This window comes from Gigantopelta aegis, chromosome 1 (genome assembly GCF_016097555.1).
Source record: "Gigantopelta aegis isolate Gae_Host chromosome 1, Gae_host_genome, whole genome shotgun sequence".
Classification (NCBI taxonomy): Eukaryota; Metazoa; Mollusca; class Gastropoda; order Neomphalida; family Peltospiridae; genus Gigantopelta; species Gigantopelta aegis.
The window spans coordinates 420,397-490,669 of NC_054699.1; the positions used below are offsets into that span (position 1 = coordinate 420,397).

Below are 70,273 nucleotides of genomic sequence, written 5' to 3' on the forward strand. Positions count from 1 at the left end.
CAGGGGGAGGTGTGGTAGTATTCATATTTACGGGTCATAGTTTGTTTCAAATATCGCATACAGTATTGTTAGCCACATACATTAATTAACATTGTCGTCTATGGGATTCTGTTTGGCATAGTCCAACCTACATCCACTTGAGATTTTGCCACAATATACTAGGCACACACCAGGGGTGGGGTGGGGGTGGAGGTAGACTCACTACGTTAATGGTTCCCCAGTCCCTGCCGTGTGTCTTTCACTTTTTCGACAGTTAATACAGGCACTCTTCTGGGAATTTTCGTTTTCAGTTATTACCAGAAACAAAAGAGTCATATTTTCCACAAATACAGGAAAAGACATCAATGGCCTTGAAAACCGTAAGGCGTGTTTTAAAGTCATGAACAGTTTTATCAATATCACTCAGTCCAATGGCACATTGTCACAACTTTCTTTACGGTTTTATACTTTAACCGAACGGACAAGAGACTCCCATAACAGGATCGACATGAGTCACTATGAATTAATAATACGCCAGTGTCGCGATTTGAAGATCTTTCGCGGTCGATGATGATTCTTTATGTGGCCGCAGAACAAACCAATTCGTGATTGTTTATTAAACCATCAAACTAGGGAAAACAAATTCACCGAAGCATAACACGATGGGCCATTGACTAAAGCTGTTTCTTTAAGTGTCTCCTGACATGTGTCTTTTGTAAATAAAGTGCTCGGGAGAACTAAACGAGTTAAGAGATTGATATTCGCGCTCAGGCTGGGTCAGTAAACAAGGTGTTTCACGGAGATGGGTCAGACGCCCTATTTGAGTCCTGGGCCTGGCCGTGGGCAGACGTCATCGAACTTTCAGTGGGTATAGGCACGTGCAAACTGTTTGGAATTTGGCATTTCGAAATGTTGGGGTACGGCAAGTGCTTCCTTAGGTTTATTAACAAATACTAGGGCACCAAAGCAAGTTTGACGGGCATCAAAACAAAAATGGTTGCTAGCTTGAATGGTTTCTAAAAAAACATACAACAAAAACAAACAAAAACATTCGCAAATTGTTTCTCCAGATATTTAATTTTTTCGCATAAATATTTTTCTCAATTTAGGACACATATACAATATGTGATGGGCACGGCGACCAACCAGGTAAGCTACTATGGTATTTCCCTTGCCGTTGATAACGTCCGATTTTCTGGGAACAACAGCAAGTAAGGATATCCTATAGGTCCCATAGTAAAATTCGACATCTTTTCCATTCGGTTTGGGATCGATCCCCGTCGGTGGGTCCATTGGGCTATTCTCGTTCCAGCCAGTGGACCATGATTGGTATATCAAAGGCCGTGGTATATGCTATCCTATCTGTTGGATGGTGTATATAAAAAATCATTTACTATTAATGGAACAATGTAGCGGGTTTCCGCTCTAAGAGTATTAGTCAGAATTACAAAATGTTTGACATCCAATAGCCGATGATTATTAAATTAATATACTCTAGTACTCTAGTGGTGTCGTTAAACAAAACAAACGTTTTGGAAACACTCGGTTACCTGGATGTTCTGTTAGGGCAAGGGCTGATGATCAGTTAGGAAATTTCAAAACATTGCAGTTATTACATTTCTACTGTATGTGGGAACGTGCATATAAAAGATCCCTTGCTGCTACGAATCAGAATTACCAAATATTTGACATCCGATAGCCGATGATCAATTAATCAATGTGCTCTAGTGGTGTTGTTAAACAAAAATTTCCTTTCACAAAAATTACATTTCTGACATGTTTTCAATATCTACAAACTATGTGCTTTAGCAAAATGTGGGGAGAATACTCTAGAGGTCGATATGCATTAATCGTAGTTAGATTCGCATATAACTGTCGTCATCTACCTACAGGTTTTATACCATTAACTTACATAAGTCGTAGTTAGATTCGCATATAACTGTCGTCAGTCGTCATCTACCTACAGGTTTTATACCATTAACTTACATAAATCGTAGTTAGATTCGCATATAACTGTCGTCAGTCGTAATCTACCTACAGGTTTTATACCATTAACTTACATAAGTCGTAGTTAGATTCGCATATAACTGTCGTCATCTACCTACAGGTTTTATACCATTAACTTACATAAGTCGTAGTTAGATTCGCATATAACAGTCGTCATCTACCTACAGGTTTTATACCATTAACGTACATAAATCGTAGTTAGATTCGCATATAACTGTCGTCATCTACCTACAGGTTTTATACCATTAACGTACATAAATCGTAGTTAGATTCGCATATAACTGTCGTCAGTCGTCATCTACCTACATGTTTTATACCATTAACTTACATAAGTCTTAGTTAGATTCGCATATAACTGTCGTCATCTACCTACAGGTTTTATACCATTAACTTACATAAGTCGTAGTTAGATTCGCATATAACAGTCGTCATCTACCTACAGGTTTTATACCATTAACGTACATAAATCGTAGTTAGATTCGCATATAACTGTCGTCATCTACCTACAGGTTTTATACCATTAACGTACATAAATCGTAGTTAGATTCGCATATAACTGTCGTCAGTCGTCATCTACCTACATGTTTTATACCATTAACTTACATAAGTCTTAGTTAGATTCGCATATAACTGTCGTCATCTACCTACAGGTTTTATACGATTAACTTACATAAATCATAGTTAGATTCGCATATAACTGTCGTCATCTACCTACAGGTTTTATACGATTAACTTACATAAATCGTAGTTAGTTTCGCATATAACTGTCGTCATCTACCTACATATTTTATACGATTACTTACATAAATCGTAGTTAGATTCGCATAAAACAGTCGTCATCTACCTACTACAGGTTTTATACCATTAATTTACATAAATCGTAGTTAGATTCGCATATAACAGTCGTCATCTACCTACTACAGGTTTTATACCATTAATTTACATAAATCGTAGTTAGATTCGCTTATAACTGTCGTCATCTACCTACAGGTTTTATACGATTAACTTACATAAGTCTTAGTTAGATTCGCATATAACTGTCGTCATCTACCTACAGATTGTATACCATTAACTTACATAAATCGTAGTTAGATTCGCATATAACTGTCGTCATCTACCTATAGATTTTATACCATTAACTTTCATTAATCGTAGTTAGATTCGCATATAACTGTCGTCATCTGCCATGCCGAGTTAAGACCACCATACCGAGATAAGCCGAGTTAAGACCACCATGCCGAGTTAAGACCGCCATGCGGAGATAAGACCACCATGCTGAGATAAGACCACCATACCGAGTTAAGACCGCCATACCAAGTTAAGACCGCAATGCCTAGTTAAGACCGCCATGCCGAGTTAAGACCACCATACCGAGTTTAGACCGCCATGCCGAGTTAAGACCACCATACCGAGTTAAGACCGCCATGCCGAGTTAAGACCGCCTTGCCTAGTTAAGACCGCCATGCCGAGTTAAGACCACCATATCGAGTTTAGACCGCCATGCCGAGTTAAGACCACCATAACGATTTCTTTGTAACTAACCAATATTCAGTTATTATCCTGTGACCTGTATTAGATATATAGTGAACAACAAACAACACGCCAATTTTACCTGACTTTTCGTCAATTCATTTAAAACTATTCACGTTGATTTCCAGTAGTGTGTATGTCTATTAAAATTATCAATGTCTTGCGGACATCTCAGGCCCATTTGACCTATTTACACAATTAATCTTATTTTGAAATATATATATTATAGTTCATTTTTATATTTGTATCTATTAATAATCTCTCATAGTTCCTGTAACAAATGGCTTATGTACTTGTCTGCTTATACACCGAACAATAAAATATGCGTGAATATCCTAATATATATATATATATATATATATATATATATATATATATATATATATATATATATATATCTGTGTGGTCCTTTATCATATGTCTGACGCCATATAACCGTAAATAAAATGTGTTGAGTGTGTTGTTAAATAAAACATTTCCTTCCCTCCTTCCATATTTCGTAAACCAGAGATTTTAGAATTTTTATAAAATCCACTAACAATGGGATCAGTGATTTTAAAAATGTACTAGCCACCATTATAAATTCACAAGCCCTACTTTACTAGCCACCATTATAAATTCACAAGCCCTACTTTACTAGCCACCATTATAAATTCACAAGCCCTACTTTACTAGCCACCATTATTAATTCACAAGCCCTACTTTACTAGCCACCATTATAAATTCACAAGCCCTACTTTACTAGCCACCATTATAAATTCACAAGCCCTACTTTACTTTTAGTTAAACAAATTTTAGTAAATAATAGTAATAATCAGATGTCACCTAAACACGGAAATTGAGCTTAAAAACACTAACATTGGGGGGGGGGGGGGGGGGGGGGGGGGTTGGGATGGGGAAAAGATATTCATATTTACAAAATAGACTTAACTGCAACATTTGACAAAGAAATTCACTAGTCATCGGACATGGCAATAGTACTTATTTATTAGCCCAACACTGAATATCACTAGCCATGGGAGTGGGGCTACCATAACCTAGAAGCCCTGTAAACTGTTGAAGATAATTTGAAACTGTGGCTTAGCTGATGCTGAGTTAACTATTTTACTTACGTAAGTAGTATCAGGGCCTGTTGAGAGTCATGACCTACTTTCCGTGACCTTGACCTTGATGACGTCACGGCCTTGTGCCGTGACCTCGTCCTACTGACCCTGACCTACTTAGACTGACCTTGACCTTGATGACGTCACAGACTACTGTACCGTGTGCAACGTCCTACTGACCGGCCCTGACCTACTTAGACCGGCCCCTGACCTACTTAGACCGGCCCCTGACCTACTTAGACTGGCACGAAAGAGTATAAAAAGGCTAGATACGGTTTCATTGTCATTCGCTCGCCGAAAACGATCAGATCTACGTTCAATCCAGAGATGGCCTGTTCCACAAGTGATGAAGCGAGATGTCGTCTAGAACTTGGAACTAACGTCTTCGTGGTGGCCAAGTTATGGAAAGGGGACACTGCTATTCACATAAGGAAATTTGACAGTGACAAGGGGAAAACTTTCCCCACCAAGCGAGGTATTGTCCTTAGTCTTAAACAGTGGATCGAACTGTGTGGATGTAAAAGCCAAATTGACGAAACAATTTCAGCATTAAACCAGGGGAAAGACGAAAAATTGTTCAGACACCTTGGTGCCAACGTCCAAGTCAGCGTCGACAAGAACTTTGCTGGGGTGGACCTGCGTCAGTGGTGGTGGTGTGATGAAACTAAATCCGTGAAACCTTCGAAGAAGGGAATATTCCTTTCTCTACAACAATGGGAGAAACTGAAAGGCTGTTTCACAGTCATGTGTGACTTTGTACCAGAGCTGAACTCGATTGTGCCCTGCGCCATGCAAGACGACCATCAAAACCAGATGGGATTTCTTCAGTGTAACTTCTGCAACCCTAACGAGTGTCACCAGTGGTGAACGAGTTTTGTTTTGGATGAACTCGAAGGTATAAAAGAATGGATTTATGGTTTACACTTCATTTGCTTTGTGACTGTGCTAGAGAACAGACGTGTTTTATGATTCTGACATTCTTGTGTCTTGTTGCACTCTATCTGGAACGAAGAAGATGGCATCGGGATATTCGAGCAGTGTTAGTAGCAGCAGCAGTAGCGACGAGGACGACATCTTGGTCTGCAAATGTTCAGAAAGACATACGATCAAAAGAGTGGCTACCAAACCAGAAGAAGAACATTTCATGGATCAAACGGATGCTGCCTGTGACAATATGGATGAAAATGGTGAAATCAAAGAAGCCGTGGATCAAACAGATGCCGCTCGAGAATATAAAACAGACACTGCCTGGGATGAAGAAGAAGACTGCTGTTCGAGACGTTACCTGTTCTGCCATCGTCCCGAAATGCGCCACGTCTACACACGGATGCAGACATTTGGGTGGTGGCCCATACAGTTATGCCAGAAACCGAGGGAGCTCGCCAAGGCCGGTTTCTTCTACACAGGAGATCACGATGCCGTCGTTTGTTACTATTGTGGACTACGCGCCTACCGATGGCAGAGAATGGACGACCCAGTGATGGAACATTACAGACTGTCCCCGAGATGTCCCTATGTGAATAACGTGTTCAGACATTAACAGTTTCAAACACGCGTGAGACACTTGAATGTTTTTGACATAACTGTATGTTTTGTCATATATTTTATGTACTACATGTTTGTTGTTTAGTAATAAAATTTTGCGTTGTATCCTTCCGTTTTTTTATAAATAGCATGACTTTGTGACCTATAGGCCAGTTGAGAACCATGTCTCGGTGGGAAAGGTACCTAGAGTCTATTTACTACGATGTAAAACATCCTGGGAGTTATGCAGGTCCTAGTAAACTGTATCAAGCTGTTAAAGCAGAGGGTAAATTTAAAATTCCTCTGACACGTATTAAATCATGGTTGAAAGGTCAAGAGACCTATACCATGACACATCAAGTCAGGCGAAAGTTTCCACGTAATACCTATGTTGTGGAAGGGTTAGACAGTCACTGGCAATCCGATCTAATGGATATGGTCAGTTTGGCTAAATACAATGACGGGGTGAGATACCTCATAGTGATCATTGACCTGTTCTCCAGGTACTTGTGGGTGCTACCACTCAAGTCGAAAACGGGGAACGACGTGGTAGAGACTTTGACAGAATTCTGGAAATTAGAGTCCAGAAAACCCAAACTGTTTCAGTCCGATTCAGGGTCAGAATACAAGAACCATAAGGTCAAAGCATTGTTGAAGTCGCATGGCATAACACAGCTGTTTGCTCTAAATGAAACCAAAGCAAGTTATGCCGAACGGGTCATTAAAACCATCAAAATGCGTCTCTATCGCTACATGTTAAAAAACTTTACTTACAAGTACATGGATGTTCTAGAGAAAGTCGTCTATAGCTATAACCACACCAAGCATCGAATGTTAGGTCAAACACCAGCCAGTGTCAACCAAACGAACGAAGGAGAGGCCCGTCTGTCTCAGTACCTGATCAAACCTAAAAAGGCAATCCACAAAAAGAAGTTTACATTTAACATAGGTGATAAAGTACGAGTCAGTCATCTTCGGGGCACCTTTGATCGGGAATACCAAGAGAAATGGTCTGGCGAAATATTTACCATTGAGAAAAGGTACTGGTCTCAAGGTAAAGACTTGTACAAATTAAAGGACTGGGGTGGTGATGCCATCGAAGGGACATTCTATGCAGCTGAACTTCAAAAGGTGACTGAGAATCCTGATCAACTGTACCGTATCCAAGACATTGTGAAAAGGAGAACTCGTAACAAACAGAAAGAAGTGTTGGTCAAATGGCTTCACTGGCCTAAGAAGTACAATTCGTGGATTCAAGAAGCAGACGTTGTTCGATATCAGACAGTATAAAAGACCTCAGCACATGTTTGACTTTTCATTATCATGGAAGAAATTGTAGAGACACAACCTCTGTCAAGAAGTCATTCGGGTGATACCTGGACATTTTTTGGTAAACGTGTGGCCAAATCGGAAACGGTATTTTTCTCTCAAATCATCATCATATACGTGGTGGTGATTACGTGTATCATCAACTTATCTCTTCATCGAGGTAATTCTAACTTGTGGACAGCACTACTCAGCAGTAGCTTGGGTTATTTGCTGCCAAATCCCAAGATCAAAACCAATAAGCACCATGGATAAGTACTTTACCATTCGAAGTACAGACAGCACGTCGTACTTTCAATCTATATGACAGACTACATCTCGGAAAAAAGTGGGTGGTAGCAGCCACCGAATCACCATTCAGAACTGGGAAGTTTCGAGAAAATCAGACAGCCATGACATTTACGTGTGTTCCAACATCTGCTACAGCTCACACGTTGGAGAAAGAAAGGAGCCCTTGCTGAGACGCATCTGTTTGATGGGGAATAAAAAGGAAAGATCTTTTGTGTTTCCAAACTATCATTACGTACCCCTGAGATTGGAAGATGTGCAGATCGTGGACATCTATATACAGGACGCAGATGGCAATCCAGCCTCATTTATCACGGGACCAGTGACGGTGACACTGCACGTAAAGCCGCAGCCTTTTTGGTTTTGAAACATGGCTGAATACGTTCTAAAACATTACAATTATTTAAAACTGATGACGAATATTCACGATTACCATATGACTCTGGGATTACTGAATGATATGAATGAAGAACAAATGTTGGCCTTGGTGGAGATCGTTCAATGGTTGCTGGACGGACGTATTCACGTCGGAGCAGGACAAAAACGTCGATTTTTACAGTCTAACAATGAATATCTGAACATGATGAAAATGCTCGTATCACCTGCCATGATGAACAGAACTAGAAAACGTATATTGAAACAAAACACCCCTTTGTTAGCCTTCATTTTGGACGACAGTCACCTGGATCAGATGAAAGCAAAAACCGTATGGTCAGTGGTCACGGATAGCTGGAGATATGCAGGATCTCTATAAATAGGATGTCTGTCAAAAACCATCATCATTTGAGATAGAACCTTCAGAGGAGCAACATGTCAGACCAGTACAAGCTGTACGTTCCCGACGTAGACAAATGGACCCGTTTCTACAAACTGCAGGCACACGGCAAACTTCAACCTCACTTCGAAATTCAACGTGGTGGGCAAAGTCAGATCATGTACAGTGTGGATCGATGTCTAGAACTCTACGACCCCACATGGAAAAAAGAAAAAGAAGAACAGAACAAACCCCCGGCACCCAATGTTGTCATGGTCTCCCCAACGCAGCAAGTAGTGGAACAAGCCAAGGCCGATCTGAAACGGAAACGAGAACAGAGTGGCGTGGAACAGAAACGACAAGAGCAGACTGGGCAAAAACGGCACAAGCATTTCTGAGAAGGCTATAAAAGGGGACATGGCAGTTTCAGCATCGCCAGTTCACGTCGAACACTTCAACAGTCAACAACATGAATCAGTGTCACATTTGCGAAAAAAAATATGTTTGGACCCACAACCTAACTCGGCACGTACGAAATAAACATGGACTCTTGGAATCTGACAATAAGCCTTCCCAGCAGCAGCAGCAGCAGCAGCAGCAGCAGCAGCAGCAGCAGCAGCAGCAGCAGCAGCAGCAGCAGCACCACCACCACCACCACAGCAGCAGCAGCAACAGCAGCAGCAGCAGCAGCCCCTAAGATTGTTACATCCGTTCACTATGATCGTGTCGGGACCCACGTCGTGTGGAAAGACATTTTTGTTGTACAAACTGCTAAGGGATGGTAAAATCCACCCGCCTCCTCAACGCATCATTTGGCTCTACAAACGATGGCAACCCCTCTATGATATGATCAAAATGGTTGCTCGAGTGAAATTTGTTCAAGGTATACCCGAGAATTTAGAAAAGGATCGTTATTTGGATTCGAGAGTCAGAAATCTCATCGTGTTGGACGACCTGATGTCTACAGCTGGAAAAGACCCTCGCATCACCGACCTGTTCACGGAAGGAAGTCACCACAGAAACCTCTCTGTGATTGCCATCAACCAGAACTTGTATCACAGCAAGGACCCGACACAGAGAAGAAACTGTCATTACCTGGCACTGTTTAACAACCCCATCGACAAGCAGCAAGTCCTAACCTTGGCACAGCAGATGTATCCTGGAAATACTCGTCATTTCATGCAGCGGTTTGAGGAAGCTACCCACAGGCCCTATGGATATCTCTTGGTGGACTTGAAACCGACCACGCCCGAACATTGGCGTCTTCGGCTTAATGGTTTACAGACGGGGCCGTCCGAATGGTATAAAAGCAGGAACGTAACGGCGAATGTCTCAGAAGAGTTGCAGCCACCGACGAAGAAAGAGCTCTACATGCAAATCATGCAAAGAAACGCATTCAAAAGAAAACGACCAGGCATACCCGCCTACGAAAGTGACGACGAAGAAGAAGATGAGGTGGAACCCTATCTGAAAAAAGTCAAGAGAATGCAGTCTTGCGATACGTGTGGTCTGGTCTTTAAAGACGGAAGCGACTTGCAGCGACACGTGAAAACGTGCGAAGAGGGAAATGAAAAAGAAGAAGAGCCGTCGCCCGACCTGGAAAACGAAGGCATTCGTCTCATGGTGGAAGGTGAATTCGACATCAATCATGACTATATCGAAAGCAAGAGGAAACGCTACGAAGAAAAAAACATGTCCCAAGATGCCATTGAAAGAAACATGAAGACATTGCAATGGAAGTTATTTAAAGACACGTACTCTCGCTTTCTGACCTATATGCATTACTTTGACAAAGGTCCCAACACCAGAAAATTTTTACAGTTTGTGAATCCAGACAAAGATGTGAGACCACAGATTCGTTCTAAATTAAATCAGTATCGTTCATGGATCGGCGAATATTTGAATGAACAAGACGACGACGATACCGACGATGAGGAGGACGACGATGATGAAGAGAAATGAACACTCATATTATTCACATGTCGCCCTTAAGGCCTCTCGATGTAACCCAGTGTGTGTCCATTTTATATATGTGTCAGTGATTTGTAATTTAGAAATAAATGAAAAACCAAAACATTGCGTTTGTTTTTTGTGTTTTTTACTCTATGACTAGATTTGTGATTGGATATTTCTACCGCTACTTTATAGTAGCCAGAGCTGTGTGTACAAGACAGAACATACCACGATCTTTGATATACCAGACATAATACACTAGTTGGCTATAGCTTAATGGGCCACCGACGGGGATCGATCCTAGATCGACCACTGTATTTACCCATTTGGTAATTAAAAAGCCTGTAAAAAGGCTTGTACTCTAGGGAAATACTTGTGCTTAAAATACAGCTAAAAGATCATAGTTTAGGTCGGAGCGTTCAGTTGCAGTCACGCGTTCTTTCTTCAAAGCAATGGGCTGGGGATCTTTCACACACACACACACACACACACACACACACACACACACACACACACACACACATTCCTTTCTTCTCCTTAACAAATATTCCTTTCTTCTTAACAAACATTCCTTTCTTCAAGACAAATATGTCTTTCTTTCTCTATGGCTAAAACAAAACACAAAAAATAAATATTTGTATTCAATTAATCTTTATTTTACAAGGAAGAAAATGTTTTATTTACTCAACATATTTTATTTATGGTTATACGGACATGGTTAAGGACCACACAGATATTGATTGAGGAAACCCGCTGTCGCCACTTCATTGGCTACTCTTCCGATTAGCAGCAAGGGATCTTACACCATCCCACAGACAGGATAGTACATACCACGGCCGTTGTCCAGTTGTGGAGCATTGGCTGGATATATCCCAGACCGACCCACATCAAGGGAACACTGAGCTACGTCCCGTCCCCACATGGTTATTAGAGGCTGCTTGAAAAAATTAGTAACATAATAAATAAATAAACAAATAAATAAATAAGTAAATAAGTAAAATAAAAACAAACTATAAATTATTATTTTGTTTTAAAAATAATAGAAAAAATATAATTTCCCCACATGAGATACGAACGACGTACCCTCAGCGATGGACGCGAAGTCGTTCGCAGCTGACTACTTCAAGCACGTTAATATAACCTGTCATTTAAACCATTATATGTGCGAGCGGCGAAGCGCGGAATGACGTGACGAAATAGGTCAGTTAATAATAATCTTGTGAATGCGCTATCAGATAGCGTAGAACGAAAATTCTGTTTTACACCTATTTAAATCATTTCTTATTTCACGTCTTTAAGAATCTAACTTCTAGTTCCAAAGAGTATTGTCATCGACAATAAAATAGAATACCACCGCTTCCCGGATGTAAACAGTGATAACCATTCATCATTCAGCGCGCTAAAAATAAATACACTACCTCGCGTCGGGCAGAGTCCTTAGAAGTGATTTTGTTTAACGACACCATTAGAGCACCTCGATTTATTAATCATTGGCTATTGGATGTGAAACATACTTCTGACAGTTTTAGAGAGGAAATCCCCCCTGCACTTTCCCATTAGTAGCAAGGGATCCTACACTTCCCACAGACAGGATAGCACAGGCATTGCTAAGTACGACGGATCGGGGCCGGGCTAAATAGGTCAGGACTAGACTAAGTAGGTTGGGGCCGGTCTAAGTAGGTCAGGGGCCGGTCTAAGTAGGTCAGGGCCAGTAGGACGAGGTCACGGCACAAGGCCGTGACGTCATCAAGGTCAAGGTCACGGAAAGTAGGTCATGACTCTCAACAGGCCCTGATACTACTTACGTAGTCAGTCAAAAACATTTCACTCGCATTTGGCGAGCGGGCGAGTACTTTCTGCACTCCTGATTATATATATATATATATACACACACACACGCACGCACGCACACACGCACACAAAACACATAAAACATACATATATACATAAGTTTCAAACTGTTACCATTAAATTTGTATTATAAATAATATTAATAAATTACAAACAAAAATAAATAAAGGACGCATAACCACATGTAAGTTAAGAATATAAAAGTGTTCGGCCACGTCTTAACAGTAAAAATAGCGTTTTGGCAGTATTAAAAATAGCGTTTTGGCAGTATTAAAAATAGCGTTTTGGCAGTATTAAAAATAGCGTTTTGGCAGTATTAAAAATTAGGTTCTAACTAGACATTAAAAAACAAAGGTTTGACCATTATTTAAAACCTCATATTCTCTGTTTAAAAAACCTCTGCTAAACATGTTAAATTAAAACGTAAGTCAGTGTACATTGGACACTCGGTTGAAACACGGACGTCATCTTCAACACATTTATTATAGCACATAGCGCAACCCAGCATTTAAATTTGGCAAAAGCACTCCTGTAGTTATTTGCATGTTTACATTAACATGATGTTCTGTGCCATAAACATGGTAATTTTCCAACTATATTAGCAATGCTATTATTAGTTGAAGAAACACTCAGTTGAATAGCATGAAATGTATTAGATTATAAATTCCGGATTAAAAGTACTATTTCAAAGTTGAAAATTTGCCGTTTCCCTCCAAATTAATTTAGTCACTTTTTCTTGAAAAGATAAACTTTATGCCATCAATTATATGCACATAAAGAAGTACAACTTTTATTTACTAGAATAAATTGTTTTATATCGGATAATCTTTAGAGGAGGGCGAAACAAAGTGGGTACGAATCGTCTAGGGTATAAAAACAGTGGTGTGCACGAATCGTCCAGGTACGAAACCAAATGGATATGAATCGTCTAGGGTAAAAAAAAAAAGAAGGTAGTTTGTACGAATCGTCTAGGGACGAAACCAAATGGGTATGAATCGTCTAGGGTATAAAACGGTAGTGTGTATATGAATCGTCCAGGGACGAAACCAAATGGGTATGAATCGTCTAGGGTATAAAACGGTAGTGTGTGTACGAATCGTCCAGGGACGAAACCAAATGGGTACGAATCGTATAAAACGGTAGTGTGTTCGAATCGTCCAGGAATGAAACCAAATGGGTACGAATCGTCCCGTAACCATATTAAAGGGTATCTCCTGAGTGTGTTGCCATTATTACGAACTACCCGACTAACAGACGCTTTAATCACTCAAATTACTTAGTAAGTACATTTGTTTTCAACATAAACTATCCGCGGCTGTATATTAAACGAGTTTCTGATCGTCCTGCTGACTGCTATATCATTCTTCATTTCATTTCCTCATATATATTTTAAGTACGTACGAAATTATTGTGAGACCAAATCCAGTCTTGGTAACTTACAAACAGTAGGGTGACCCGAAACACATTGAATATATTATATTACAGACACCGATATTGTGAACAAGAATCTGTATAGAGTTTGTAACTTCAATCCTTAAAATATGTTATTAGTCGAAAACGTCTTACAATGATAGTAAACTCGGGAATGTATCTTTAATATTAATTTAGAAAAGAAAGTTCAACAAACTCACCCATTAGTGTTGGTTCTTCGTCTCCTTGTGGAATTTTGTTAAAAATCATTTCAACTTTTATATATAGTTCCTCCGTTCGACCGGCAGGCAGGTGAACAAATAGCTTAAATCTTAATTTCTGGCGCGCCGCACTCAAACTTCTTTCCCACTGACGTCATGCGTCAGAGAGCGCAGAGTTATCGATCTTGGTCGACCTCTTCTGACAAAGAAATCAATGTCGTGATAAACACTCTTCCGGTTTTAAAACGCGAATTGTCTTGAGCGTGCATCTTTGATCGTGGATCGCGCAGTTAAGTGCCGGGGCCACTAAATCCCAAACAGCTGGACTAGCTAGCGCAATGTTCGAGATCGCCGTGTTAGCATAACTAGCAGCTTTAATTGTAAGGCGATACTTCGATGAGATACTGAAGTACAAAAGTCTGGAAATAATGAAAACAAGAACAGTGCACGATTGGAATGCATTAGAAGGAAAGATGATTTTGAAAGTGTCTAAAAAGATTGAAAACTCAAAATGAAAATCAATTTTATATTCGTCTTTAATTTCTAGTGCACGAGACATCCTGGGTGCTCTGTCGAGATTCACACATGAGTGTCCGCTTGATAACATATATATATTGGTGCGATTTTCGCTTGATACCATATATATTGGTGCGATTTTCGCTTGATACCATATATATTGGTGCGATTTTCGTTCGATAGATATATTTCGAAACAAAGATATATCGCTGTGAGTAGTGTTCATTTCAGTGGACGGTGTGGATTTGACGTCTAGGTCATTACCACTCAACAAAGTTTCCTTCTTATTTACGATACACCGAGGGTTTTTATTTTTTAATAAATATTCTAAAAATTGTATATGTACATAAATATAACTAGTGGCATTGCTTGCATCTTTAGGAATAAATATAGTTGTGGCCACTTCTTTGTTTTGTTGTTGTTGTTTAAGTGGTATATCAAAGGCCGTGATATGTGCTGTTATGTCTTGAAAAAGTGCATATAAAAGATCCCTTGATGCTAATGTAAATGCAGCAGGTTTCTTTAAAAACTATATGTCAAAATGCACCAACTGTTTGACATCCAATTGCCGAAAACATTTTGATTTCTATACAAAGTTTTAAGTATTTAGTACACTTATCGAAAACATTTTGATTTCTATACAAAGTTTTAAGTATTTAGTATACTTATCGAAAACATTTTGATTTCTATACAAAGTTTTAAGTATTTAGTACACTTATCGAAAACATTTTGATTTCTATACAAAGTTTTAAGTATTTAGTACACTTATCTTCACTTTATACTGCAACCCTAACCCTGTATTTAGTATACTTATCTTCACTTTTATACTGTAACCCTAACCCTGTATTTAGTATACTTATCTTCACTTTTATACTGTAACCCTAACCCTGTATTTCGTATACTTATCTTCACTTTTATATTGTATTTCTTCCACAGATCTTTACACTGTTTCTTGTGTTGCTTTTTATGTAGATGAGCATATTCATGTTGTTACCTTTGTCTGACGCCCGATAGCCGATTATATTTTCTGTGCTGGGGTGTCGTCAAACATGCATTCATTCTGTCATTCCAATAGCCGATTATATTTTCGGTGCTGGGGTGTCGTCAAACATGCATTCATTCTGTCATTCTGTCATTCCAATAGCCGATTATATTTTCTGTGCTGGGGTGTCGTCAAACATGCATTCATTCTGTCATTCTGTGATTCCAATAGCCGATTATATTTTCTGTGCTGGGGTGTCGTCAAACATGCATTCATTCTGTCATTCCAATAGCCGATTATATTTCTGTGCTGGGGTGTCGTCAAACATGCATTCATTCTGTCATTCTGTCATTCCAATAGCCGATTATATTTTCTGTGCTGGGGTGTCGTCAAACATGCATTCATTCTGTCATTCTGTGTTTCCAATAGCCGATTATATTTTCTGTGCTGGGGTGTCGTCAAACATGCATTCATTCTGTCACTCTGTCATTCCAATAGCCGATTATATTTTCTGTGCTGGGGTGTCGTCAAACATGCATTCATTCTGTGATTCTGTCATTCCAATAGCCGATTATATTTTCTGTGCTGGGGTGTCGTCAAACATGCATTCATTCTGTCATTCCAATAGCCGATTATATTTTCTGTGCTGGGGTGTCTTCAAACATGCATTCATTCTGTCATTCCAATAGCCGATTATATTTTCTGTGCTGGGGTGTCGTCAAACATGTTTTCATCTGTCATTCTGTCATTCCAATAGCCGATTATATTTTCTGTGCTGGGGTGTCGTCAAACATGTTTTCATTCTGTCATTCTGTCATTCCAATAGCCGATTATATTTTCTGTGCTGGGGTGTCGTCAAACATGCATTCATTCTGTGATTCTGTCATTCCAATAGCCGATTATACTTTCTGTGCTGGGGTGTCGTAAAACATGCATTCATTCTGTCATTCTGTCATTCCAATAGCCGATTATATTTTCTGTGCTGGGGTGTCTTCAAACATGCATTCATTCTGTGATTCTGTCATTCCAATAGCCGATTATATTTTCTGTGCTGGGGTGTCGTCAAACATGCATTCATTCTGTCATTCTGTCATTCCAATAGCCGATTATATTTTCTGTGCTGGGGTGTCTTCAAACATGCATTCATTCTGTGAATCTGTCATTCTGTGCTTAGAGTATGTCAAGATACAGGGAGAATAAATAGTCATGGCACACAGCTTCTAAACCTGTGTAAAACACATAACCTATACATAGCTAATGGTAGAATAGGTAATGATAAATATATTGGAAAACTAACATGCAAAGACAGTAGTGTCGTTGATTATGTTATTGGTAGCCACCAGATTTTTAACATAATAAATAATTTTCAGGTCTGTAATTTTGACCCACTTTTCTCAGATGCACACTGCGCTTTGACCTTCAATATTAATTCATATCACTATCAAGCTCTCACATTAACAGAAGAAATTAATAAAAACAGACATAACACTGTAGATTCAACAAACATAAAAATCCGTAAATGGATACCTGACAAAAGACAGCAATTTGTCAATAAGTTTGACCAAAAGTCACTTGATACTATCTCCAGCATTTTGTGTAACGACACGAACGATGCACACACACGTGTCAACAAAGCGATTGAGGTTATGAAAAATCTATTTATAGACACTGCAGTTTCAACATTCGGTCGTGTGCCAAACGGTGCTCGTGCACGGACTAAATTTAAAACCAAGCGACCTCTATATGGCACGTGTCTTGTCTCTAGAAAAAAATACCACGCGGCAAAGAAAACATATTCAGTATATAAAAGTGCAGAAAACAAACAGAGATTAATTAACGCAAGCAGATCACATAAGAAGTGTTTATTTAAAGAAAATGCAGCTCATAAATACAAAGCAGAAAAACAAATGCGCGATCTGAAATTAAATGACCCAAAATCTTTTTATAAATTATTAAAACCAATAACTGTGAATAATAATTTCCCATCACTAAACGAACTTAGCAACTTTTTTGAAAAAACAAATGAAGGAGATCCTATGGATAATGATATAAATCAATATACAGATTTTGAAACTGTCGAATTAGATAATGACGCTTTAAATAAACCGATTGAAGAAAGAGAAGTTACAAATGCAATAAAACCACTTAAAAATGGAAAAGCTTCCGGAATTGATAATATTACAAATGAGTACATTAAATCTACTGCGGACAAAATGTTGCCAATATACACAAAACTATTCAATGTTATGCTAGATAACAGGATTTTCCCAAATGAATGGCTGATAGGAATGATTAAGCCAATCTTTAAAAATAAAGGAAGCCGTTCTATGCCAGAACATTATAGACCAATAACCTTATTATGCTGTAGCTCAAAACTATTTACAACGATCCTAAATAAACGACTTAATGACTACCTTGAAGAAAATAATATCTTAACTGAAGCCCAGACTGCCTTTCGAAAAGGCTACTCCACAACCGACCATCTGTTTAATATATATTCTCTAATCGAAATTTTAAAAAGAAGAAAAAAGAAATTATTCTGTGCGTTTATTGATTTCCAAAAGGCATTTGATACGATATCAAGAAGCTTCCTTTGGCAAAAATTATTAAACTATAACATAAATGGCAAATTCCTTAGAATTATCCAAAAAATGTATCAAGGTATAAAATCCTGTATCAGTTTAAATAACGAATGCTCAAAATTATTTTCTTGCAATACCAGAGTCCGCCAAGGTGAAAATTTGTCACCTGTCCTATTTTCACTTTATTTAAATGACTTAGAAAACCACCTACTAAATTCTAACTGCTCGGGGGTAGCCACCGCTATAGATGACCACGATTGCTTTCTAGACATCGGTATCCACTTACTTTGTCTCCGATATGCCGACGATACTGCACTACTAGCAACCAATGCTCACGATTTGCAAAAAAATCTAAATGTCTTTTTGGAATACTGCAAAAAATGGAAACTTAAAGTAAACAGTGAAAAAACAAAAATAATAATATTTAATGGAAATGCAAATGACTATAAGAAAAAGTTTACTCTCGGAGATAAGTCTCTTCAAAATGTTAAAGAATACAAATATTTAGGTTTAACGTTCACTAAACAAAACAAATTTAAAATAACAAAACAATGTTTAATTCAGCGTGCAACTAAAGCAATATATTTTGTTTTATCTAAAGCCAAGGATAATAATTTGCCAATTGATTGCAAGCTTAAATTATTTGATTCAATGGTCCTCCCAATACTTTTGTATGGCTGTGAAATCTGGGGATACGAAAATGTGGACATAATAGAAAATATTCATATAAATTTTCTCAGACGGTTATTGCTAGTAAAAAAGGGTACGTCTATTTGTATGTTATATGGGGAACTTGGTAGAACGCCACTAAAACTAGTTATAGATCAAAGAATTATAGGATTCTGGGCACGTATAGTTAAAGGTAAATCTACAAAAATCACTAATTTAATTCTTAATTATATGATAAAAGAATCTGTTGCAAACGGGCACAGCTATAACTGGCTAGAAAATTTAATACGCCTGTTAAATAACCTAGGCATGACCGATATTTATATGTCGAAAAATTTCCCATCCGTAAAAATACTAACTGAGCATGTTAAACGAAGGCAACTAGACCAGTACCTACAAACATGGCATAACAACATCGAGTCTACATCCAAAGGCAAAACATATTCTATTTTTAAACAAACTTTAAATTTGGAAAAATACTTTATTAAATTACCCGAAAAATTGTGGACCAACCTTCTGAAATTCAGAACATGTAATCATTATTTACCCATAGAAATAGGACGCTGGAATAGCATCCCAGTCGAAAATAGATTATGTACATTGTGCGAAGAAAATGATATTGGAGATGAATATCACTACTTATTTAAATGTGATTATTTTACGAATACACGCAAAAGGTTTATAAAGCCATATTATTATAAAAAACCTAGCACTTTTAAATTCAAAGAACTGTTTAATTGTAATAAAATAAGCACTCTCCGTAAATTGTCAAAACTAATCTCTGAAATTACAAGTAAATTTAGTAAACCATAGATAAACATCTCCGATATCATTTTATACTTTTAAAAGTACTGACGTATAAACATTTATCTGCTTTATTTAAATGTTCTGTCACCACGTGTCTTCTTTTTAAAATGTGTATATAGCTATTTTGAATTATGTCTGTATAATATATGAAGAATTCCTGTTGTCATCTTGTCACTGTAAATAACTATTGTAAAATATGTCCTCATATGCTGTCGTTTGACGGCCCGAGTGAATCGAAATAAAGTTTGAAGTAATTCCAGTAGCCGATTATATTTTCTGTGCTGGGGTGTCGTCAAACATGCATTCATTCTGTCATTCTGTCACTCCAATAGCCGATTATATTATCTGTGCTGGGGTATCTTCAAACATGCATTCATTCTGTCATTCTGTCATTTCAATAGCCGATTATATTTTCTGTGCTGGGGTGTCGTCAAACATGCATTCATTCTGTGATTCTGTCATTCCAATAGCCGATTATATTTTCTGTGCTGGGGTGTCGTCAAACATGCATTCATTCTGTCATTCCAATAGCCGATTATATTTTCTGTGCTGGGGTATCTTCAAACATGCATTCATTCTGTCATTCTGTCATTTCAATAGCCGATTATATTTTCTGTGCTGGGGTGTCGTCAAACATGCATTCATTCTGTGATTCTGTGATTCCAATAGCCGATTATATTTTCTGTGCTGGGGTGTCGTCAAACATGCATTCATTCTGTCACTCTGTGATTCCAATAGCCGATTATATTTTCTGTGCTGGGGTATCTTCAAACATGCATTCATTCTGTCATTCTGTCATTTCAATAGCCGATAATATTTTCTGTGCTGGGGTGTCGTCAAACATGCATTCATTCTGTGATTCTGTCATTCCAATAGCCGATTATATTTTCTGTGCTGGGGTGTCGTCAAACATGCATTCATTCTGTCACTCTGTGATTCCAATAGCCGATTATATTTTCTGTGCTGGGGTATCTTCAAACATGCATTCATTCTGTCATTCTGTCATTTCAATAGCCGATTATATTTTCTGTGCTGGGGTGTCGTCAAACATGCATTCATTCTGTCATTCTGTCATTCCAACAGTCGATTATATTTTCTGTGCTGGGGTGTCGTCAAACATGCATTCATTCTTTCATTCTGTCATTCCAATAGCCGATTATATTTTCTGTGCTGGGGTGTCGTCAAACATGCATTCATTCTGTCATTCTGTCACTCCAATAGCCGATTATATTTTCTGTGCTGGGGTGTCGTCAAACATGCATTCATTCTGTCATTCCAATAGCCGATTATATTTCCTGTGCTGGGGTGTCCTCAAACATGCATTCATTCTGTCATTCTGTCATTCCAATAGCCGATTATATTTTCTGTGCTGGGGTGTCGTCAAACATGCATTCATTCTGTCATTCCAATAGCCGATTATATTTCCTGTGCTGGGGTGTCCTCAAACATGCATTCATTCTGTCATTCTGTCATTCCAATAGCCGATTATATTTTCTGTGCTGGGGTGTCGTCAAACATGCATTCATTCTGTCATTCCAATAGCCGATGATTAATAAATCAATGTGCTCTAGTGGTGTCGTGTTCAAATGAGTCATTTACAGCATTCTGGGCACAAATACAGATACTGGTGGGGTGGGAGCCTGACCCTGCCCTCGCCCCACCGTGCCACGACCCCGCTGCCCTTGTTTGACGGCCCCTGAGTATTCACATCTTTAGTCATCAGATTTTACTAAAACCAATGAAATCTTTAAAAACAATGACATAAAGAAAGAAAATCGATTCTCAAATTTCAAATTAATTACAGAGTTATCAAGAAACTAATACGTTATCGGAAGTTGGGTTACTGATAAGACTTTGAGTGTGTCACCTGTGACAGGTGTTTTCTTTTAATCTGTCTTTAGTTGGAGATAATCTTATCGAGAGTCGACCGTCAGTCGGGAGAAATGTCAAAAAATAGACGGCCATCGATAACGCGACATGTCGCGAGACACAGTGGGGATTTCTATAATGTTACGCTGAAATTGACTGATTCTGAGGTTCATATTGGCTTGTGTCTATCAGTGTCATTAACAATTTATTTGTTAATTCGTTTTTTCGTTCAGCTAGACGGACATTTGTACGGTTATGGTCGCTGTCTCAGTCAGAGATCGCTGTATAGCTAGCCCAAGTACTCTGTCGTTTGAGAGCTAGACGGACATCTGGACGGTTATGGTCGTTCTCTCAGTCAGAGATCGCTGATGGCGAAAATATGGAATTGCTGCTTACCAGCGGGTGGGCAACGTTTCCCGCTTTAATACAACAATACCACTATGTTTGATTAAGAAATCAATGTGCTCTAGTGGTGTCACTAAACAAAACAAACTGTTTGTTGGAAACTTCCCCCTCACCATCAAAATGAATGGTAGTCTATGTCTTGATTACAACAGTAGAATATAGCCGTGGGCAAATACTCATTACAGTTGCTCACTGGGCAAATACCCCAAGACTTGAAAACGGGAAAATGCTGTATAAAGGTATTTATTTGGTTCTCCTGTTTCAGTTGGTCACGACATGGTGTTACGTTTACTCACAATCGAATGCTGCTGTTCACTCAAGATTTATGTCTGCAAACACTTGGCACAGATTCCGAAGGTGTCTCGGGTGGATATTTTTGCCTCAAGGGGTAACACGATTTGTTGCACTTTATGACTTGGGACAAATTGCCACCAATGGTTAGGTTTCTCGCAGTGGTAAATGCGTTTACCTAACACAATTTAATTCCTAGGGTTACTTTTGCCCCACTCCTTGGGGGTAAAGTTACCTCAGGGGTGTAAATAGGGCTTTGAAGAGACTAGCCACTGTGTCGTCACACATTCGCAACCTACAATTTGATATCTATGTATCATCACTTTATTTTGAGGGTTCGGCAAAGGGAAACAACTGTGATTAAAGCTCGATATGCAGGCACACACTAGAGGTTGCAGAGAAGTAAATTGACCAATGAGCGCCGTGTTGCCCACGAAGATAGTGCTTTTAAAATACACCCCCTATTTGAATAAAATAATTTATGAGTTTGAAAATAGGTAAGAAATTGGATCTTTGACAGGAATTGCACCTACATTGAATACATGGTCGGGGTGGAGAGACTTCCTAGCAGCCGTGAAATGACAAAATGGGGGGTGCCTCCAAAAATAAGAGATTATTTCCAGATTTAGGTTGACATCACCCAGTTCAGACATACTTGCTGCACAAAACAAGGACTGGCCATCATCACTACATGTGTGATTCACCTGGGAAAATTATCTTTTTCTATTTTTTAAAATTTATGTTAATATAGTGGACAGTGTGTTATGATTTACTTCGCTGCTACCTAGACGACGACAAGGCGCTCAGTTCTAGCAGCAGGAAGCCGGTGTTGGTTTGTTTACATCATAATTATAGAGGCAGCGCTTTTAGTTCTCACTAATCACCTCAGGCCGAGGAACCGTGTGTCGAGTACAGAGCGGCACATAGCGTTAAATAGCGTTAATTAGCGTTAAATAGCGTTAAATAGTTAAATAGCGGGGATGTACTGGAAACAGACTAGGGCTATGGTTATACTGGCTTTTATCCGGGAAGAAAAAAAGAGGACATTTTTAGGTTTTTAGCCCACTGCCAAAACGCTCGGTCGGTCTATGGTCGATTCCCGTCGGCAAGCTCATTGGGCTATTTCTTGTTCCAGCCAGTGCACCACAACTGGTATATCAAAGACCGTGGTATGTGATGGTACACATAATAGATCCCTTGCTATTAATGTGGAAAAGTAGCGGGTTTCCTCTCTAAGATTATATGTCACAATTACTAAATGTTTTGATATCCAACAGCCGATGATTACTTTTCTTCTTTTTGTGTGGTGGTGGTGGGTTCGTTTGTTGTTTTTGTCTTTTTAAAAATAAATTTAAAAAAATATTTGGGTGGGGGAGTGTGATCTGTATGCAGCTCTGAGGACATTGTACATGACATAATCCAACAACAAATTGTTCCATATTGCTTTTAGAAGTCTTTATTTCACATATCTTATACGACAATAGTGTTATCGTCTTTGTGTGGGTTCCGTTTCGTGTATTGTTTGTTATCCATTGTTGTATTATGTTGTTGATCGTGCGCGGGGACGTGTTGGAACATGGCATTGTAGAAGAACATAAAGGTAAAATTAAGATGGGGGTTAGGGTAATGAAGCACGAAGGCTCCGAAATATGACCAACACCACCCACCCCCACCCAATAGGTCTTAACCTTCTGCTAGCAATATCAATAATTATTTAAATGCTTTCATTCCACCTACTCTGTTTGAAATATGTGAGCTTACATAGGCGTACGGGTTCCCATTCTTGTAGGCAGCAGATTGGTTTATGCTTCAATTAAACGAAAATCCCCGAATCTGGATAAGAACATTTATTCATATTAGCATTACTACCAAACAGCTAAATAGGGTTGCAAACGAATCTCTGCGCATTTTTACATGTATTACAACTAATTTATTTTTTAAATTATTATATACATTTGTTATATACAAATATACATATTTACAACGAGTGAGCATAACAATCAACCATACACAGTAGTTAAAAAAACAAAAAAAACAACACACACACAGAGAGAGAGAGAGAGAGAGAGAGAGAGAGAGAGAGAGAGAGAGAGAGAGAGAGAGAGAGACTGACATATTTGTCCAATTTACACTAAAACGTTGCCATTAAACAGTAAAACACTAAAATACATGTATATAGTTAAATACAAAATGTTGTGAAAAATTAATAGGGCCTATGTGCCAGTCAACAATAGACTAACAGTTATGGCGCATTGAGTTACAATGTCCGTTGAACTGTTGTTACGTAAGCCCAAGTCTTGAATTGTACCCTCTCCCCGTAAAACCAAAATCATTCCGTTTCAAAAATTAGTTAACTCTCGTTAACAACCTTCCCCATTTTTCTAACATTACTGGATTTTCCATGTTTATTTTTGCTTAATTTTACTTTGGCAATAAATACTAGACACGAAAGAACATAGTACAGGGAACATTTTGTTTAGTATCGCGTCACGATTCGCTGCACAAATTCTAGAGATTGCTACACAATTCTAAAAGGTTAAATAACAGTTGCTTCTCAATGTTCAACTGGTCACCAACTGTCGCTAATCAATGTTTTAAAACAAAATGTTCTATGCAGTAATGGAAATTAGTTTGTGAATGAAAAAGATATTGTTTTTAAAACATTACGTAACTCTCGACAAACACCGCCCCCCCCCCCCCCCCCCCCCCCTTGCCCATAACGTTTTAGGAAACCCCCATGACACCACACACACACACCTCTTCGCCTGGAGTTTATAGAGTTTTTAAAATCATTACGAAAGATAACTCTGTTCTGAATAATCTCCGCTTATTTTACGGAAATGTACGAAAAACATCAGTTACGGAACCGAATGTAGCATGAATGCTCCGAAGTACGTGTATCTGTGATCCATCTGGTAGTCTACATGCGGGCACTGTTCTGGCCGGCGGACGAAGATGCGGTCACGAGACTTTAAAGCGAAGATTCCCATGTGAGACGCAGTGTCGAGAGGGAAGTGACGCGTCCCGTCTCCTTCCTGTTGGTCGTGGCCTCTGAAAAATCATTTGTAATAATTGTTTCAAAAAAAATTGTGTTTAGTTTAACGACACCACTGGATCATACTGATTTATTAATCATCGGCTATTTTGGATGTCAAGCATTTGGTAATTTGGACATAGATAAGAAACCCGCTATATTTTTCCATTACTAGCAAGGGGTCTTTTGTATGCACCATCTCACAAACAGGATAACACATACCACAGCCTTTGATATACCAGTCGTGGTGCACTGGCTGGAACGAGAAATAGCCCAATGGGCCAACCAAAAGAAATCGATCCCAGACTGACCGCACATCAAGCTAGCGCTTTACCATTGGGCTACATCCTGTCATTTGTAATGATTGTTTTAAAAACATAGACGCTGGAACTAAGGGAGAGTACTGCCCCTCCCCCCACCCCTCTCCAACAATAAAAATTATGCATCCCCAGTAAACGTAATATATAAATGACCCCCACCCACCCAATTCCCGGTTAGTTTATGTGAAGTGATAACTAAAAAAAGACCACATACAAGTGGTACCATATGCATGGGTTCACATGAGTGGTTTCTCACCTTATTAATGTTTTTCGTATAAGAAGTTCACAAGGTATCTTTCGATACTGTTAGGCATGGATGTCTAGTTTTGAGGTATACATGGAAACTAGTTTAGTTTACCCACCCCGTCCCATCCTGGTCAGACTTAATTCATGGAAACTAGTTTAGTTTACCCACTCCGTCCCATCCCAATCAGACTTAATACATGGAAACTAGTTTAGTTTACCCACCCCGTCTCATCCCGGTAAACCTGTCCCATCCCGATCAGACTTAATACATGGAAACTAGTTTAGTTTACCCACCCCGTCCCATCCCGATCAGACTTAATACATGGAAACTAGTTTAGTTTACCCACCCCGTCCCATCCCGATCAGACTTAATACATGGAAACTAGTTTAGTTTACCCACCCCGTCCCATCCTGATCAGACTTAATACACGGAAACTAGTTTAGTTTACCGACCCCGTCCCATCCTGGTCAGACTTAGTACATGGAAACTAGTTTAGTTTACCCACCCCGTCCCATCCCGATCAGACTTAATACATGGAAACTAGTTTAGTTTACCGACCCCGTCCCATCCTGGTCAGACTTAGTACATGGAAACTAGTTTAGTTTACCCACCCAGTCCCATCCCGGTCAGACTTAGTACCTAGTTTAGGTTTACCCACCCCGTCCCATCCCGATCAGACTTAATACACGGAAACTAGTTTAGTTTACCCACCCCGTCCCATCCCGGTCAGACTTAGTACCTAGTTTAGGTTTACCCACCCCGTCCCATCCCGATCAGACTTAATACACGGAAACTAGATTAGTTTACCCACCCCGTCCCATCCCGATCAGACTTAATACATGGAAACTAGTTTAGTTTACCCACCCCGTCCCATCCCGGTCAGACTTAATTCATGGAAACTAGTTTAGTTTACCCACTCCGTCCCATCCCAATCAGACTTAATACATGGAAACTAGTTTAGTTTACCCACCCCGTCCCATCCCGGTCAGACTTAGTACCTAGTTTAGGTTTACCCACCCCGTCCCATCCCGATCAGACTTAATACACGGAAACTAGTTTAGTTTACCCACCCCGTCCCATCCCGGTAAACCTGTCCCATCCCGATCAGACTTAATACATGGAAACTAGTTTAGTTTACCCACCCCGTCCCATCCCGATCAGACTTAATACATGGAAACTAGTTTAGTTTACCCACCCCGTCCCATCCCGATCAGACTTAATACATGGAAACTAGTTTAGTTTACCCACCCCGTCCCATCCTGGTCAGACTTAGTACATGGAAACTAGTTTAGTTTACCCACCCCGTCCCATCCCGATCAGACTTAATACACGGAAACTAGTTTAGTTTACCCATCCCGGTCAGACTTAGTACATAGTTTAGGTTTACCCACCCCGTCCCATCCCGATCAGACTTAATACACGGAAACTAGTTTAGTTTACCCACCCCGTCCCATCCCGATCAGACTTAATACATGGAAACTAGTTTAGTTTACCCACCCCGTCCCATCCCGATCAGACTTAATACATGGAAACTAGTTTAGTTTACCCACCCCGTCCCATCCCGGTCAGACTTAATACATGGAAACTAGTTTAGTTTACCCACCCCGTCCCATCCCGATCAGACTTAATACATGGAAACTAGTTTAGTTTACCCACCCCGTCCCATCCCGGTCAGACTTAATACATGGAAACTAGTTTAGTTTACCCACCCCGTCCCATCCCGATCAGACTTAATACATGGAAACTAGTTTAGTTTACCCACCCCGTCCCAACTAGTTTAGTTTACCCACCCCGTCCCATCCCGATCAGACTTAATACATGGAAACTAGTTTAGTTTACCCACCCCGTCCCATCCCGATCAGACTTAATACATGGAAACTAGTTTAGTTTACCCACCCCGTCCCATCCCGGTAAACCTGTCCCATCCCGATCAGACTTAATACATGGAAACTAGTTTAGTTTACCCACCCCGTCCCATCCCGGTCAGACTTAATACATGGAAACTAGTTTAGTTTACCGACCCCGTCCCATCCTGGTCAGACTTATTACATGGAAACTAGTTTAGTTTACCCACCCCGTCCCATCCCGGTTAGACTTATAGGCGTGACTATAGCCAACAGAAAGCGATAGTCTGTAATAAAACGTGTCAAGCTTGGTATATCCAAGCCTTTTGTAAAACATCAAAAGCCGCAAAGTACATTTTGTGGTTTTCATTCACATTACTGATAGTTCGTGGGCCAACTACTTTAACACTTCAAGACGGGAAGTGTGAAATACCTAAACCCGTCATTAATTCATTGGATATTGTGGATGTCTATCCAACTGCAGACAACAAGCTCATGGAAAAACATGGTTTCCACTGCTACCACCATTTGGTACGAGTCGGTCAAAACCTGGTTTCCACTGCTACCACCATTCGGTACGAGTTGGTCAAAACCTGGTTTCCACTGCTACCACCATTTGGTATCAGTCGGTCAAAACCTGGTTTCCACTGCTACCACCATTTGGTACCAGTCGGTCAAAACCTGGTTTCCACTGCTACCACCATTTGGTACGAGTCGGTCAAAACCTGGTTTCCACTGCTATCACCATTTGGTATCAGTCGGTCAAAACCTGGTTTCCACTGCTACCACCATTTGGTACGAGTGTCAAAACCTGGTTTCCACTGCTACCACCATTTGGTATCAGTCGGTCAAAACCTGGTTTCCACTGCTACCACCATTTGGTACCAGTCGGTCAAAACCTGGTTTCCACTGCTACCACCATTTGGTACGAGTCGGTCAAAACCTGGTTTCCACTGCTATCACCATTTGGTATCAGTCGGTCAAAACCTGGTTTCCATTGCTACCACCATTTGGTACGAGTGTCAAAACCTGGTTTCCACTGCTACCACCATTTGGTACGAGTTGGTCAAAACCTGGTTTCCACTGCTACCACCATTTGGTATCAGTCGGTCAAAACCTGGTTTCCACTGCTACCACCATTTGGTACCAGTCGGTCAAAACCTGGTTTCCACTGCTACCACCATTTGGTACGAGTCGGTCAAAACCTGGTCCTGGTCAACAGACTATGACGTGTTTCCCATATTTCCATTTACAATTACTGAATGGGTGTTTGCCGTGATGTTAAGTTACTCACATCTATAATCGTAATAGTAATAGTTGTGATTGCTAGAAAGGTGGAAGAAATGTTTTTATTTATGACGCGGTCAATTGTGCTTGCTAATGCTAGGGTTAGACTACCAACTGTTACGACGGAGTTGGCCAACTCGCCGATCTTTTGACTGTGGGACTGTCCAGTTGCTAGTCTGAACAGTCTCACAACTCGAGTCTCACATACAACTCCTAGGACCGATCAGTTGTTAATCTGAGCGCACCAGTCGTAAGTTGGGAGTGTGTAGAGAGGGGGGGGGGGGGGGGGGGGCAGTATAACGCAACTGTCGAGTTGACAAACTCCGTCGTAACAGTTGATATTCTTAGCCTAGCATAATGCTAACAGGTATTAATTTAGTCATATTGGTGTTAATTGGTTTCTGGGGCCATTGCTATCAAAGGAAAATATGATTTGTTTAAGCCCAAGTTTCTGTTTGACACTAAAAGCACATCTCGTGTGGGTGTTACCTTTCTATGACTGACACTAAAAGTGCATCTCGTGTGGGTGTTATCTATGTCTGACACTAAAAGCACATCTTGTGTGGGCGTTACCTATCTGTCTGACACTAAAACACATCTTGTGTGGGTGTTACCTATGTCAGACACTAAAAGCACATCTTGTGTGGGCGTTACCTATCTATGTCTGACACTAAAAGCACATCTTGTGTGGGTGTTACCTATCTGTCTGACACTAAAAGCACATCTTGTGTGGGCGTTACCTATCTGACACTAAAAACATCTTGTGTGGGTGTTACCTATGTCAGACACTAAAAGCACATCTTGTGTGGGTGTTACCTATCTATGTCTGACACTAAAAGCACATCTTGTGTGGGTGTTACCTATCTATGTCTGACACTAAAAGCACATCTTGTGTGGGCGTTACCTATGTATGTCTGACACTAAAAGCACATCGTGTGTGGGCGTTACCTATCTGTCTGACACTAAAAACACATCTTGTGTGGGTGTTACCTATGTCAGACACTAAACGCACATCTTGTGTGGGTGTTACCTATCTATGTCAGGCACTAAAAGCACATCTTGTATGGGAGTTACCTATGTCTGACACTAAAAGCACATATTGTGTGGGTGTTACCTATGTCTGACACTAAAAGCACATCTTGTGTGGGTGTTACCTATCTGTCTGACACTAAAACACATATTATGTGGGTGTTACCTATGTCAGACACTAAAAGCACATCTTGTGTGGGCATTACCTATCTATGTCAGGCACTAAAAGCACATCTTGTGTGGGAGTTACCTATGTCTGCCACTAAAAGCACATATTGTGTGGGTGTTACCTATCTATGTCTGCCACTAAACGCACATCTTGTGTGGGTGTTGCCTATCTATGTCTGACACTAAAAGCACATCTTGTGTGGGTGTTACCTATCTGTCTGACACTAAAAACACATCTTGTGTGGGTGTTACCTATGTCAGGCACTAAAAGCACATCTTGTGTGGGTTTTACCTATCTATGTCAGGCACTAAAAGCACATCTTGTGTGGGTGTTACCTATGTCTGACACTAAAAGCACATATTGTGTGGGTGTTACCTATCTGTCTGGCACTAAAAGCACATCTTGTGTGGGTGTTACCTATCTATGTCTGACACTAAAAGCACATATTGTGTGGGCGTTACCTGTCTATGTCTGACACTAAAAGCACATCTTGTGTGGGTGTTACCTATCTATGTCTGACACTAAAAGCACATATTGTGTGGGCGTTACCTGTCTATGTCTGACACTAAAAGCACATCTTGTGTGGGTGTTACCTATCTGTCTGACACTAAAACACATCTTGTGTGGGTGTTACCTATGTCAGACACTAAAAGCACATCTTGTGTGGGTTTTACCTATCTATGTCAGGCACTAAAAGCACATCTTGTGTGGGAGTTACCTATGTCTGACACTAAAAGCACATATTGTGTGGGTGTTACCTATCTCTGTCTGACACTAAAAGCACATCTTGTGTGGGTGTTACCTATCTATGTCTGACACTAAAAGCACATATTGTGTGGGCGTTACCTGTCTATGTCTGACACTAAAAGCACATCTTGTGTGGGCATTACCTATCTATGTCTGACACTAAAAGCACATCTTGTGTGGGCGTTACCTATCTATGTCTGACACTTAAAGCACATCTTATGTGGGCGATACCTATCTATGTCTGACACTAAAAGCACATCTTGTGTGGGTGTTACCTATGTCTGACACTAAAAGCACATCTTGTGTGGGTGTTACCTATCTATGTCTGACACTAAAAGCACATCTTGTGTGGGCGTTACCTATCTATGTCTGACACTAAAAGCACATCTTGTGTGGGCGTTACCTGTCGTCCTGGGTTAGCAGACTCTTGAGAAGTATTTCAGATTGTTCCTCGCCGTTTCTAGATCTCACTCGCACCGTCTCGTGTGCGCAGTCCGTTTTGTGAATATTACTACAATAATAATAATAAACTGATGAAGACGATGATGATAATTATTATGATAATGATGATGACGACAGATAACACCACGTAATATAATTACAATAAATTATCATTATTATTATTATTATTATTATTATTATTATTATTATAAACAACAGCATCACAATACATACTATAATATAAATAACATCAATAATAATAATAATTTCATTATCACCGTCATCATAACATAGGCTGGGGGAAGCCATTCCAACGAAGCCCTTCTCTGAGGCTAAAACATTTGTACACTACAATATTAGGCTATTCATGAAGGCGTCTTGAACAAAAAAAAATAGACAAAAGGGTCCGTTAAGTTCATAACCGACAAAGCCCCCACCCCCTCCCCTGTTCAGACCAATGTACGCCCCTGACCGAGGTCGGTAAAGTTGAAGTGAACTAAGTTACACGTACGGTCGCCTGGTCCCGTGAACGGCCATCTGAGAGTAGATGACGTACACGCCGCTCTGGACAACCTCGATTCCGTACACCGAGTGGGCGCCCCTTGTGTCCAGGTACCGGAAACTGCTGTGGAATAGAAGATGAGGCCTCCGCCACGTAAAGTAGTTCCCTGAAAAAAACACACACAAGAAAGAGCCATATCAGGGCCGAATCTAGCGACGGTGTGGAGGAGGGGGTTCGAAAATGTGCCCTTTTAGGTTTAGAAAAAAGTTAAAGTTTTGGGGTGTTTTTAACGACACCACAAGAACAAGAACAAGTTTGTTCAATATTAAGGCCACAGGCTCAAAATACACCAAAAAACATCATATATATTTTTGTCGCATTGGAGTGGTTAACTTAAAAAACATCATCACTTAGCTTTCTTATTACAGGTATCTGATATAAAAACATTGACAAATTGTACAGCAATAGTTCATTTGTAGATGACATCAGCTTCACAAAAATAATCGAAGGTGGTACATGCGAATATTTATTGATACAACAAAAAAAGAAACTTTTTTCTTAAGTCCGTATACTTTTTATACTCGAGTAATACATGTAGTTGGTCTTCAATAAAAAAACCCACCTCATCATTATTTCTACAAAAAGGGCACCATCTTTGTTCATAGGTTATATTGTTAAATTTGCCAGTGTCTACAGCTAATCCAAAGTTCTGGCATCTAAACTTCGACACGGCCCTGGAGCACATTGATTAATGAATAATCGGCTATTGGGTGTCAAACATTTGGTGATTCTATTACCTTGTCTTCAGACAATATCTGCTACATTATTTCCATTAGGTCAGGTGATAGGTTTTAACGCGCACATTCAGAGCAAGTTGTAGCACACGTCTGTCAAGGGCGCAGGTGTCGACCTTCGCCGGCTCCTCCATACAGAACAGGAGTTTTCCACTGGCAGCAAGGGATCTTTTATATGTTTTTTCTCAGAGACAGGGCAAGGTCGAGTGCACCAGGGAAAGCACCGAATCAGATAATTGATATACCAAGGGGGTTCGATTATTCGCATCAAGCACCCTTTGCCCTTGATCTCCTCGCTAAAACAAATAATGGGTCCGCTCTTGCTTCTTACTACCCCAGGTTGTTGTTTTTGTAGGTCCAGTATGGTTCTGCTGCTTGTAATATACAGCTAACCCTGTGTTTGTAGGTCCAGTATGGCTCTGCTTGCTTGTAATATACAGCTAACCCTGTGTTTGTAGGTCCAGTATGGCTCTGCTTGCTTGTAATATACAGCTAACCCTGTTTTTGTAGGTCCAGTATGGCCCTGCTTGCTTGTAATATACAGCTAACCCTGTGTTTGTAGGTCCAGTATGGCTCTGCTTGCTTGTAATATACAGCTAACCCTGTTTTTGTAGGTCCAGTATGGCTCTGCTTGCTTGTAATATACAGCTAACCCTGTTTTTGTAGGTCCAGTATGGCTCTGCTTGCTTGTAATATACAGCTAACCCTGTGTTTGTAGGTCCAGTATGGCTCTGCTTGCTTGTAATATACAGCTAACCCTGTTTAACAGTGGGAACATACTATGAGCAGTGTATTACGTGTAGTGGAACAAAATGGTAGTGCAGTGGAACAAAGTGGTATTTACATACCGTGTAGTGGAACAAAGTGGTATTTACATACCGTGTAGTGGAACAAAGTGGTATTTACATACCGTGTAGTGGAACAAAGTGGTATTTACATACCGTGTAGTGGAACAAAATGGTATTTACATACCGTGTAGTGGAACAAAGTGTTATTTACATACCGTGTAGTGGAACAAAGTGTTATTTACATACCGTGTAGTGGAACAAAATGGTATTTACATACCGTGTAGTGGAACAAAGTGCTATTTACATACCGTGTAGTGGAACAAAATGGTATTTACATACCGTGTAGTGGAACAAAGTGCTATTTACATACCGTGTAGATCACAAAAAGATTACTGGAAAAATGATTACCATTTTTATTATAACCAAGTTACTGGACAAATCAGGCACGGCGGAAGCATGTAGACAAGACATGAGAGGGTGGGGGCTGACGAGATCGAGGGTGCAAAGCTTTCCCGTAAAATTTTAAAAACAAGATGTCCTGAAAAGCAATTTCCTGAATTCGACAAGTAAAATTCATCATGACAAATGCTTTAAATACAGCACTATTTAAGTGCATTTTTTACGAAGATTTACTACCAATATTATTTTTTATTCAGAATTATTGGTGGAGGGGCTAGAGAACCCCAGCACCCCCCCTCCCCCCCCTCCTCCTGCTCCGCCGTACCTGCAAACGTCTACATTGATTTACGTACCATGATATACTGTGTTGGTGACGTTGTTAAACTGGCCATTCAGGTGTGTGACGGGTTTTGGACGATCTGTAGGAAATTAAATATATAATTATGCAAATTTTAACCTCACGAATACAAAATAAGACAAAGCAAAGCAAACAAAAGAGGAAAGAAAAGATGTTTACACAAATAAATATTATATATGTGTGTGTGTGTGTGTGTGTGTGTGTGTGTGTGTGTGTGTGTGTGTGTACTGACCTCTTTATATCAAAATATGAAAAAACAGCTTAGGGAATGTGCTTATAAAAACAAATATATGAATGTGTATTAATGATAACCGATTAATGTATAATTAGGTATATATCCACATGCGTTATTATCCTCTCTAATATTTATAACAAAAACAAACCCCAAAAATACACAATTTAGCACTTAAAGAGATAAATTAATATTTAATTAATTAATGTTTAATGACACCCCCAATACGAAAATACATCGGCTATTGGTCGTCAAACTATAGTAAATGCAAACGTTGTTTAATTTCAAAGTCATCCTGGAACAAAATAGCATAATTTAGATTTTTATTTTAGCCATTCTTGCCAAAAAGGCGATAATTGTGCCATGTGTACATGTTCATTGATAAATGTACTTGCCATTAGTATGTCGTCGTGGGCGTTGGTTTTTACAACGTCTTCTGCGTTGTTTACGAGCTAAAGTAAAAGAAGAAGAAATAAAAAGCTGTTAGTATCTCTAGTAAATTGTATGATGTTCAGTCTCGTATTACACGGCGTGTTCTGTCGTACATTATAATTTATACTGCACTTTATTCCATATCTGAGGTTCATCTTCTACATTACTGTGTTGTGTTTAACTGTGTTGTACCGAATGTTCTACAGTATAATGCTGTGTTTTGTTCTACCTCATACTATACTGTACGTTATGCCCAGTACTGTATAACACAATAGTGTGGTTAGCTCATATCATACTTGTTTTTCCATATTTTTACTATTTTTTCTGTTTATTATAGTCATTTTTGTTTCCAGAATTAAACTGCATGTTCTGTCTAGTATTATCCTACATTTTATGTCCAATACTGTATTATATATGTTGTGATACGGAGTAGAATACTATATTATATATGTTGTGATACGGAGTGGAATACTATATTATATATGTTGTGATACGGAGTGGAATACTATATTATATATCTTGTGATACGGAGTGGAATACTATATTATATATGTTGTGATACGGAGTGGAATATTATATTATATATGTTGTGATACGGAGTGGAATACTGTATTATATATGTTGTGATACGGAGTGGAATACTTTATTATATATGTTGTGATACGGAGTGGAATACTGTATTATATATGTTGTGATACGGAGTGGAATACTGTATTATATATGTTGTGATACGGAGTGGAATACTGTATTATATATGTTGTGATACGGAGTGGAATACTATATTATATATGTTGTGATACGGAGTGGAATACTTTATTATATATGTTGTGATACGGAGTGGAATATTATATTATATATGTTGTGATACGGAGTGGAATACTAAATTATATATGTTGTGATACGGAGTGGAATACTTTATTATATATGTTTTGATACGGAGTGGAATACTTTATTATATATGTTGTGATACGGAGTGGAATACTTTATTATATATGTTGTGATACGGAGTGGAATATTATATTATATATGTTGTGATACGGAGTGGAATACTAAATTATATATGTTGTGATACGGAGTGGAATACTTTATTATATATGTTTTGATACGGAGTGGAATACTTTATTAAATATGTTGTGATACGGAGTGGAATATTATATTATATATGTTGTGATACGGAGTGGAATACTGTATTATATATGTTGTGATACTGAGTGGAATACTTTATTATATATGTTGTGATACGGAGTGAAATACTGTATTATATATGTTGTGATACGGAGTGGAATACTATATTATATATGTTATGATACGGAGTGGAATACTGTATTATATATGTTGTGATACGGAGTGGAATACTGTATTATATATGTTGTGATACGGAGTGGAATACTATGTTATATATGATGGGATACAAAGTGGAATACTATATTATATATGTTGTGATACGGAGAGGAATACTATATTATATATGTTGTGATACGGAGTGGAATACTATATTATATATGTTGTGATACGGAGTGGAATACTATATTATATATGTTGTGATACGGAGTGGAATACTTTATTATATATGTTGGGATATGGAGTGGAATACTATATTATATATGTTGGGATACGGAGTGGAATACTATATTATATATGTTGGGATACGGAGTGGAATACTATATTATATATGTTGGGATACAGAGTTGAATAATGTATTTGCCATATATAGTATCATACGGAATGGTTGCTATACAGAGTTGAATACTGTATTTGCCATATTTAGTATTATACGGAATGGTTGGGATACAGAGTTGAATACTGTATGTTGCCATATTTAGTATCATACTGAATGGTTGCGATACAAAGACATTCCTACTGCCACACTAGAGACCACATGTCATTCCTACAGCCACACTAGAGACCACATGTCATTCCTACTGCCACACTAAAGTCCATATGTCATTCCTACTGCCACACTAAAGTCCATATGTCATTCATACTGCCACACTAAAGTCCATATGTCATTCCTACAGTCACACTACAGTCCATATGTCATTCCTACTGCCAAACTAGAGTTCATATGTCATTCCTATTGCCACACTAAAGTCCATATGTCATTCCTACAACCTCACTACAGTCCATGTCATACCTACTGCCACACTAGAGTTCATATGTCATTCCTACTGCCACACTAAAATTCATATGTTATTCCTACAGCCACACTACAGTCCATATGTCATACCTACTGCCACACTAGAGTTCATATGTCATTCCTACAGCCACACAAGTCCATATGTCATTCCTACAGCCACACTACAGTGCACATGTCATTCCTACAGCCACACTACAGTGCACATGTCATTCCTACAGCCACACTACAGTGCACATGTCATTCCTACAGCCACACTACAGTGCACATGTCATTCCTACAGCCACACTACAGTGCACATGTCATTCCTACAGCCACACTACAGTGCACATGTCATTCCTACAGCCACACTACAGTCCATATATCATTCCTACAGTCACACTACAGTCCATATGTTATTCCTACTGCCACACTAGAGTTCATATGTCATTCCTATTGCCACACTAAAGTCCATATATCATTCCTACAGTCACACTACAGTCCATATGTCATTCCTACTGCCACACTAGAGTTCATATGTCATTCCTACAGCCACACAACAGTCCATATGTCATTCCTACAGCCACACAACAGTGCATATGTCATTCCTACAGCCACACTACAGTGCACATGTCATTCCTACAGCCACACTACAGTGCATATGTCATTCCTACAGCCACACTACAGTTCATATGTCATTCCTACAGTCACACTACAGTCCATATGTCATTCCTACAGCCACACAACAGTGCATATGTCATTCCTATTGCCACACTACAGTGCATATGTCATTCCTACAGCCACACTACAGTCCATATGTCATTCCTACTGCCACACTAGAGTTCATATGTCATTCCTACAGCCACACAACAGTCCATATGTCATTCCTACAGCCACACAACAGTGCATATGTCATTCCTACAGCCACACTACAGTGCATATGTCATTCCTACAGCCACACTACAGTGCATATGTCATTCCTACAGCCACACTACAGTCCATATATCATTCCTACAGTCACACTACAGTCCATATGTCATTCCTACTGCCACACTAGAGTCCATACTCTTATCCATGTCCATTCTGATTAAAATTAGCTCTACTGGTCTATCAGTAGATCAGCATTGCGTGGACTCCCGTGTCCAGGTGACATTTCATCTAAAAATAACAATTTAAATATCGACCAATTACATTTTGCCTTTTATAGCGTTATTCGGGAGCATACAAATTCTAAAAATATTGGGCGAGACTATTTATGCAATAGGCGAACTTGTTGGTCTATTTCAACTTTGAAACAACGGGGAAAAGTGAATTATAAACTCTGGATTGTATACTAGTATCAACATATTTTATAGCTATACCATCACGTGGGGGGGGGGGGGGGGGGTTCGTCTTGAAACGAATTTTATATAAACTTTTATATTGAAATTAGTTTCTGGCATACTTTCTTCTTTTTTTTTCTTCTTTTTTTTTAATTGTTTATTGCCCCAAAATAGATTGGTAGTGTTAGGATTGGGGTCTCCTAATTCACCACCTTACAAAATAAGTGATCAAAAGCTATATTTGTACATTTAACTAATAAAGACATGTTGGAAACAATATTTTGCACAACAATTTGAAAACAATAATTGTTAGTATAAAAACACACATTCATGTACAATTATGTCATTAAATGTCAAGCTTAACTTTTGTAAATATATTGTGAGATGTATATTGGGAGCAAGTAAAACTGTAAGATTTATAATATACCATTGGAATTCCAGAAAATAAAAACAAGAACAAAAAGAAGAAGAGTAGAAAAGACAAAATTATTTTCAACACAATAAATAAATAAATATAGGTCAAATAAAATAAATAGTATATAAATAGATACTTGCATAAGAATTAGACAAAAGGGGAGAGAGAGAGAGAGAGAGAGAGAGAGAGAGAGAGAGAGAGAGAGAGAGAGAGAGAGAGAGAGAGAGAGAGAGAGAGAGATTTGTAAATAATGAAAGCATTTCCTCTGTATTAATGCAAGTTGATTCTTGTTTGATATATTAAAAAATATGAACCCAGTCTCGTCTTTTTAACCCAAAGCACGAACTATTTAATGAAATGTTTGTAGATCGACCACTGTTGATCACATTTGGTCCAGTCACAATTGCGAAATGCAAGAAACTTTTCAGTATTGTAATTAAAAGTTATAATTTTTTTCAACGATTGTACATTTGGTACTACCCCAATATACTTCATCCTGTATATATACTGCTTTGCAAGTAATATAATTAAATTTAATATATCATCTGCCCTATGATTATCATGTAGTTTCTGGCATACTTAGTAATTCACCCGAATCATTTCGTATGCCCTCGGCATAATCCCGAATGTTTTCAAATTCTTTTCAAATCACTGGCATCATTTTGCAAGAAAAGTTTTGATTGGTCGAATGAAAGGTCAACTGGACATGAGCTCCAACGGGCTGCTGTTAGATCCACAGGTAATAGTGGAGCTAATTTTAATTAGATTCATCCATGTCATTCCTACTGCCACGCTAGAATCCATCCCATTCCTACTGCCACGCTAAAATCCATGTCATTCCTACTGCCACTCTAGAAACCATGCCATTCCTACTGCCAAGCTAGAATCCATGCCATTCCTACTTCCACGCTAGAAGCCATGTCATTCCTACTGCCACTCTAGAAACCATGTCATTCCTACTGCCACGCTAGAAGCCATGTCATTCCTACTGCCACGCTAGAGTACATGTCATTCCTACTGCCACGCTAGAGTCCATGTCATTCCTATTGCCACGCTAGAGTCCATGTCATTCCTACTGCCACGCTAGAAGCCATGCCATTCCTACTGCCACGCTAGAAGCCATGTCATTCCTACTGCCACGCTAGAAGCCATGTCATTCCTACTGCCACGCTAGAGTACATGTCATTCCTACTGCCACGCTAGAATCCATGTCATTCCTACTGCCACGCTAGAAGCCATGTTATTCCTACTGCCACGCTAGAGTACATGTCATTCCTACTGCCACGCTAGAGTACATGTCATTCCTACTGCCACGCTAGAATCCATGCCATTCCTACTTCCACGCTAGAAGCCATGTCATTCCTACTGCCACTCTAGAAACCATGTCATTCCTACTGCCACTCTAGAAGCCATGTCATTCTTACTGCCACGCTAGAAGCCATGTCATTCCTACGGCCACGCTAGAGTACATGTCATTCCTACTGCCACGCTAGAGTCCATGTCATTCCTATTGCCACGCTAGAGTCCATGTCATTCCTACTGCCACGCTAGAAGCCATGCCATTCCTACTGCCACGCTAGAAGCCATGTCATTCCTACTGCCACGCTAGAAGCCATGTCATTCCTACTGCCACGCTAGAGTACATGTCATTCCTACTGCCACGCTAGAAGCCATGTCATTCCTACTGCCACGCTAGAAGCCATGTCATTCCTACTGCCACGCTAGAAGCCATGTCATTCCTACTGCCACGCTAGAAGCCATGCCATTCCTACTGCCACGCTAGAGTACATGTCATTCCTACTGCCACGCTTGAATAAATGTCATTCCTACTGACACGCTAGAAGCCATGCCATTCCTACTGCCACGCTTGAATAAATGTCATTCCTACTGACACGCTAGAAGCCATGCCATTCCTACTGCCACGCTAGAAGCCATGTCATTCCTACTGCCACGCTAGAAGCCATGTCATTCCTACTGCCACGCTAGAGTACATGTCATTCCTACTGCCGCGATAGAATCCATGTCATTCCTACTGCCACGCTAGAAGCCATGTCATTCCTACTGCCACTCTAGAAACCATGTCATTCCTATTGCCACTCTAGAAGCCATGTCATTCCTACTGCCACGCTAGAAGCCATGTCATTCCTACTGCCACTCTAGAAGCCATGTCATTCCTACTGCCACGCTAGAAGCCATGTCATTCCTACTGCCACTCTAGAAACCATGTCATTCCTACTGCCACGCTAGAATCCATGTCATTCCTACTGCCACGCTAGAATCCATGTCATTCCTACTGCCACGCTAGAGTACATGTCATTCCTACTGCCACGCTAGAATCCCTGTCATTCCTACTGCCACGCTAGAATCCATGTCATTCCTATTGCCACGCTAGAAGCCATGTCATTCATACTGCCACGCTAGAAGCCATGCCATTCCTACTGCCACGCTAGAAGCCATGTCATTCCTACTGCCACGCTAGAGTACATGTCATTCCTACTGCCACGCTAGAATCCATGTCATTCCTACTGCCACGCTAGAAGCCATGTCATTCCTACTGCCACGCTAGAGTACATGTCATTCCTACTGCCACGCTAGAGTACATGTCATTCCTACTGCCACGCTAGAAGCCATGTCATTCCTACTGCCACGCTAGAAGCCGTGTCATTCCTACTGCCACGCTAGAATCCCTGTCATTCCTACTGCCACGCTAGAATCCCTGTCATTCCTACTGCCACGCTAGAAGCCGTGTCATTCCTACTGCCACGCTAGAAGCCGTGTCATTCCTACTGCCACGCTAGAAGCCGTGTCATTCCTACTGCCACGCTACAAGCCATGTCATTCCTACTGCCACGCTAGAGTACATGTCATTCCTACTGCCACGCTTGAATAAATGTCATTCCTACTGCCACGCTAGAGTCCATGTCATTCCTACTGCCACGCTAGAAGCCATGTCATTCCTACTGCCACGCTAGAAGCCATGTCATTCCTACTGCCATGCTAGAGTACATGTCATTCCTACTGCCACGCTAGAATCCATGTCATTCCTACTGCCACGCTAGAAGCCATGTCATTCCTACTGCCACGCTAGAAGCCATGTCATTCCTACTGCCACGCTAGAATCCCTGTCATTCCTACTGCCACGCTAGAATCCCTGTCATTCCTACTGCCACGCTAGAATCCCTGTCATTCCTACTGCCACGCTAGAATCCCTGTCATTCCTACTGCCACGCTAGAAGCCGTGTCATTCCTACTGCCACGCTACAAGCCATGTCATTCCTACTGCCACGCTAGAGTACATGTCATTCCTACTGCCACGCTTGAATAAATGTCACTCCTACTGCCACGCTAGAATCCATGTCATTCCTACTGCCACGCTAGAAGCCATGTCATTCCTACTGCCACGCTAGAGTACATGTCATTCCTACTGCCACGCTAGAGTACATGTCATTCCTACTGCCACGCTAGAGTACATGTCATTCCTACTGCCACGCTAGAAGCCATGTCATTCCTACTGCCACGCTAGAAGCCATGTCATTCCTACTGCCACGCTAGAATCCCTGTCATTCCTACTGCCACGCTAGAATCCCTGTCATTCCTACTGCCACGCTAGAATCCCTGTCATTCCTACTGCCACGCTAGAAGCCGTGTCATTCCTACTGCCACGCTAGAAGCCGTGTCATTCCTACTGCCACGCTACAAGCCATGTCATTCCTACTGCCACGCTAGAGTACATGTCATTCCTACTGCCACGCTTGAATAAATGTCATTCCTACTGCCACGCTAGAGTCCATGTCATTCCTACTGCCACGCTAGAAGCCATGTCATTCCTACTGCCACGCTAGAAGCCATGTCATTCCTACTGCCATGCTAGAGTACATGTCATTCCTACTGCCACGCTAGAATCCCTGTCATTCCTACTGCCACGCTAGAATCCCTATCATTCCTACTGCCATGCTAGAAGCCGTGTCATTCCTACTGCCACGCTAGAAGCCGTGTCATTCCTACTGCCACGCTAGAAGCCGTGTCATTCCTACTGCCACGCTAGAAGCCGTGTCATTCCTACTGCCACGCTACAAGCCATGTCATTCCTACTGCCACGCTAGAGTACATGTCATTCCTACTGCCACGCTTGAATAAATGTCATTCCTACTGCCACGCTAGAATCCATGTCATTCCTACTGCCACGCTAGAAGTCATGTCATTCCTACTGCCACGCTAGAAGCCATGTCATTCCTACTGCCATGCTAGAGTACATGTCATTCCTACTGCCACGCTAGAATCCCTGTCATTCCTACTGCCACGCTAGAAGCCATGTCATTCCTACTGCCACGCTAGAGTACATGTCATTCCTACTGCCACGCTTGAATAAATGTCATTCCTACTGCCACGCTAGAATCCATGTCATTCCTACTGCCACGCTAGAAGCCATGTCATTCCTACTGCCACGCTAGAAGCCGTGTCATTCCTACTGCCACGCTAGAAGCCGTGTCATTCCTACTGCCACGCTAGAAGCCATGTCATTCCTACTGCCACGCTAGAGTACATGTCATTCCTACTGCCACGCTTGAATAAATGTCATTCCTACTGCCACGCTAGAGTCCATGTCATTCCTACTGCCACGCTAGAAGCCATGTCATTCCTACTGCCACGCTAGAAGCCATGTCATTCCTACTGCCATGCTAGAGTACATGTCATTCCTACTGCCACGGTAGAACCCATGTCATTCCTACTGCCACGCTAGAAGCCATGTCATTCCTACTGCCACGCTAGAATCCCTGTCATTCCTACTGCCACGCTAGAATCCCTGTCATTCCTACTGCCACGCTAGAATCCCTGTCATTCCTACTGCCACGCTAGAAGCCGTGTCATTCCTACTGCCACGCTAGAAGCTGTGTCATTCCTACTGCCACGCTAGAAGCCGTGTCATTCCTACTGCCACGCTACAAGCCGTGTCATTCCTACTGCCACGCTAGAGTACATGTCATTCCTACTGCCACGCTTGAATAAATGTCATTCCTACTGCCACGCTAGAGTCCATGTCATTCCTACTGCCACGCTAGAAGCCATGTCATTCCTACTGCCACGCTAGAATCCCTGTCATTCCTACTGCCACGCTAGAATCCCTGTCATTCCTACTGCCACTCTAGAATCCATGTCATTCCTACTGCCACGCTTGAATAAATGTCATTCCTACTGCCACGCTAGAGTCCATGTCATTCCTACTGCCACGCTAGAAGCCATGTCATTCCTACTGCCACGCTAGAAGCCATGTCATTCCTACTGCCACTCTAGAAGCCATGTCATTCCTACTGCCACGCTAGAAGCCATGTCATTCCTACTGCCACGCTAGAGTACATGTCATTCCTACTGCCACGCTAGAATCCCTGTCATTCCTACTGCCACGCTAGAATCCAGGTCATTCCTACTGCCACGCCAGAATCCCTGTCATTCCTACTGCCACGCTAGAAGCCATGTCATTCCTACTGCCACGCTAGAATCCCTGTCATTCCTACTGCCACGCTAGAATCCCTGTCATTCCTACTGCCACGCTAGAAGCCATGTCATTCCTACTGCCACGCTAGAGTACATGTCATTCCTACTGCCACGCTTGAATAAATGTCATTCCTACTGCCACGCTAGAGTCCATGTCATTCCTACTGCCACGCTAGAGTCCATGTCATTCCTACTGCCACGCTAGAGTCCATGTCATTCCTACTGCCACGCTAGAAGCCATGTCATTCATACTGCCACGCTAGAAGCCATGTCATTCCTACTGCCACGCTAGAGTCCATGTCATTCCTACTGCCACGCTAGAAGCCATGTCATTCCTACTGCCACGCTTGAAGCCATGTCATTCCTACTGCCATGCTAGAAGCCGTGTCATTCCTACTGCCACGCTAGAATCGTTGTATGTTTGTATTATTTCACCTAGGGCTGCAACGATAAACCGGTATACCGCGCTAATTGATCAGCTCGATACGAACCGCGGTACAGTTTTGCGTATCGCGATTTTTACACGCTATTTTTTCCTTGTATCTTGACTTGAAATAGGCAAACAAACAAACAAACAAATAAAAACCCCATCAGTTTAGCAATTGGTGATGACAGGAAATGTAACAATCACGTCAAGCGTAGTCGGCTTACTTGTTGGCATACGAAGTGATAGGTCGGTTATACTTGGTTCTAACTTCTGAACAAAACGTGTTAAAAGTTCAATAAAAATAACCAGTTAACGATAATTACAAATAAATGCTTTGTTACTTACACATTATTATTCATTGTTCATTTACGTTGGAATACGGCTACGGCTATCATCTTCAAAGAAATAAACCAACAAGTGAGAATCGCACTTCGCTGTTTTTCCCTGAACTCGGAATACTTCGGCCGATTGTTCAAAACACGTCGGCCAATAACCTTTGCTTCGGTTGATCTGCCGAAACATTGCGACTCACATTCCCAGTCTGGAGGTCCACGCGGTAAGACGTGTTTGTTTCGCTTGTGCACACTGCACGTGCTTTCGTGTGCTCGACTTGGGGGTCCTTCATTTCGTTGTTTTTGTCATCGAAATGAAGTTTTCTACTGGGATGTATGCGGCCATTGGAACTGATTGAACGCTGGAACGCTTCTCGTTTCGACAGCCTGCACCACCAGGTTGGATTCTTTTTTAGCGAGATTCCTTGCCGCCACGTCATTTCTCCGTCTGACTGTCGACTTGTTTTTTTCGTGACTCGTATGACGGCCATTCTGCAGAACGCCACGGTTGTTCACGTTTAGTCTCTATATGTCCTAGCCTGTCCTAGCAGCACTGGAAGATTGACCGCCCCACTCTAAGAAGAAATATGAAGCGGGGTCGGCCCCTACTACTCTTTTTCTAGACTTTACCTTGCTTTATAGTGATACCATCTCGTATCCTCAGGAGTCGGGCCCGTCCGCACCACTATACCAACCCATGACGACTGGACTATACCCTAGTCTGATACTCTCAAGATCTGTATTTCAGCACAGCACTACACCTTCAACGTCTATCGACTGTCAATCTAGGGGTTTTCTTGACGGGATGCAACCCATCTCGTCCCTTTAAGCTGTGCACTCAAACGGCCTTAACGAGGCCACTCGCGTGGACATATCGATCGGACTTTAAATGTTTAGATCTGCGTTCAAAATTTTATGTCGAAATTACTTCTTTTTTTTTAAATATTATTAAATAGTCCGATCCTCTCTTCTTTCTCTTATTTAATTTTGGACTGTCCTTCTAAAATGCTCCAAATTATATAAATATTCGGCCGAGCAGTCAATTCTTTTTTATTTTTGGCTTGTAACCTTCTTTTTTTCTTTTTTTAAAATTTATTAACTTTTTTACTAATTGCTATTTTCAAAATTCTGCCCATTTTCACCCCCCCCCCCCCCCTCCCTCCATCCCGAGTCAGGCCACCGATCTTATCGGAGGTCGGACTCGGGATGGGGCGTGTTCGAAACCCTAGTGGTATATGGTCACGTTAAACTAGTTATCATCATCATCATCATCATCATCATTGCGACTCAATACGTACATTTCCCTGTCAAGCGAGCAGCAGCGGAAAAGCCTGATAGTAAGGATTTCCGAATGTGACAATTTATAAATAGTTTGACACCGTAACACCGGTGTTCTAGTAGACTAGTATTGTGTTAAAAAATAAAAATGACCAAGAAGAACATTATGCTACTAATAAATGTCGTGGTTTATATAATCATTTAGGTCTGACAAATATGGTCTAAAACATTTAGCCTGACAGCTGAAACTAATAATGATCATTAAAAGGTTTATGCCTTCTGCTTTCATTTTAAAAACAACCCATAAATATTAAATTTAAATAATACATATTGCAATACGGTTTCTTATATCGCAATATATCGCAATACGGTTTCTTATATCGCAATATATCGCAACACGGTTTTGACCGTATCGTTGCACCCCTAATTTCACCTGCAATACTTGACGCATCAAAACTCGTGTCTGTACAAGAATACGTCTAGGCTACAAACAACTTAGTAAAGCTGCACTACACTTTATTATTTATGTACTAATTTTAATTTTTTAGGGATCACTTTTTTAAAAACTGACTGGCATTCTTGATCGGAGCTACAATCTAAACCACGAAGTGACCACAACACTGTTACAGATCTCGGCTAATAGGGTTGAAACAAAAGCACCTGAATCGCGCAATTTGCTAGTGGAGTGAGATTTTCCCCATAAATAAAAAGAAAAGCACCAAACAAGGGGAAGGTATTGCGAAAGGTATAACGATTAATCTTTAACGAGTTGTTGCCCTTTAATATTTTGTTCTACTTTATTGGGAATAACAATCAAAAGGGTGGTCTGTTTCGCTAGTACTTCACATTTAACTGTTCATTCATCGAAAGGGTGGTCTGTTTCGCTAGTACTTCACATTTAACTGTTAATAACAATCAAAAGGGTGGTCTGTTTCGCTAGTACTTCATATTTAACTGTTCATTCATCGAAAGGGTGGTCTGTTTCGCTAGTACTTCACATTTAACTGTTCATTCATCAAAAGGGTGGTCTGTTTCGCTAGTACTTCACATTTAACTGTTCATTCATCGAAAGGGTGGTCAACACTTATTTATTCATGGAAATCTTGTCTACAGTGAATATGGATGGTCCCGTCTGACGTGGAATCCATTGCTTCCAGTGTCGTTGCTAGCCGTATTTCCCTTTCAGGGTCTGGAACGGAACGTAGCCCAGTAGTAAAGCGTTCGCTTGATGCGCGGTCGGTCAGGGATCGATCCCCGTCGGTGGGCCCATTGGGCTATTTCTTGCTCCAGCCAGTGTACCACGACTGGTATATCAAAGGCCGTGGTATGTCCTATCCTGTCTGTCGGATGGTGCATATAAAAGATCCCTTGCTGCTAAAGTAGCCCATGAAGTAGCGACAGCGGGTTTCCTCTCTCAATATCTGTGTGGTCCTTAACCATATGTCTGACGCCATATAACCGTAAATAAAATGTGTTGAGGGCGTCGTTAAATAAAACATTTCCGTTCAGGCTTCCGGTGTACGAAACAATCATAGCGCTGAGATCGCCGTAAATGCACGGCTACCATATGCGCATAACAACCGGGGCCTGGGACAGAAAAGTGCGTGTGTGCCAAGCACAGCGTGCTTGAACTTTAATTGGAACCTTTATTTGATATAATCATGGAAATTAAATTAAATTAATAAATGCAGGGCGAAAGACATTCGACACAAAGGTGGAAGATTGTCATAGCATTATTACAGGGGAATCAGGTACGATGTTTCGATGGAGGGGGAACTTTAAAAAGTGGCATCTACAATATTCGAAACCACAGTTACTTTAAGTATCTCGCCACCATTGATTTTACATGGCTGAGCATACACACGTTAGCCTGTATAGAAATTTAACTGGGAAAACTCGATTTTAAAAGAAAACAGCCCCTGTGACGTTATTCGCTGTTATTCGCTGTTATTCGCTGTAATAAGTTCGCAACCTGGAGTTGAAATAACACCACCCTGTACTTCGTGGGGTGCGAAAAGGGAAACAACTCTCATTAAACTCCAGTATATAGCAAATACACTATATACTATGACATCAAGTACCAGTAGGAAGTACTAGGAAGACATTAAGTACTAGTCTTGTTACACTATACTTATGAAAGTTGCTTCCCCCCCACCCCCATCCGTCACGTGTGCCAATCTGCCCATGAATCGCCTCGCCCAACAATAAACTAATTATAAATAAATATATTAAACATTTCACTTCTGGACCGTTTTAAGTTCGGGAAGATGGGGGTAGGCACCCCTAACTTGCACCCCTTGGACCCGCACCTGTATAAAAACATTAAAGTAAGAGTACTTACACTTTCGTTTGTTTGGTGTTTTTCGTTTATATCTTCTGTTAACGGGTGCACTATTGAAACTATCTTCGATCTGTAAAACAAAAACCCCAACAACAATAATAATAAAACAAAATAATAATTAAAACAAGAAAATTGTGAATACAAAATGTGAAGATTACTTCCTGCTAACACAGCATTTACTCATATGCACATTACGTGTGTGGGGGGGTGGGGGGGTGGGGCTTGTAATGTTCGGTCACTGTGAACTCCATTAGATTTATAATTGTTTACATCTTTAGATCATTGTTTCTTTATGTGTAATTTTAATATTTCCTATACATTTTCTTCAATTGATGTTATTTAAACTTCTCCTCCAGCTGTTGGTGTCTATATGTTGTCTGTTTGGTGACACCCATGTACATGAACGTGACATAATCATCTCGGACATAGAACATAATACGTGAGTGGCCGTTAGATACCATTTATCTCACAAGTTGTGTATATGGAGAATAATACATGAGTGGCCGTTAGATACGATTTATCTCACAATGAGTTGTTTATATGGAGAATAATACATGAGTGGCCGTTAGATACCATTTATCTCACAATGAGTTGTTTATATGGAGAATAATACATGAGTGGCCGTTAGATACCATTTATCTCACAATGAGTTGTTTTAAAATGTATCTAACGAGCGAAAGCGAGTTTGATACGTTTTAAAACAACGAGTTGTGAGATAAATGGTATCTAACGGACACGAATGTATTATTCTATTTTTACATATCCTCAAAAACCAGGTTTTAAGCAAATTTGAATATCTTTATCAACTAAAATATATTTAAAACCTTTTGCACGTGTAGCTGACTTACGCGTCACTTACACATGATTGCCAGGTTAACTATACGTCACAGTGTAATCGATTTCCACCATGCTACTTTTTTATTGGACGTATGGCAGTGGTGACCTGGAGCAGCCAGTCATATGTCTTGAAATTGTTAACACACGTACATGTGTAAACAACTATGTGTTATCAAAAATAACACATGGTGTTCTAACTAACGGTGTGTAAGAATGTTGTTTTATTAAAGAGTATTATTACAGACGACACAGTGTTTTACAGCTAATTCAAATACTAACTTAACTACTGAAAACATTAAAGAGTATTATTACAGACGACACAGTGTTTTACAGCTAATTCAAATACTAACTTAAGTACTGAAAACATTAAAGAGTATTATTACAAACGACACAGTGTTTTACAGCTAATTCAAATACTAACTTAACTACTGAAAACATTAAAGAGCTGAATAACCTTGGGAAATATTTAATTCGGGCAAATCATTTAAGAAATAATTGAATTTAATCTAGTTTTATATTGTATAGTTATATTTGAATTGTGTTTTTGACATGTACCATATTATGTAACAATCACTCCCCACCGTTGTATATAGACATAGAGGTTATTACCAGAGTGTTTTTCGGTATCGTCAATATCATATATTAGGAATAAAAATTGTATTATGCGAGCCTCTGGCGGTCCTCCTACAAGTGGTGCAAGAAGGATGAAACATCCTGTTACGGATCTCCTAGGGGTGAGTGTGTCTGTGTGTGTGTGTCTGTCCGTGTGTGTGTGTCTGTGTGTGGGGGGGGGGGGGGGGGGGGGGGGGGGGGATGGGTGGGTGTGTGTGTGTATGTGGGGGTGGGGTGGGTGGATGGATGGGTGTGTGTGTGTTTGTACGCGTGTGTTTCAATCACAATTCGGAATGTTTTCAAATTATTTTTAAATCACTGGCAGGATTCTGCAAGTAAGGTTTTGATTGGTGGACATGAGCTCCAACTGGCTGGTGTTAGATCCACATGTAATAGTGGAGCTAATTTTAATTAGATTGGTGTTTCAATGTTTGTCTACTGACTTTATCTGTAGACCACTTGTAACTTTGATAGCTTTGGACGTCAAATAAATGATACGAAATCAAGGATGTTTTGACATACATTACAATTCATGTGAGATAATAATAATTAAAGGTGTTCTACCAAAGTTGCTTCTCGCAAAAAAAATATTCCATAATTTTTGTTTTAAATTGTTGAGGTTATACCTAGAAACTACAAAATATACAACCAAATAATTCCATTTACTGCTAGAAACAAATTAATTTTATTTAAAATCTACCATTGGTACCCGAGAACAAAATGTGTTTTGTTTACCGACACCACTAGAGCACATTGATGAATTAATTATCGGCTATTGGTTGTCAAACATGGTCCCGAGAGAATAAATGCGTGGTGTCAGTCATCGCGTGCGTGTTTTGTAAGCACTGTCTGCCCATAGGTTAGAGTTCAAATTATTTATTGCTTTACAGTAATACAGCATATATCGGGTGGCCCACAAGCTGTAACGCTCTTTGCTGATTAATAACCTGGAAAGTATTTACACTATAATTATGATATGTGACACTTGCTACCATATGGGTATTTTTATTTTGGAAAAAACCCATCAAGCATGCAGGTTGATTGCCTTATAACAGGATATACTTTATTTGCATTACACCTAATGGCCCTGAACACACAATATATATATATATATATATAAATAATAAACTTGTTCACAAAAATATAAATATGATTTCTATATTTACTCAAATATAGTTAAAATATTATTTTTCTCTGAATATCACTTTTATAATTTCTGTAGATATCTATATATTTCATTGCGATGTATATAATACATAGAGGATACTTCAAATTTTTTGTCAAATATGATTTATATCTCATCGAGTGAAGTTTGCAATCATATATTACGAGTCGCGTGGCTTAATTTTGTTTCGGTTCATCAAGATATGAATGAAACAATGTAAGCACCTCTGGACCAATCAGATTGCCGTAAAGTGTATATAAATTTAATTATATATATCTATATATATATATATATATATATATATATATATATATATATATATATATATATATATATATATATAATAATAATAATAATAATAATAATAATAATAGTGAATGAACATTTACATTCTTACGCGACATAAGTATCAATGAAGTTTACACAAACAATACTACAGGCGTATTTAAAGCTAAACAAAATAAATTCAGTTATGTATGGTTAAAGGATGCGCGGTTGGTTAGGATCGATCCCCGTCGGTTTGCTTATTGGGCTCTTTCTCGTTCCAGCCAGTGGTACATCAAAGGCTGTGGTATGTACTATCATATCTGTGCGATGGTGCATACTAAAGATTCCTTGCTACTAATGGGAAAATGTAGCGGGTTTCCTCTCTAAGACTTGGTCAGGATTACCTAATGTTTGACATCCAATAGCCGATGATTAATAAATCAATCTGCTCTAGTGGTGTCGTTAAACAGAAGAAACGTTACTATGTGCAGTTAAGCGATACATACTGCAACACCTTAATGATAGTTATGAGGTAACAATGTGACACGTTTCTTCAGACGTATCTTGTTGCCGACCTTCACGGGACTCCAAAATGACTCCGACAGAATCACGTATTTACGAAACGCAATCACCAGTGCATTTCGCCACGCACACTTTAGTGCAAATGAAAACAGGAGATAAGTTCAAAATAGCACCCACCACTCCCCTCCCTTTAATAAAAAAAACAACAACAAACAAACAAACAAACAAACAAAGACAAACATGTGGGTGTCTTGTGGAAAGAAGACCACAGGACTATCTAAACGAACCGAACACCTCGACTCAGTTTACATTACGACGTGTCTAACACAGGTCATTTCCCTCCACTTACGAATATGACGTCACAGGCGCGTGTGCATCTGTTTTGTCAACCCCCTCCCTCATGCAAATATTCTCTTCTTTTCAATATATTTCCGGGGGAGCATGTATCGACACCATCACCATCAACCATCACCACCACCCCCGCATAGACTTTGCTTTCTAGAGTGTACTCTCCCTGCTTAGAGGCGGCATGTATCGACACCATCACCATCAACCATCACCACCACCCCCGCATAGACTTTGCTTTCTAGAGTGTACTCTCCCTGCTTAGAGGCGGCATGTATCGACACCATCACCATCAACCATCACCACCACCCCCGCATAGACTTTGCTTTCTAGAGTGTACTCTCCCTGCTTAGAGGCGGCATGTAGCCCAGTGGTAAATCACTCGCCTGATGCACCGTCGGTCTGGGATCGATCCCCATCGGTGGGCCCATTGGACTATTGCTCGTTTCAGCCAGTGCACCACGACTGCTATATTAAAGTCCGTGGTATTTGTTATCCTGTCTGTGGGATTATGCATATAAAAGATCCCTTGCTACTAATGGAAAAATGTAGCGTGTTTCCTCTGCGAGACTATATGTCAAAATTATCAAATGTTTGACATCCAATAGCCGATGATTAATAAATCAATGTGTCGGTTTTAAATTTTGCAATAAATTATAACTGATGTACATGTAGTTCACTACTTAATGAAAACATAATTCGTTCATCTTCGAAACATTTATCTTTTTAAACTCTTGGTCGGTTTTGTGTGACATGCGTGTGATTAATAGGCTAGATTCCAAAGGAACCCCCAGTTTTTAATGGATTCTTCAGCTATATTCAGCATACAAAGGCATGTCCCTTTATTTCGTCAACAGCTGTTCCTAACAGAACAGAACAGAACAGAACTTTATTACACTCAGGCCGTTATGCAACAGACCACGTTTTGTAGACCCGTTAGGTGGCCAGTATATATGTTTAGGTATTTGGTTTGTTGTAGTAATCGAAAGTAGACGGCTATCGCTAAAATAAAATATTTGCAGAGCCATGCCAGGGGGTTTAGTCAAAACCAATGATGGTACAGTATAATAGTCGTCTCCAGATACATAAAACTACAACGCACTTAGATTACATCAAATATCTTTTTCATGTCTTCAGGGAATTGATTGTTGTTTGTTTTTCTTTCATTTTTCTTTTTCGACTCTTTTGATTTTCTTCTTTGTTATTTTAGTTTGGCTGTTTTGCTGTTGTTTGTTTTTGTTTTTTTCTATTTCTTTCTCTCTTTTTTATTATTATTCTTTTTTATTATTATTCTTTTTTATTATTCGTTATTTTGTTGTTTCTTCTGTTTAGTGTGTGGGATTTTTTTTTTTTCTTGTGGGTTTTTTGGGGGATGTTGGGGGTGTTTATTTGTTTGGGTTTTTGGGGGATGTTGGGGGTGTTTATTTGTTTGGGTTTTGGGGGGATGTTGGGGGTGTTTATTTGTTTGGGTTTTGGGGGATGTTGGGGGTGTTTATTTGTTTGGGTTTTGGGGGGATGTTGGGGGTGTTTATTTGTTTGGGTTTTGGGGGGATGTTGGGGGTGTTTATTTGTTTGGGTTTGTTGTTTGTTTTCTTTGTTTCCTTTGATTTCATTTTTTGTTGCGTTGATTTGGTTTTTAATATATATATATTTTTTTTTTTTTTTTTTTTTTTTTTTCTCTCTCTCTCTTCTCCGGAAGATATATTTTTCAGAAAAGCATCTATTGCACGCTCTTATCAATCATTATCAATAGTGGTGATACAAGGCAAAGTTGAATGACAAAACAATTAGCGCATTCTCGTACTTTGCAAAATTCCAAAGGATGTTTTGTCAAGGTAATGACGGTGTGTTCCCATATGTCACTGTTTTGGCAAGGTAATGACGATGTGTTCCCATATGTCACTGTTTTGGCAAGGTAATGACGCTGTGTTCCCATATATCACTGTTTTGGCAAGGTAATGACGCTGTGTTCCGATATATCACTGTTTTGGCAAGGTAATGACGCTGTGTTCCCATATATCACTCTTTTGGCAAGGTAATGACGCTGTGTTCCCATATATCACTGTTTTGTCAAGGTAATGACGCTGTGTTCCCATATATCACTGTTTTGGCAAGGTAATGACGCTGTGTTCGATATATCACTGTTTTGACAAGGTAATGACGCTGTGTTCCCATGTGTCACTGTTTTGTCAAGGTAATGACGCTGTGTTCCCATATATCACTGTTTTGTCAAGGTAATGACGGTGTGTTCCCATATATCAGTTCTGACAAGGTAATGACGCTGTGTTCCCATATGTCACTGTTTTGGCAAGGTAGTGACGCTATGTTCCCATATATCACTGTTTTGGCAAGGTAATGACGCTATGTTCCCATATATCACTGTTTTGGCAAGGTCATGACGCTATGTTCCTATATATCACTGTTTTGGCAAGGTAATGACGCTGTGTTCCCATATATCACTGTTTTGGCAAGGTAATGACGCAATGTTCCCATATATCACTGTTTTGGCAAGGTAATGACGCAATGTTCCCATATATCACTGTTTTGGCAAGGTAGTGACGCTGTGTTCCCATATGTCACTGTTTTGGCAAGGTAATGACGCTATGTTCCCATATATCACTGTTTAGTCAAGGTAATGACGCAATGGTCCCATATATCACTGTTTTGGCAAGGTAATGACGCTATGTTCCCATATATTTCACTGTTTTGGCAAGGTAATGACGCTGTGTTCCCATATATCACTGTTTTGGCAAGGTAATGATGCTGTTGTCCCATATGTCACTGTTTTGGCAAGGTAATGACGCAATGTTCCCATATATCACTGTTTTGGCAAGGTAATGATGCTGTTGTCCCATATGTCACTGTTTTGGCAAGGTAATGACGCAATGTTCCCATATATCACTGTTTTGGCAAGGTAATGACGCAATGTTCCTATATATCACTGTTTTGGCAAGGTAATGACGCTATGTTCCCATATATTACTGTGAGATTTTTCCACCAAGAGGGGGATACTATTCCCTCTTCACCAGACATATCTTTCAGACAGTTGATGTACGATGTGAAACATTCCTCCTCGGCAGACGAGACTGCGTTGTTTATATTTGTATTGACAAGTAGGCCTCAGATTTACACTAAATGTATACCGTACATTCCTCCTCGACAGACGAGACTGCGTTGTTTATATTTGTATTGACAAGCAACAGACGAGACTGCGTTGTTTATATTTGTATTGAAAAGTAGACCTCAGATTTACACTAAATGTATACCGTACAACAAAAGAAACGCGAATATTGTAAATGTTAGTTTTCATGATAAAACGAAATCGGTAATGGGCCTAAATATTCATATTAAATAGACTGATAATTCAACACCTAATGGGACGCAACTGAATCATTTTAAATCGGTAAATAGACTGTCAAAATGGGCCTAAATGTTCATATTAAATAGACTGATAATTCCAACAGATACAAACACCTAATGGGACATAACTGAATCATTGTAAATAAATTTAAACTAAACAAATAAATATTCGACTTTCTTCAGTTGTTCACTGTATTGGTTTTTTTTTCATTGTTGGATCATCAGTCTAAATATAAAAACAAAAGCAGAGATTGCGCATTCTTAATAATGATCATAGTGGTCAGAAGATAAGCTGTCAGCAACACGAGGAGCCATTTATATTAATTCGTCTTTCAACGATATGAGGGGAACGCATACTATTCAGTTTGAAAGTGGGGGCATGTCCCCTTGTCTCCCCAACCCCACACCCCACCCCCGCTTCTAATGACTATGATACTCGTAAACAAAGATTCCTAAAAAAAAAAAAAATTAACAAAAAAACTTTAAATAAATCAAATATGCATACCTGTGTTTGGAGAGGAATCTTTGACATTTGATCAACTATGACTTTCTCGAGCAGCTGACTCTGACGTTCCACTTCGTCTGATAATTTCCCATATTTAATTAATAAGCTGAAATTCAACAGAAGTGATCCGCAAAGGCAGACGACACTTACGAGAAGCGCGAGCAACACTATCGACGTCAGGCTACAAAACGCTACCCGTCTCCCGCTCAATCTTCTCGCACGCACTTCCTTCCGGGAGCATTTGGAAGTCTGAGGTAACGTTTGGAAATCCATTGACGGACGATTTGCTTTTTATATTTTGTCAACAAGGTGATTCCCCCTCCTGGAAGAAGATATCTACGCCACCATGTTTCAGATGTACTTAGCCCGAGAAAGCGCGCGTATACGTAGGCTGGACCTTCAAGGGGCGTGGTCAAAGTGAGATTCCTTATTTGTATATAGTTTACGCGTAAGACTAGCCAGGAGCAAATGAAATGCATAGCTCGCCGACCTTGAATCTATTAATTGACAGTTCGGAGGCGTAGTCATCGAATTCTGGGCGTTTCCATTTGCGAACTTCTTAGAATCCATCAACATTGACAACTTTATACAAAAGCTTACTTACTAGAACGTACTTTCGTTTCGTTACGGTGAACGACATTGTTAATTATTTAGGTGGCATTTCAAGGGTATCAAATAGTAAAACACGTTTGCTAACACATCAGAGACAAATGGGTAGGCACTTGAAATAAATACAATATTAATGCTACGAGAGAAGTCACCTGAATAATACTTGAACAATTTGATCACAAATAAATGTTCATAAACAAAAAACTATTTCAAAATGGATAAAACACACAGATTAGTTGGGACTGATGGCGTAATCTATGATGTTCTATCGAAATTGTGCATCATTCAATTTAAGTTGTTATTTTACGGGCCTTTGAAAACGAGCGAAAAAAAGTCTCCCTCCGAATACTATCTCACATTTTGGGAGTCTTCATAGCTAGGGCATCTTCTAGCTGTGCCCCGTTTATGTGGCTAGAGGACACAAACTACAGTGACAAAACGTCTCTTTGACATTGTTTTATGCAGATTTACGAAGTTTGATTATGGTAATAGTTTTATCGTTCATATGAATAACTGGAAGTAGCAAAAAAAAACCCGCCATGTCATCCCCAACTAAACCAAAAGAACCACTTTTTAAATTAAAAAGTGTCTTCTTTCTTTTTTTTCTTGTGTGGGGTGGGGAACACCCCCTATAAGTGTTGCTCCCCGCTGGGTACGACTCTGAGAATACACAAGCTACTAACGAACCACATACTGGATGTGAACTAGCTAGGACTCCCTCGTTATAAACACACATACACACACCTCGCGCTGTGCCTAACAACTGTCATACCACGATGGTAGTGAAGAGTGACGTGCATAGTCACGTGTCTTGGTGATGCCCTTACATGATCAGTGCAAATGAGTCGACTTGAAGACCGTCCCAAAGAATTAGAAAGTGAAATTATCCTACTACCTAGGACTGCAGAATTAAAATAATACATGTTAAAATCACAATGGTTAAAAACACTGGAGGGGGGATCCGGGATTTTGTAAAGGGTGGCTCTGTGGGGGAGTTGGGGGGGGGGGGGGGTCACAAATTCTGAAAAGGGTAACTTGAGGTTGTGTTTAGGTTGGGCTTTATATCTCTTACTGTGTTTTAGGTTGTGTTTTCTCTCTCTTATTGTGTTTAGATGGGTTTTATATTTCTTATTGTGTGTTTAGGTGGGCTTTATATCTCTTATTGTGTGTTTAGGTTGGGTTTTATATCTCTTATTGTGTGTTTAGGTGGGCTTTATATCTCTTATTGTGTGTTTAGGTTGGGTTTTATATCTTTTATTGTGTGTTCAGGTGGGTTTTATATCTCTTATTGTGTGTTTAGCTGGGCTTTATATCTCTTATTGTGTGTTTAGGTGGGCTTTATATCTCTTATTGTGTGTTTAGGTTGGGTTTTATATCTCTTATTGTGTGTTTAGGTGGGTTTTATATCTCTTATTGTGTGTTTAGGTGGGTTTTATATCTCTTATTGTGTGTTTTGGTTGGGTTTTATATCTCTTAGTGTGTGTTTAGGTGGGTTTTATATCTCTTATTGTGTGTTTAGGTTGGGTTTTATATCTCTTATTGTGTGTTTAGGTTGGGTTTTATATCTCTTATTGTGTGTTTAGGTGGGTTTTATATCTCTTATTGTGTTTAGGTTGGGTTTTATATCTCTTATTGTGTGTTTAGGTGGGTTTTATATCTCTTATTGTGTGTTTAGGTTGGGTTTTATATCTCTTATTGTGTGTTTAGATGGGTTTTATATCTCTTATTGTGGGTTTTATATATCTTATTGTGTGTTTAGGTTGGGTTTTATATTTCTTATTGTGTGTTTAGGTGGGTTTTATATCTTTTATTGTGTGTTCAGGTGGGTTTTATATCTCTTATTGTGTGTTAAGGTTGGGTTTTATATCTCTTATTGTGTGTTTAGGTGGGTTTTATATCTTTTATTGTGTGTTCAGGTGGGTTTTATATCTCTTATTGTGTGTTAAGGTTGGGTTTTATATCTCTTATTGTGTGTTTAGGTGGGTTTTATATCTCTCATTGTATGTTTAGGTTGGGTTTTATATCTCTTATTGTGTGTTTAGGTTGGGTTTTATATCTCTTGTGTGTTTAGGTTGGGTTTCATATCTCTTATTGTGTTTAGGTTGGGTTTTATATCTCTTATTGTGTGTTTAGGTTGGGTTTTATATCTCTTATTGTGTGTTTAGGTGGGTTTTATATCTCTTATTGTGTTTAGGTTGGGTTTTATATCTCTTATTGTGTGTTTAGGTTGGGTTTTATATCTCTTATTGTGTGTTTAGATGGGTTTTATATCTTTTATTGTGTGTTCAGGTGGGTTTTATATCTCTTATTGTGTGTTTAGGTTGGGTTTCATATCTCTTATTGCGTTTAGGTTCGATTTTATATCTCTTATTGTGTGTTTAGGTTGGATTTTATATCTCTTATTGTGTGTTTAGGTTGGGTTTTACATCTCTTATTGTGTGTTTAGGTTGGGTTTTATATCTCTTATTGTGTGTTTAGATGGGTTTTATATCTCCTATTGTGTGTTTAGGTGGGTTTTATATCTCTTATTGTGTGTTTAGGTTGGGTTTTATATCTCTTATTATGTGTTTAGGTTGGGTTTCATATCTCTTATTGTGTTTAGGTTGGATTTTTTTATATCTCGTTGGCCCAGGTCTCATTACTTTCCACAATGTTTCACATTCTTTGATGAATATTAATTCATTTGTCTCAGAACCTACCATATTTTAGGGTTAAAGGTAGATTTCATAATGAAACTGGTTTAAAGACACGACCTAAATACAGTTTGAAACGTACGCTGTGTTTTCAATAACCCACAACAATTGTTTCTGCATTTGCTTTCACCAAAAAATACCCACGGTAAAATACCCACGCTAACCTCAGACCTCGTTTATCGTTCTTAATAAGTGACGTCATTTGTGGCCTAATAATCGTGGACCTAGATTCTTTTCTAAGAGTTAGAAGATTTTTTGTTCAAGGTAAACCTGGGCAAAGCATGTTTTTGTTTTTGTGTTTGTTTACTTTGTTTTTTCCCAAAACATTTTGAATCGTCTTTTTTGTTTTTAATCTTTTTTTTAATCCTTGGTGGTTTTGAATGTATCTTGGCGGTTGTTTGCTTAGTTCTAGTGCACTGGTTTCCCAGGCTTAAGTTTCCTCGAGCGACTCACTGGATTAGTTTCTGATTCCTTCCAGTGTGCTACCAATGGTATGTCAAATACCGTGGTACATGTTATCCTGCCTATATATAAAACAGATTGTACTTCGATGTGCTGGGGTGTCGTTAGAGACATAGTCCAGTCCTTAATGCATGCACACTTGCCTAAACGTTAATAACACTACTAGATCACATTGATTTATTAATAATCAATTACTGGAGTAAAATAGTTGGTAATTCTGACATATAATTTTAGTAAGATACCTGCTATTTGTTTTCCATTTCCAGCAAGGGATCTTTTACATGAACTTTCTCACAGACGGTCTTTGATATACCAGCCGTGGAGCACTGGTTGGGATAGGACTAAACACAATCAGAGAATGGGTCCACCGAGAGGATTCGATCCTACGATACAAACACCTCAGGCGAGCGCTTTACCACAGAGCTAGATCCATACTGGTGTAACCGTCTCGCCATGTTTCGCACAGGAGGCAGCGCTTTACCACAGAGCTAGATCCATACTGGTGTAACCGTCTCGCCATGTTTCGTACATGAGGCAGCGCATTACCACAGAGCTAGATCCATACTCGTGTAACCGTCTCGCCATGTTTCGTACATGAGGCAGCGCTTTACCACAGAGCTAGATCCATACTGGTGTAACCGTCTCGCCATGTTTCGCACAGGAGGCAGCGCTTTACCACTGAGCTAGATCCATACTCGTGTAACCGTCTCGCCATGTTTCGTACATGAGGCAGCGCATTACCACAGAGCTAGATCCATACTCGTGTAAACGTCTCGCCATGTTTCGCACAGGAGGCAGCGCTTTACCACTGAGCTAGATCCATACTGGTGTAACCGTCTCGCCATGTTTCGTACATGAGGCAGCGCATTACCACAGAGCTAGATCCATACTCGTGTAACCGTCTCGCCATGTTTCGCACAGGAGGCAGCGCATTACCACTGAGCTAGATCCATACTGGTGTAACCGTCTCGCCATGTTTCGTACATGAGGCAGCGCATTACCACAGAGCTAGATCCATACTCGTGTAAACGTCTCGCCATGTTTCGCACAGGAGGCAGCGCTTTACCACTGAGCTAGATCCATACTGGTGTAACCGTCTCGCCATGTTTCGTACATGAGGCAGCGCATTACCACAGAGCTAGATCCATACTCGTGTAACCGTCTCGCCATGTTTCGCACAGGAGGCAGCGCATTACCACTGAGCTAGATCCATACTGGTGTAACCGTCTCGCCATGTTTCGTACATGAAGCAGCGCATTACCACAGAGCTAGATCCATACTGGTGTAACCGTCTCGCCATGTTTCGCACAGGAGGCAGCGCATTACCACAGAGCTAGATCCATACTGGTGTAACCGTCTCGCCATGTTTCGTACATGAGGCAGCGCATTACCACTGAGCTAGATCCATACTGGTGTAACCGTCTCGACATGTTTCGCACAGGAGGCAGCGCGTTACCACAGAGCTAGATCCATACTGGTGTAACCGTCTCGCCATGTTTCGTACATGAGGCAGCGCATTACCACTGAGCTAGATCCATACTCGTGTAACCGTCTCGCCATGTTTCGTACAGGAGGCAGCGCATTACCACTGAGCTAGATCCATACTCGTGTAACCGTCTCGCCATGTTTCGCACAGGAGGCAGCGCATTACCACTGAGCTAGATCCATACTCGTGTAACCGTCTCGCCATGTTTCGCACAGGAGGCAGCGCATTACCACTGAGCTAGATCCATACTGGTGTAACCGTCTCGCCATGTTTCGTACATGAGGCAGCGCATTACCACAGAGCTAGATCCATACTGGTGTAACCGTCTCGCCATGTTTCGCACAGGAGGCAGCGCATTACCACAGAGCTAGATCCATACTGGTGTAACCGTCTCGCCATGTTTCGTACATGAGGCAGCGCATTACCACTGAGCTAGATCCATACTGGTGTAACCGTCTCGCCATGTTTCGCACAGGAGGCAGCGCATTACCACAGAGCTAGATCCATACTGGTGTAACCGTCTCGCCATGTTTCGTACATGAGGCAGCGCATTACCACTGAGCTAGATCCATACTCGTGTAACCGTCTCGCCATGTTTCGTACATGAGGCAGCGCATTACCACAGAGCTAGATCCATACTCGTGTAACCGTCTCGCCATGTTTCGTACATGAGGCAGCGCTTTACCACAGAGCTAGATCCATACTGGTGTAACCGTCTCGCCATGTTTCGTACATGAGGCAGCGCATTACCACAGAGCTAGATCCATACTCGTGTAACCGTCTCGCCATGTTTCGCACAGGAGGCAGCGCATTACCACAGAGCTAGATCCATACTGGTGTAACCGTCTCGCCATGTTTCGTACATGAGGCAGCGCATTACCACTGAGCTAGATCCATACTCGTGTAACCGTCTCGCCATGTTTCGCACAGGAGGCAGCGCATTACCACAGAGCTAGATCCATACTCGTGTAACCGTCTCGCCATGTTTCGTACATGAGGCAGCGCATTACCACTGAGCTAGATCCATACTCGTGTAACCGTCTCGCCATGTTTCGTACATGAGGCAGCGCATTACCACAGAGCTAGATCCATACTCGTGTAACCGTCTCGCCATGTTTCGCACAGGAGGCAGCGCATTACCACAGAGCTAGATCCATACTGGTGTAACCGTCTCGCCATGTTTCGTACATGAGGCAGCGCATTACCACTGAGCTAGATCCATACTCGTGTAACCGTCTCGCCATGTTTCGCACAGGAGGCAGCGCATTACCACAGAGCTAGATCCATACTCGTGTAACCGTCTCGCCATGTTTCGCACAGAAGGCAGCGCTTTACCACTGAGCTACATCCATACTGGTGTAACCGTCTCGCCATGTTTCGTACATGAGGCAGCGCTTTACCACTGAGCTAGATCCATACTGGTGTAACCGTCTCGCCATGTTTCGTACATGAGGCAGCGCTTTACCACTGAGCTAGATCCATACTGGTGTAACCGTCTCGCCATGTTTCGTACATGAGGCAGCGCATTACCACAGAGCTAGATCCATACTCGTGTAACCGTCTCGCCATGTTTCGTACATGAGGCAGCGCATTACCACAGAGCTAGATCCATACTGGTGTAACCGTCTCGCCATGTTTCGTACATGAGGCAGCGCTTTACCACAGAGCTAGATCCATACTCGTGTAACCGTCTCGCCATGTTTCGTACATGAGGCAGCGCATTACCACAGAGCTAGATCCATACTGGTGTAACCGTCTCGCCATGTTTCGTACATGAGGCAGCGCATTACCACTGAGCTAGATCCATACTCGTGTAACCGTCTCGCCATGTTTCGTACATGAGGCAGCGCATTACCACAGAGCTAGATCCATACTCGTGTAACCGTCTCGCCATGTTTCGTACATGAGGCAGCGCTTTACCACAGAGCTAGATCCATACTGGTGTAACCGTCTCGCCATGTTTCGTACATGAGGCAGCGCATTACCACAGAGCTAGATCCATACTCGTGTAACCGTCTCGCCATGTTTCGTACATGAGGCAGCGCTTTACCACTGAGCTAGATCCATACTCTTGTAACCGTCTCGCCATGTTTCATACATGAGGCAGCGCTTTACCACAGAGCTAGATCCATACTCGTGTAACAGTCTCGCCATGTTTCGCACAGGAGGCAGCGCATTACCACTGAGCTAGATCCATACTCGTGTAACCGTCTCGCCATGTTTCGCACAGGAGGCAGCGCATTACCACTGAGCTAGATCCATACTGGTGTAACCGTCTCGCCATGTTTCGCACAGGAGGCAGCGCTTTACCACTGAGCTAGATCCATACTGGTGTAACCGTCTCGCCATGTTTCGTACATGAGGCAGCGCATTACCACAGAGCTAGATCCATACTCGTGTAACCGTCTCGCCATGTTTCGCACAGGAGGCAGCGCATTACCACTGAGCTAGATCCATACTCGTGTAACCGTCTCGCCATGTTTCGCACAGGAGGCAGATCCATACTGGTGTAACCGTCTCGCCATGTTTCGCACAGGAGGCAGCGCTCGCCATTACCACTGAGCTAGATCCATACTGGTGTAACCGTCTCGCCATGTTTCGTACATGAGGCAGCGCATTACCACAGAGCTAGATCCATACTGGTGTAACCGTCTCGCCATGTTTCGCACAGGAGGCAGCGCATTACCACAGAGCTAGATCCATACTGGTGTAACCGTCTCGCCATGTTTCGTACATGAGGCAGCGCATTACCACTGAGCTAGATCCATACTCGTGTAACCGTCTCGCCATGTTTCGTACATGAGGCAGCGCTTTACCACAGAGCTAGATCCATACTGGTGTAACCGTCTCGCCATGTTTCGTACATGAGGCAGCGCATTACCACTGAGCTAGATCCATACTCGTGTAACCGTCTCGCCATGTTTCGTACATGAGGCAGCGCATTACCACAGAGCTAGATCCATACTCGTGTAACCGTCTCGCCATGTTTCGTACATGAGGCAGCGCTTTACCACTGAGCTAGATCCATACTGGTGTAACCGTCTCGCCATGTTTCGTACATGAGGCAGCGCATTACCACAGAGCTAGATCCATACTCGTGTAACCGTCTCGCCATGTTTCGTACATGAGGCAGCGCATTACCACAGAGCTAGATCCATACTGGTGTAACCGTCTCGCCATGTTTCGTACATGAGGCAGCGCATTACCACTGAGCTAGATCCATACTCGTGTAACCGTCTCGCCATGTTTCGCACAGGAGGCAGCGCTTTACCACTGAGCTAGATCCATACTGGTGTAACCGTCTCGCCATGTTTCGTACATGAGGCAGCGCTTTACCACAGAGCTAGATCCATACTGGTGTAACCGTCTCGCCATGTTTCGTACAGGAGGCAGCGCTTTACCACTGAGCTAGATCCATACTGGTGTAACCGTCTCGCCATGTTTCGTACATGAGGCAGCGCTTTACCACAGAGCTAGATCCATACTCGTGTAACCGTCTCGCCATGTTTCGTACAGGAGGCAGCGCTTTACCACTGAGCTAGATCCATACTGGTGTAACCGTCTCGCCATGTTTCGTACATGAGGCAGCGCATTACCACTGAGCTAGATCCATACTCGTGTAACCGTCTCGCCATGTTTCGTACATGAGGCAGCGCTTTACCACTGAGCTAGATCCATACTGGTGTAACCGTCTCGCCATGTTTCGTACATGAGGCAGCGCATTACCACAGAGCTAGATCCATACTCGTGTAACCGTCTCGCCATGTTTCGTACATGAGGCAGCGCATTACCACTGAGCTAGATCCATACTGGTGTAACCGTCTCGCCATGTTTCGTACATGAGGCAGCGCATTACCACTGAGCTAGATCCATACTCGTGTAACCGTCTCGCCATGTTTCGCACAGGAGGCAGCGCTTTACCACTGAGCTAGATCCATACTGGTGTAACCGTCTCGCCATGTTTCGCACAGGAGGCAGCGCTTTACCACTGAGCTAGATCCATACTGGTGTAACCGTCTCGCCATGTTTCGCACATGAGGCAGCGCATTAAGAGCTAGATCCATACTGGTGTAACCGTCTCGCCATGTTTCGCACATGAGGCAGCGCTTTACCACTGAGCTAGATCCATACTGGTGTAACCGTCTCGCCATGTTTCGTACATGAGGCAGCGCTTTACCACTGAGCTAGATCCATACTCGTGTAACCGTCTCGCCATGTTTCGTACATGAGGCAGCGCATTACCACAGAGCTAGATCCATACTGGTGTAACCGTCTCGCCATGTTTCGTACATGAGGCAGCGCATTACCACTGAGCTAGATCCATACTGGTGTAACCGTCTCGCCATGTTTCGTACATGAGGCAGCGCATTACCACTGAGCTAGATCCATACTGGTGTAACCGTCTCGCCATGTTTCGTACATGAGGCAGCGCTTTACCACTGAGCTAGATCCATACTCGTGTAACCGTCTCGCCATGTTTCGTACATGAGGCAGCGCTTTACCACTGAGCTAGATCCATACTCGTGTAACCGTCTCGCCATGTTTCGTACATGAGGCAGCGCATTACCACTGAGCTAGATCCATACTCGTGTAACCGTCTCGCCATGTTTCGTACATGAGGCAGCGCTTTACCACTGAGCTAGATCCATACTCGTGTAACCGTCTCGCCATGTTTCGTACATGAGGCAGCGCATTACCACTGAGCTAGATCCATACTCGTGTAACCGTCTCGCCATGTTTCGTACATGAGGCAGCGCATTACCACTGAGCTAGATCCATACTCGTGTAACCGTCTCGCCATGTTTCGCACATGAGGCAGCGCTTTACCACTGAGCTAGATCCATACTGGTGTAACCGTCTCGCCATGTTTCGTACATGAGGCAGCGCATTACCACTGAGCTAGATCCATACTCGTGTAACCGTCTCGCCATGTTTCGCACATGAGGCAGCGCATTACCACAGAGCTAGATCCATACTGGTGTAACCGTCTCGCCATGTTTCGCACAGGAGGCAGCGCTTTACCACTGAGCTAGATCCATACTCGTGTAACCGTCTCGCCATGTTTCGCACAGGAGGCAGCGCTTTACCACTGAGCTAGATCCATACTGGTGTAACCGTCTCGCCATGTTTCGTACATGAGGCAGCGCTTTACCACTGAGCTAGATCCATACTGGTGTAACCGTCTCGCCATGTTTCGTACATGAGGCAGCGCTTTACCACTGAGCTAGATCCATACTCGTGTAACCGTCTCGCCATGTTTCGTACATGAGGCAGCGCATTACCACAGAGCTAGATCCATACTGGTGTAACCGTCTCGCCATGTTTCGTACATGAGGCAGCGCATTACCACTGAGCTAGATCCATACTGGTGTAACCGTCTCGCCATGTTTCGTACATGAGGCAGCGCTTTACCACTGAGCTAGATCCATACTCGTGTAACCGTCTCGCCATGTTTCGTACATGAGGCAGCGCATTACCACTGAGCTAGATCCATACTCGTGTAACCGTCTCGCCATGTTTCGTACATGAGGCAGCGCTTTACCACTGAGCTAGATCCATACTCGTGTAACCGTCTCGCCATGTTTCGTACATGAGGCAGCGCATTACCACTGAGCTAGATCCATACTCGTGTAACCGTCTCGCCATGTTTCGTACATGAGGCAGCGCTTTACCACTGAGCTAGATCCATACTCGTGTAACCGTCTCGCCATGTTTCGCACATGAGGCAGCGCTTTACCACAGAGCTAGATCCATACTCGTGTAACCGTCTCGCCATGTTTCGTACATGAGGCAGCGCTTTACCACTGAGCTAGATCCATACTCGTGTAACCGTCTCGCCATGTTTCGTACATGAGGCAGCGCTTTACCACTGAGCTAGATCCATACTCGTGTAACCGTCTCGCCATGTTTCGTACATGAGGCAGCGCATTACCACTGAGCTAGATCCATACTCGTGTAACCGTCTCGCCATGTTTCGTACATGAGGCAGCGCATTACCACTGAGCTAGATCCATACTCGTGTAACCGTCTCGCCATGTTTCGCACATGAGGCAGCGCTTTACCACAGAGCTAGATCCATACTGGTGTAACCGTCTCGCCATGTTTCGCACATGAGGCAGCGCTTTACCACTGAGCTAGATCCATACTGGTGTAACCGTCTCGCCATGTTTCGCACAGGAGGCAGCGCATTACCACTGAGCTAGATCCATACTCGTGTAACCGTCTCGCCATGTTTCGTACATGAGGCAGCGCATTACCACTGAGCTAGATCCATACTCGTGTAACCGTCTCGCCATGTTTCGTACATGAGGCAGCGCATTACCACAGAGCTAGATCCATACTCGTGTAACCGTCTCGCCATGTTTCGTACATGAGGCAGCGCATTACCACAGAGCTAGATCCATACTGGTGTAACCGTCTCGCCATGTTTCGCACAGGAGGCAGCGCATTACCACAGAGCTAGATCCATACTGGTGTAACCGTCTCGCCATGTTTCGTACACAAGGCAGTGCATTTCCATTCTTATAATGACCGACTGAAAATTTATTTTATTGTACAAAGAACAAAAGAATCGGGCACAAGCAAATCGTGAATTGAGGGTTGTAAATTTCATTGAAATTCATCATTACGTGCACTCACGGTTCAAGCAGACCTGGCCTGGGTACATCCTCGAGATTCCCCCGTCTTCAAATATTTTCTCTATTGAAATTGGGGATGGTTTCTTTTACGAGAGAGATCTCTCACTTAAGATTTAGGACAGACCATATCATGACGCCATGTTGCAAGTTACATGTTGTGGTACTATTCGCCCATTAGTGAGATTTGTTTCGTTATTATGTCTGAGCTAAAAGAAAAGCTAACGCCATGAACTTCTTTATTTATTCATTTAAACAATTATTTGTTTAGAGCATTATATAGTGATAAAATACATACATGCATAAACACTAGTATCTGATAACAATAAATTTTGTCTAAATATATGATTATAGCAAATATATGTATAAATATACACTTAAAGCAATTATATCAATAAAGATCAAGTTATAGTAAATATATGCTTAGATGAAATATATGTATAAATGTACTTTGTCTTATAATAAATAAATACATACATAAATACATACAATAAATAGGTACATTAATAAATGCATACAATAATGGATGGACGGTTGACGACTTGATTGATCCTTGACAATATGGACGGATGCACAAACGTACTAAAACACACGAATGGATGGATCGAGGGGGTAAGACGGATGACTGGATGGATGGACGGACTGATGAATGGATGAAGACACGGATGGATGGATGGATGGACGAACGAACGGACGGGTGGGTGGGTGGGTGGGTGGGTGAAGGGTGGATGGACGGGTGGATGAATCGATGGATGGACGGGTGGATGAATCGATGGATGGATGGAGACGGATGGTTGGGTGGATGGATGGATTGATCGGTGGAGAGAGGTGATGGATGGATGGATGGATGGATGGATGAATGGATGAATGGATGGATGGATGGTTTGATTGGTGTCTGGTAGACGCTAGATTTTTACTATTGCGATAAACATTGTACGGTAGACTAGATGTTTACTCTTGCGGTAATCATTGTATGGTAGACGTTTACTCTTGCGGTAATCATTGTATGGTAGACGTTAGATGTTTACTCTTGCGGTAATCATTGTATGGTAGACACTAGATGTTTATTCTTGCGGTACTCATTGTATGGTAGACGTTTACTCTTGCGGTAATCATTGTATGGTAGACGTTAGATGTTTACTCTTGCGGTAATCATTGTATGGTAGACGTTTACTCTTGCGGTAATCATTGTACGGTAGACGTTAGATGTTTATTCTTGCGGTAATTATTGTATGGTAGACGTTAGATGTTTATTCTTGCGGTAATCATTGTACGGTAGACGTTAGATGTTTATTCTTGCGGTAATCATTGTACGGTAGACGTTAGATGTTTATTCTTGCGGTAATCATTGTATGGTAGACGTTAGATGTTTACTCTTGCGGTAATCATCGTACGGTAGACGCAAAACCGCGTGATCTTGTTCTGATGAGTAGCACAGGAAGCGCATCACGATCACTGTCAGCCTAGCGTGATGTTGTCAGCCTGACGTGATGTTGTCAGCCTGACGTGGTGATGTTGCCAGCCTGACGTGATGTTGTCAGCCTGACGTGGTGATGTTGTCAGCCTGACGTGGTGATGTTGTCAGCCTGACGTGGTGATGTTGCCAGCCTGACGTGATGTTGTCAGCCTGACGTGGTGATGTTGCCAGCCTGACGTGATGTTGTCAGCCTGACGTGATGTTGTCAGCCTGACGTGGTGATGTTATCAGCCTGGCGTGATGTTGTCAGCCTGGCGTGATGTTGTCAGCCTGACGTGGTGATGTTATCAGCCTGGCGTGATGTTGTCAGCCTGGCGTGATGTTGTCAGCCTGACGTGGTGATGTTGTCAGCCTAGCGTGATGTTGTCAGCCTGACGTGATGTTGTCAGCCTGACGTGGTGATGTTGTCAGCCTGGCATGCTGTTGTCAGCCTGACGTGATGTTGTCAGCCCGACGTGATGTTGTCAGCCTAGCGTGATGTTGCCAGCCTGACGTGATGTTGCCAGCCTGGCGTGATGTTGTCAGCCTGATGTTGTCAGCCTGACGTGATGTTGTCAGCCTGACGTGATGATGTTGTCAGCCTGACGTGATGTTGTCAGCCTGACGTGGTGATGTTGTCAGCCTGACGTGATGTTGTCAGCCTGGCGTGATGTTGTCAGCCTGACGTGGTGATGTTGTCAGCCTGACGTGATGTTGTCAGCCTGACGTGGTGATGTTGTCAGCCTGACGTGATGTTGTCAGCCTGGCGTGATGTTGTCAGCCTGGCGTGATGTTGTCAGCCTGACGTGATGTTGTCTTCCCATATATCTACCGACCGTCAGCTTTATTTATTCAGTTATTTATTTCATTACTTAATTTATTAATTTATTCATTAATTCATTTATTTA

The 70,273-nt window shown here is 41.1% G+C and overlaps 1 protein-coding gene across 1 annotated transcript; it reads right to left on the bottom strand.

Moving 5' to 3' along the window:
* Positions 1-23,507: 23,507 nt before the first annotated feature.
* On the bottom strand, positions 23,508-56,407 carry LOC121368811. Its single transcript, XM_041493560.1, has 7 exons — positions 56,025-56,407; positions 48,412-48,481; positions 34,654-34,710; positions 34,022-34,087; positions 31,697-31,853; positions 31,148-31,255; positions 23,508-25,118 (listed from the first exon to the last, which is right to left on the bottom strand). Exons 1-7 carry the CDS (start codon positions 56,295-56,297, stop codon positions 24,926-24,928), a joined length of 924 nt encoding a protein of 307 aa, XP_041349494.1. The 5' UTR covers positions 56,298-56,407; the 3' UTR covers positions 23,508-24,925.
* Between the last annotated feature and the right edge of the window lie 13,866 nt (positions 56,408-70,273).

Coding starts and splice junctions, on each gene's coding strand:
- LOC121368811 (XM_041493560.1), bottom strand. CDS start 56,297: ATGGATTTCCAAACGTTACCTCAGACTTCCAAATGCTCCCGGAAGGAA. Junction 34,088..34,653: donor CCCACGACGACATACTAATG/GCAAGTACATTT, acceptor AATTTCCTACAG/ATCGTCCAAAACCCGTCACA. Junction 25,119..31,147: donor CTGCTAACCCAGGACGACAG/GTAACGCCCACA, acceptor ATGATTTTTCAG/AGGCCACGACCAACAGGAAG.